Genomic DNA, 69,707 nt, shown 5'->3' on the forward strand with positions numbered 1-69,707 from the left:
GCTCACCTTCCTGCCCTCCCAGGTGGGCCGGCGTCAGGCACCGCTGTCCCCCCCCCCCCCCCACTACTGTGATGTGAAGGAGCATGGATACACAGTTTATGTGTGTGTGTGTATTCTCCCGGGATGCAACCTTGCCTGTTTGGTCTTTTTCTACAGCCGTGTACCATCCAGACCCCACAAGGCCAGGAGTACGAGGGCCGCAGTTACAAGGGCAAAGGGGTGAGAGTGGTCCGTCCCCACCGTGTTGTGACTGGGCTGGTCCTCAGGGGGGGCTGCTGTCACACTTTGTCTTCATCTCCCGATCTCGCTCTCCAGATCACAGGTGTGTCTATCCTGCGGGCCGGGGAGACCATGGAGCCGGCCCTGAGGGCCGTGTGTAAGGACGTCCGCATCGGCAAGATCCTGATCCAGACCAATCTGGATTCAGGAGAGCCAGAGGTGACCGGTCAGCGCCACGGCAAAACATTTTCCGCAACTGCCCTGATAATGATAATAGGTGTCCTGGGAAACGCCTTGGGATTTGCTTTGGGTCTTTTCTTCCCTCATTTGGACTGTTCTACATGGTCTCCTTGGTAACCGTGTTGGCCCCTCTCCGGCTTTTGTAACCATGGTAACCTGTCTCCTCGCTCTTCCCTAGCTGCATTACCTGCGACTGCCCAAAGACATCAGTGAGGACCATGTCATCCTGATGGACAGCACGGTGTCGACGGGCGCGGCCGCCATGATGGCGGTGCGCGTGCTGCTGGTGGGTGGAGACACGCCCTGTCCCCAGGGGCCCCCTTCGTTCCCTGGGCCCCCGCTAGTACCTTTTAGTGGATCCTCATCGGCTTAAAAGTTGCACTTTGAATGGACAATCCACAGTAATTAGCTTTAGATAAATCCATGATAGAACTGCTATTAAGGTAAACCCTGCGGTAAGATAACCCTCCTTATTTTAAGCATTTACTATAACATGGCATCCGATGAGGTTGGTGCTGTGTGCCATTTGGTGGACGCTGTCATCCAAAGCGCCCCAACACCGTGAGAAGCTACACACGGGTCAAAGGCTTTGTTTTGTCTGCTGTTGCAGGACCATGAGGTGTGTGAGGAGCAGATCATGCTGGTGTCTCTGCTCATGGCGGAGCTGGGCGTGCACTCGGTGGCCTACGCCTTCCCCCGGGTCAAGATCATCACCACGGCCGTGGACAAGGGCCTGAACCACCTGCTGCACGTCATCCCCGGGATAGGTCAGTCCAACCACCCGTTCTCCTCCTGGATGGCGGAGGGCTCGCCCTCACGCAGGCCCCACCGTTTTGATGAGTCATCTCTTGTAAAAAAAAAAAAGAAAAAAGAAAATCCCAGCCAGTCAAAACACTGTTTTAGTCTCATTATACCCTAATGCGTTGTTCCACTGGTACCATTCAGAGGCTGTTACTGACAGTGGAGGTTCTGTGAACATTGTAGATACAATATCATACTAAGTGTCTCCAAGTTATTAGGAAACAGTTGGAGATGTGTGGTGGTTGTGATGGTGAGAAAACACCATTTTGTCAGCAACCCCAACACACCGTCGTCACTCGAGGAGGAACTAAATGTTATTAGAACTATATATATTTTATCTAATTGGGTGAGATCTAGAGTTGTCGTCGGACACAAGAAATTCAGATGTAGAGAAGAATGGGTCGATGGCGATTTGGACATCCGATAACAAACGAGCAGACTTCTTCCGATGCAGAATACTTTGTAGGACAGGTGAATGTTCAGTTGACCGTTCCAACAAATACATTGGAAAAAGTCAGCGCTCACTTCCCAGTGTGTTTGAATGTGTTGAACTCTGAGTTGACGAGGTGCCACTGCAGGGGACCTATGACTCAGCGTGCTGCTCTTTGGCTCTCTGTGACGACAGGGGACTTTGGCGACCGCTACTTCGGCACGGACCAGTCGGACCAGTGCAGCGAGGAGGGGGAACCAGTACAGCCCATGTCCTGCTGACACAACCGCGAGCAAGGCTTCATTTATTAACATATTTATTTACACATTTCTACATTCCTCTGCTGTTTTCACCTCTATGTTGTATGTTGTAAATACTGTGTTTGTATTATAATTTGACAATCACCATGCCTCAGCTAGGCAAGGTAATAGTGATATGTATTCATTTGATTTATAGAACCTGTATTTAGGGAGAAAACTGCTAATGTGCCGAAAAGGTGAAGTTCAGTAGGACTTTTATCCTGGGCAATAATGGTAAATGAGGTATACGAAATAAAATAAAACTTGTACTGTTCTACATGTACTGTGCAAAATCGTCTCCCATGGATAAGCTGTGAGGCCATTTGTATTAAACATTATACAAACATACTTTATTGGTTACAGGATCTTCAAGTTAAACATTATATTTTGAGGTGCTTAATTATACGAGTTGTGTGTCCAATGAGAGAGAGTTAATTGCCTTCACTGCAATACTCAATATGACCCAAAGAGAGCAGCGTAGTTCGAAAATGACTTCTTTCTGCGTGACATACCTCTTTAAGTCAAGAAAATCGATATTTTCTTTGAACATCTTCAAAGAACATAAGACATAAAATGTAGAGTGAAAGAACTAGAGCGAGTATAATGATACTCTTTTTTTAAATGATTTAATATTAGGGCTGTGTATACAAACAGGCTACAATTTATCGTACTATTTTACAAATATAATTTATAAATCTATACATTTTTCTAAATTATCGTAGTTTTGATTTGCAATTTTCATTAACTTTTTTTTTTAAATTGCAATGATATTACATTTTAAAATAAATACGGATTTTATTTTATTCTATGCAGTAAAATAACAATACTTTATCTTACACACCTATATTTGCAAATATATCTTCGCCTATATATGCGAATACATTTACATTATTTCATTTTTTTATATGCGTATTTTATATTTATATATATATATATATATATATATATATATATATATATATATATATATATATACATACATACATTCATAAAATTAAATACTCCCTCATCCAGACGGGCTTCCTATATTTCCATTGCCCTAATAGTATTTGGGGTTTCTCTGAGTTCTTATAGGGCGGTGACAGTGTGGTCGTGGATGTCAGGCGACACGCGCTGTATTCTTGGAGACAGCGAAAGACTTGCTTGCCCATGTGACTACTGCCTCAAGGTTAACCTGTTACTATGGAGACAAGTCCACCAATGAGAATTCAGCAGACGGGTTACGATGTTGACTGCAAGCTTTTTGTTTTAAGGGGTGACCTATTTTTTTTCTTTTCTTTCAGATGCAGACCCCACTACTACTCACACTTAATCACACAGATGTTTACTTATCTAATACATTAAATAAGCACTCCATTCAAAACACAAACACACACGTTTACACACAGCATGGGGACACAAGGCAGAGCGATGGCACGGAATACAATAAAGAGCCCACACCTTTTTATTTCCTCAAGCCATAACGTCCTTCTTTAAGGTTGTCGGTGAAGCTTTCATGACCACATCCACCAGCAGCTTTGAAATCAGGAGGTGGTTTTAATTAGGAAGACACTAGGAAAACTGGACCCCTTAGTAGCTCTTTAGTGGTTCTCCAATCTGGCTGATGAAATACATGTCACTATTAAGCAGATGTATTACTGATGGGTAAGAGGTAGAAAGTGTTTGTGAATGTATCTTTTTATACATATATATATATATATATACACATAATGTTTGAGCTTTAAGAAGTGAGACTATGAGATAAAAATGCATTTTTTAAAGTGCCACTTTATTACAAAAGTATAAACTTGACTGACATTTTCATGAATAGTAATCTTAATATAAAACATTACAATCTTTTGCACTTAGCACTTAATTACACGCTTTTTGAGTACAAGACCCTGTCGTCTGGATAGCGAACACACAACATCAGCTGCCACATTAAACTTAGCAGAGCTTTCCAAAGAACACACCGTTTAACTCCCTCGCTGCCAAAGGAACGAACAGAACACGATTCAATTTACATTGTAGCAGTTTTTCAATTGTGTTACGAGATAAGTCATTCCAAAACACAATTAAACATAATATTAAAAGATAGATTTATTGACACCAATGATAGTATTTATTATTCTTTCTCTTTTGTAATGTACATACACATTGCATCAACATACAGTATAATCACATTGTTTCCTGGGGTTATTTTGGTCAAAATGTTTTTGTTCATTTTTTCTCCTCAATTTTATTGTTCAGGACTTTTTTAATTTCTTTTTTTACAAGGTCTCAGATGATACTCTCCTTAGCAATAAGTCAGCTTCACATTTATGTCATTTCAGCGATGTCTATATTATAACACTGACAACAGAGAGCGAGAGAGGGAGGGGGAGAGAGAAATACAGAGAGTGAGAGAGAGGGAGGGGGAGAGAGGGAGGGAGAAAGAAAGAAAGAGCGAGAGAGGGAGTGTGAGAGAAAGAGAGAGAGAGAGAGTGTTCATTGATGGCTCGACGGTGAAACATTGAACGGTTCGCTACACGACACGTCGATTCTACTAGCTTCGTTGAACGCAGCAGCACTCGGGATCAGGCCCTGGACAGAACCAGTATGAACACAAGGCAGAGAGACTATAGTCATGGCTTGTCCACCACACATCTGAGAAGTGATGACGATGCAAAGAGGGTGGGGGTCGGGGGATGGGGGCGCTTTGTGACCCGACTCCAACTCCTACTATGACCAGTGCTGCCAGGTTGGGCCAGGTTTGCCCAATCTGGCAACACTGACTATAACAGTCCCAAGCACTTCCTTTATAGTCTCGTCTTAATTGTAGGCCTACTGAGTTGTGTTGCTGTAGGTACCGGAGGGAGGCCGTTACACGCCCCCCCTCAGTGCTGCGCAGGGTCCCGGTGAGCCCATACATATTTAATCTAAATGATATTGTGCTCTAGAGGAAATAATAAAGCAACACACAATAAATTAACTTAACAACCAACAACAGCTGCAACGAAACAAAACAAAATAAACCATTCATATTAGGTATTACATGACACGGCGTGATTTTTTGTTTTGTTTTTCAAGGTTTTTTCTAAGCATGCAACTCGTAGCAGGCAAAGTGCAGAGACAGTATCGACAAAGTAAAACACTTAATTTACATACGGCAGTGGAGACTCCCTGTGAGTCTGTGAAGGATGAAACAAAACGTGACAGAGGGAAAGCTTCTGGATCGCTTCTAAACGTGAGTATGCTCAAAATTAGTCAAAGCTTTTCGAAGGAATGCAAAATGTGTGCAATTTTTGTGATAATAATACTCTCATAATTTCTACTCTTGGTCCCTGAGCATTCAAGTATTTTTGATTAGTAATTCATTCCTTTATATCATTTAAATCCCCTCTTAATTCACATGTTAACCAACGACAGGGAACGTCTGCCCGGAACAGACTAAGTGCTACCAAAGGATTCTGCACAGCATTGTGCTCGCTCCCCGTATGGGGGTCCTGCTAGGACCAGATTTTTACCCGCTCAAATTGAGGAAGAATTTTCTTTCTTTCTACTTGTGCTTTGCACATGAATCAATGATAAAGAAGTGCTACTATCACTGACAGACTCCTCTGTAATGACCTTGTGCTCATTCATTATTCACCACCTTTGGATTCCTTTTAAGGTACTGTGTACGGCTGGATAAGAGACGCGCTGGTCGTCAGTCAAAACACACCACCGCCTTCCACATGATTTGCCCTAAGGCCTCTGTAGCCTCTAAAGGCGTGACGCCATGATTCAATGTAAACAGCATGTATGAGAGGGTGAGCGTGGGTGGAGGGGGGGGGGCACAACCGTTCGGCTCCTTCTTGTATCAGCCCAGCTCCTCTGGTTCCACAGGAGGACGGGGGACGGGGGGGACGGTCACAGGGCTTAGCCTTAGAGCCCCGTGACGTACATCTCCATGCCGTCGTTGAAGGTGAAGATGGTGGTGGTGCTGGAGTTGGCGGAGCCCTGCTTCAGGTCCCCGATGCTCTCATACAGGTTCTCCCCGGGCAGCAGCAGGGCCTTGGCAGGCAGGTGCTGCAGCTTGGGAGTCTGCTGGGTGGGCGGCGGCGGCGGGGGCTGCTGCTGCTGCAGCGGCTGCTGGCCCTTCTTGCGGCGGGGACGCAGGGTGGCGCAGGTGTTGGGGGGCCGCTCCCTCTTCCAGCCGCCGCCCGCCTCCACGTTCTCGTAGGCCGGGTCGTGCTCCTCGGCGCCGATGGACTCGTAGCAGTGGTCGTCCGGGTGCCCCCCGCCCCCGCCCGCCCCCGCCGCCTTGCCCTCCTGGGGGGCCCACGTCTGGGGTTTCACCACCACGCTGAAGCCGCCGTCCCGGTCCCGGTCCCGGTCGCCGCGCCCGAGGGTCCGGAAGCCCGGGTTGGCCGGGGGGGACCCGGGGCCCGCCCTCTTCTTCTTGGCCGTTTTACAAACCTTAGAGTACATCTCCGCCACCTGGCGTCAGACAACACGCCGTTACTCAGACGTCAACAGTAACCAAAACATGATGCACGTGTATGCAAAGCAGACATTTGCACATTGATGAGCAGACATCGATGTGTGTGTGTGTGTGTGTGTGTGTGTGTGTGTGTTAGCTCACCGCGGCGGCAGACGGCTGCAGATTCTCTACAGTGTGAGGGCCGAGCTGGGCCAGGCTTTTATTCTGGAGCATAATGAGGTCTTCCTCCTCCGGTGGCTTCCAGATGTACTGTTCCCCGTTACCCATAAACACGGCCTCCTGTTGACAGGTGCAAGGATCACAACATGTCTTTAAGAAAACCATTAGTCTGCAGTTTTCTACAGGTGGATTAAAGGTAGCCAAGGCATTCGAATATCAGCTATACTATGCTACACTGTATGACGCTATACTATGATATGCTATGCTGTGCTTCTTTATGCTATGCTATACATTACCATGCCAGGCAATGCTATGGTATGCCATATGAAAGAATTATCACACACATACACCCACACCAACCTTGTAAAATATACAACTATATTAGAGCCCTGTCTTAAATCCTCTGAATCTGCACATTTGTTCCAGCCATCTTTCAAGAAATTCCAAATGCCTCCTCCTAACCGCCTGTATTGGAGGTGTGTGTATGAGCATTTTTATCAATGCTGCATAGCTTTGAGGGCGGGGCCATAAGGCACCATGTGCTATATGCTGCATGAGTCTGTTTCAATGAGTTGCGTCATCCACTTAACAACAACAAACTGAAACGAACAGCCCAGCCAGCAGACTACACAGACACACATACACCGACACCCACCCACACACGCACGCACACACAAACCCACCCACACGTACGCACACACACACCCACCCACCCGCACACGCACACACACACACACACACATACACACGCACGCACACACACACAGCAGCCAGTAGGTGCGCATGTTGTGCGCCCAGGTCAGAGCCACTGCTGTGACCCCCGTGACCTCACACGGGGAAACAAATTGAGTCCAACTGTTACCTCGGAGGCTGCGCCAGAGGATTATGGCCACACATATGTAAGCTATCAGCACACACTCTGTCGCTGCCACCGCCATATGGCAACCGTGTGTGAAGCTGCTTTCTCACCTTCACCTCACGACCAATAAATGTTGAACAGATCAACACATTGAGGTGCCAAAAAGGTGCCACCCCCCACCCCCCACTTTGGAGGACAGGAACCAACATATCATAGAGCAATATGTGGATCATGTTGTAGTTGTGCATTGAAGACAACCATTTAGCCATTTCTTTCAAACTAGATCTATAAAGAACATTTGCCCATGCTCAATACTGTGATAGACAAGCCTATGTCATCTAAAAGACGGTGGCATGATCAGATCTGACCCCATGTACTTTGACAACGAAGATCACTTTCAAATTGTGCCGTAGCATCAAGAGGGAGGGCGAACAGAACAGAAGCAGGCTAGTGACATTGTCCCTGTCAAAGACAGGACATGTAGCAATAAAGATTTTGCAGAGACGATATGAGAAAAAGTATTAAAGTTGGTGGGCATATTAAATCCTATTCTTCCCTATACATTTCCTTCCAAGAAAATTATATTCCGGTTCCAATGGGCAGAATAATGCTCAACTACCCCAGCTGGACGTCTGGTACCGCCATCGGTAAGAGCAAGCAAAGGTCGATCAGCAAAGTCACAACTTTTCTCTGTTTTGGGACCTCAGTGGTGGAACGAGCTCCCTACCGATGTCAGGACCGCAGAGTCGCTCACCAGCTTCCGCAAAAGACACAAAACTCACCTGTTCAGAGTTCATCTCGACTCTGCATAGAAACCAATGCACAGCCACCATTGAATGTTGTACGTCCTGGCACTTGTACATTGCACTTATTCAAGGTCCTTAATTGTGTAGCATCTACAGTAGCTGCTATCGCTGCTTTACACGGGGAATGGGTTAGCCTAGCGATTGTAATACTTGCACTTGGTTCTATGAACGTCTTTACTGTACCGACAGCGATATATTGTTTCACTTCTTATGACAAATGTACTTATTGCAACAAATGCACTTATTGTAAGTCGCTTTGGATAAAAGCGTCTGCTAAATGCCCTAAATGTAAATGTAAATTACAATAATAATCCTTTAAAATGGAAAGAAATTATACCTTTCGACTTCCTGCCCTTTCGATCAAATGCGGCCAGAATCTTTCAGTCGGCATTTGAGTTTATTTAATCATTTCTCTTTTTCGTCACTTTCCCAGAATTTTACTTTCATTTATACCTTCCGATAATTAGGGGTCCAAGTAGCAAAGCTGCTTGGCCCCCTATTGTTTTTGTAACGTTTTTCTTTTTTTTTCTCAAATTCTGTTAAAGTCATACTGCAGACAATACCGTAAGTCGAAAACTCTTTAAATTTTCAGGTATGGTTACAAATAACCCCCACAACCCATAAACCAAAATTTGTGGTACTGCACCCAAAGGTGGCGCTCTTGTAAAAAAATCATGAATTAGGCTTTTTTCTCCTCACCAGATTTACCTGGACTCAAAATTCTTTCAGAATATTAATCTCTAGAATCAGATGCATTTATAAAAAACCCTAAAAATGTTTACTTTTCCAACAATTTCATATTAAAGCTAAACATGATAAAAAGATTCATAGGCTACAAAAAGAATAAAAAATTCACCAAAAATCGCCACATAAAATCTTAAGACCAAGCCTCAAAAAAAATCATTGAACAGATTTTTTTTTATTTAGTTCCATTTGAGAAATATTGACCAATAAAGTTGGAGCAGTTAGCCCATTTTTCTTATGCGACCATTTTGTTATTGTATAAAAAAACATACGACTATTATTAGGTGGATACCAACACCCCCCACTACCCATAAACCCAAATTGTGGTACTGCACCCAAAGGTGGTGCTATTTAAAAAAAAAAATGACTAGCCTTATTTCTCCTTACCAGATTGACCTGGACTCAAAATTCTTTCATCATATAAATCTCTAAAATCAGATGCATCTTTTTCACCTGGTCTTCTGCTCTAAAAATGTTTACTTTTCCCACAATTTCATAGAAAAGCCAAATGTCCACAGTCTCAATCCATTTTGCCTATATGACCATTTTTTTATTGTATAACTACCATACGGCAATCATTAGGTGGATGCCATTAACAGTGCATTTTCAGATCTGTACCCTTAACCTTACCCTTAATTCTCTTGTGAAATGTGTGCTTGGAGTTTTCTTGATGTTGTGTGCTTATCAATCAACATTTTCTCCATGTGAATGAGGCTTCATGCACTTCCGGAATGTCAGTGGCTCAAAAGGATAATTCCTTGTACTGGTGATCCTTAGGTTGAGAGTTCGAATCCTGATTAGAGCATTATGAACAAGCTGAACATGACATTCTGTCATTACCACTCATTTAAGAAACACAACTTTGAACAGCACCTGAAATTCATCAGGCAATCAACATTCCGACTCATTCGTTTCCAAGAATCTGACTGCCAAGACACAGTATGGCATTAGGGAAACTTCTTCGTTAACCATTTTTCCCTCATAATTAACTCATGTTTATATTTCTTCCGTTAGTGTTCTTGACTACAAAGGTTTAATTTCCCCAGAATTTCAAAGATTTTTCAGCTTTTAAGAAAGCCCTTAATTCACTTGAGAAATGTGTGCTTGGAGGTTTCTGGATGGTGTATGCTTATCAATAGACATTTTGACCATGTGAATGAGGTTACAGTTCAGGTTTATCAGTGGCTCGATGGGATAATGCCGTGTACAGGTGATCCTTTGGTTGAGAGGTCGAATCCCGATTATAGCATGCCCAACAAGACATTCTGCCATTGCTTTGCAGCTCACCTGAAAGCCGAGGCGCAGTATTGCATCAAGTGGAACATCTTTCCCTCATAATTATTTCTCATATTTATATATCTTCCATTAGTGTGTTCTTGACTTTTAATTTTGCTCGGACCCCGTTAATCACAGCTTGCGGTTATATTTACCAATTGTTTTTAATACCGTAGTTAATTCTAAGTAACCGGTGGAAACCATGGCCTTCTTATGTTCACTAAAGATCTTTGACGAAGCCAAGAAGAAGCCAGGAGCGGCGGGCCCACAACCACAGGGCCATCGCCCCCTCCTCACCCACCTTGGGGAACGTGGGCAGGTGGAAGGCCTCCACGTTCCTGCGGGGCAGCTTGGTGCTGTGGGGGTGCGGCGGCGGCGGAGCGGGGTGCGAGGGCGGGGCGTGGCGGGCGGGCGCGGCCGGGGCCTCGCCCATATCCGTGCCGCTGTCTCTCTTCTGCGGGGCCTTGTCCGCCTTCCTCAGCTTGCGGACGCATGCGTACTCCGCCGCCTCCTGGGGGTGGGGCGGGGTCATGACCGCCCCCTCCGGCTCCGGCAGCACCTCCACCGCCTCGGCGTCCGGGTCGGGGGGCGCCGGCGTGTTGGCGGGCACGGCGGGCGGGGCCGGGGTGTCCGTCTGCCCCGCCCGGCCCACCATGGCGTACAGAGCGTCGTCGGTGCGCGCAGCGGACGAGCGCTGGCCCACCTCGGAATAGGTGTGCTCACCGTCTTCCCCGGTGCCCGAGGTCATCTGGGGGAGCTGCCTGCCTGGAGGACCGCGTTAGAGGGTTAGTACCACCGAAACAGCCACGGTTACAGTGTTAGAGCCATGGTTACAGCCAGGGTTAGAGGGTTAGTACCACCGAAACAGCCACGGTTACAGTGTTAGAGCCATGGTTACAGCCAGGGTTAGAGGGTTAGTACCACCGAAACAGCCACGGTTACAGTGTTAGAGCCATGGTTACAGCCAGGGTTAGAGGGTTAGTACCACCGAAACAGCCACGGTTACAGTGTTAGAGCCATGGTTACAGCCAGGGTTAGAGGGTTAGTACCACCGAAACAGCCACGGTTACAGTGTTAGAGCCATGGTTACAGCCAGGGTTAGAGGGTTAGTACCACCGAAACAGCCACGGTTACAGTGTTAGAGCCATGGTTACAGCCAGGGTTAGAGGGTTAGTACCACCGAAACAGTGTTAGTACCATGGTTACAGCCAGGGTTAGAGGGTTAGTAACACCGTAACAGCCACGGTTAGAGTGTTAGAGCCAATGTTACAGCCAGGGTTAGAGAGTTAGTACCACAGTTACAGTGTTAGTACCACTGTTACAGTGTTATTACCACGGTTAGAGCCACGGTTACAGTATTAGTACCACGGTAACAGCCATGGTTACAGTGTTAGTACCACGGTTACAGTGTTAGTACCAAGGTTACAGTGTAGTACCATGGTTACAGTGTTAGTACCACGGTTACAGTGTTACTACCATGGTTGCAGTGTTACTACCATGGTTACAGTGTTAGTACCACGGTTACAGTGTTAGTACCACGGTTACAGCCAGGGTTAGAGAATAATAGTCCTGGTTAGAGCAGTAGCCATCGTTAGATTATTAGAGACACATTTAAAGCATTAGAATCCCTGTTAGAGCTATGATTAGAGTAACAGATTGCACCTTAGTTAGATCCAGAGATAGAGCCACATTTAGAGGATTGAAGAGCCACACTAATGCTCTGGCCATGGCAAGAGCATTAGAGCCATGGTTAGAGCCACCATAAGAGCCATTATTAGAGCCGATGTTAGAGCCACCGTTAGAGCATTAGAGTCTCGGTTAGAGATATGAGCCACGGTTAGAGCTACGCTTAGCTCATTGATTAGAGCCACCGTTAGAGCCCTAGTTATAGCATTAGAGCTACGTATAAGCCACTGTTGGAGCCCCGGTTATAGCATAAGAGCTATAGAAAGAGATACCATTAGGGCCACGGTTATAGCATTAGAGCTATGCTAAGAGCTAACATTAGAGCCACGGTTATAGCATTAGAGCTACGTTTGGAGCTCCCATTAGGACCACGGTTATAGAATTAGAGCTATGCTAAGAGCTCACGTTAGAGCCACGGTTATAGCATTAGAGCTAAGGTAAGAGCTAACGTTAGAGCCATGGTTATAGCATTAGAGCTATGCTAAGAGCTAACATTAGAGCCACGGTTATAGCATTAGAGCTATGCTAAGAGCTACCGTTAGGGCCACGGTTATAGCATTAGAGCTATGCTAAGAGCTAACGTTAGAGCCACGGTTATAGCATTAGAGTTACGGTAAGAGCTAACGTTAGAGCCACGGTTATAGCATTAGAGCTATGCTAAGAGCTACCATTAGGGCGACGGTTATAGCATTAGAGCTATGCTAAGAGCTAACGTTAGAGCCACGGTTAGAGCAACAGTTGGAGGGTTGGAACTTTGGTCAGCAGCATGATGAGAACCAAGGTGAGATTGATGGTTAGGATATGGTTATGATTAACTTTTAAGCCTGTGTTCAAATATTGACGATTGAACCAACGTTCTCGAGGAAAAACCTTTTATAAAATATGTTAAATTCCATTCTAATAATAACTTAACATTATGAAAGTCTCCTAGTTGATGCAAGTTAAGGGTTTATGGAAAGGAAGTGAAATCTGATAACACTGAAGCCAAAGGAGTGACTATTAAACAAATTTAGATATAATGAATGCTTTATTATTTAAACTGTGAATTTTGCAAAATATTTTTTGATCTACTCCACGGACAAAAGATTTTACTTCATTAAAGGCTGAATTGGAAATCCAACCTATATTACCGCCATTTGACTGTGAAACTCCCTAGTTGAAGAAAACTAAGATATTTAACTTGGGTAAAATGAAATGCACTCACTTTTCCCATTGCAGTTCATCTTGCTCATCTCAGTGTCCGACTTACTGATGGACCGCAACTTGGACTGCTTGAGTATGCCCTGACAATACACACACACAAAGCCAAGTTAAATACACACATACACACACTCACAGGCACACTTGGGGGAGGGGGGTATGGTCTCCGTTTCAATTCCATTCAAAAAGCTTTTTGGCACGACCATTGTTGCGAACAGTATTACCGTTGCATTATTTATCTTTATTATTATGCATTATTATAAAAATAATAATTATACATTGGTAGTCAAGGCAGGGCCCTATTGTTGTTATGGCGGCCGCCTTAATCATACAGTGCTGGGGGAAACACTGCACACACACATGCTCACACACATGCACACACAGACGCTAACACACATGCAAACACACACACACACAGGCACACTCGCACACGCACAAACGCAGGCATACACACGGTCACAAACGCAAACGCACACAAACCCACGCTTGTACACACACACACACACACACACACACACACACACACACAAGCACACACACACACACACACACACACACACACACACATATGAGGTGCTCTCTCCATACACCCTCAGCCTCATGTTCACATCACTGTTGGCACACAAAGGTAAACATGGCAGTGACACGGTGAAGCCCTCTACATACCATGTCCATGAGGCGGTGCTTTCCACCCTCTCCAGAAACATTGTGTGTCTTCCCCTTCCTGAAGAGGAAACAGTGAGAGGGTCAGAAACTCAGTCAGAAAAGTATTGTAGGGATCAGACATGTGTAAGTGAGTGCCATAGGTTCAGCATTTAAAATACCACTTGGCTACTCTATTGATGCGTGTGCATCCAATCCATGTGTCTATGAACAGGGTCATGTGTGTTTGTTATTTGTGCATGCATGTGTCTACTGCATGGGTGCTTTATTAACTCAAACAATATCGGCGCTAGATGTGTGTGTCTGTGTGTGTGTGTGTGTGTGTGTGCGCATACAAGCACACTTTTGCGTTTGTAAATATTTCCCATTTCGTACTTCATAAACCTTTATCCAAAGCGACGTTTGTGAACATATCTATCGATGTCACGAATGAGCAGCTCCATAACTGACCATTCATGTATCTGTTCAGGTTTGTGTGTGCGTGTGCATGTGTGTACGTGCGTATGTGTGGGCGCCCCGCCTCACCTCTGGCAGCCCACGCAGAGCACCACGATGAGGATGGTGACCAGGAAGGCCGAGGCAGCAGCGATAGCACCCAGCAGCAGGACCTTGCCGTAGGGAGGAGCCGTGAAGTTCAGCCCGTCCTGCATGGAGGCCATGTGGGAGCGCTGGCGCTCGCTTGCTGTCACACACACGTGCTCACACACACGCGCTCATGCACCCTGGGAAGCGCCACTGTCTCACTGGGATCTGCAGGGAGACACGGAGGCAGACAGACACCGTTTAGGGGGCGAGAGGAGACCGTGTCTGGCGAGGGATCTCGTCGCATGATGTGTAGTCGTGCAACGTGGAATGATGTGTGGTAATGTGATGTCGTATGAGGTGCAGTTGTATGATATCGTAAGATGTCGCCGTATGATGTCATATGATATCGCATGATGTGGCGATATGATGTCGTCTGAGGCGTAGTCTTATGATATTGTATGATATGTAATATATATATCGTATAATGTCGTATGATGTAGTCATATGATGTCTTCATATGATAGTCACCTGTTGTCGTTGTTACACTGCGTGTTCTGAGTTATCTCAACACAATGACCTGCATTTTTCGATGAATGAAGCCCTATTTCATTGAGTCCAAATCATCGTTCTGCAGAGCTATTGATGTGTTTTCCATGTGAATGAACCACCTCAATATGCCAAATGAGAGGATTGTTCATTTATTTCTATTTCTAACGTCCTACATAATCTTGGAATGCTTGTAATCGTGTTTTTGCTCATTCTTATGAAGAACCATAAATATAAGTGGATCCACAGACAGTGAAGACAAAGCAACACACAAAGGCAGAAATAATGAACTCAAACCCGGAGGAAGCAAATACCGCGCAGGCTGTTGAGCCAGGGAGATCCCAGACACACACAAACAAACACACATGCCCACACGCACACATGCTGTTTTCCTTTGAGTTCTCGTCTACCTTCTGTAGCTTGCCAGGGGATTTCATGGTTGGCAGTGTGATATTCCAAATGAAGAGCAGAAGCCCAGAGTTCTTACCAAAACGCCAAGCAGCCACACTTTGTTGTGATCCTTGGTAAATCACACCATCTGTCCACCACAATAACGATATGTTTGGCTTCATTTGGTTGGTCCTAACATGTATAATGCAATGCCAGAACATAAATGAACAGCAGAACCACTTGTGGGACTAAATACTTTTGGGATCTGCATGTCTCTATGACTCTTGGATAAAGGAATCATGTAAATCCACAAGGGGGAATTCCAGGATAGTATTTATTTTATTAAAGTTGTATCTATACTGACTAACAACATACACGTAAAATATCTATCATTCATATGAGCAGCTTACTGGAACACACCTGAAAAATATCTCATTGCAAAAGGCTGCGTTGATGTCGATGAAACTAACCAGGTTGCAATAAGTTAAGCAAAAATAATAACAATTCACAATTCATTCTGAATTGTCTGCAGTTGCCTAAAATGATATCAACACCAGTGAGTGAGGACGTATGGAGACCACTAACAAGCCAGGAGGGAAGGGGAAAGGTGTACGTGTGAACCGGGAGGCTGAGGAGCGAGGAAGGGAGGAGGAAGACGAGGGGAGTGCGGGTGGGGAGTGAGGATGAGTGGGAGTTCAGTGGCAGATGTTAGAGGAAGCAGAAAACAAGCCAGGCTGAAGCCAGCCTGACACATCCCCCGCCAGCCCCCTTCTTTCTCAGGTCTCTCTCTCTCCCGCTCCTTCGTCATCTCCTATCTGCCATGTCTCGGCATCTCCTGTCCGACACCCCACCCCCTCGCCACCACCCCACCCCTGTACGGTCTCCTCTGTCTACCCCCCCCCCCCCCCCCCCCCCATCCCGTTTACCTCTCCCTGCGGTGCTCAGCCACCATGACGCTCCAGCACTGCAGTGTAATCTCTGGCCTGGGAGAGACGCCGCGATGGGGCCCAGCCAGCCAGCCGATTGGTCCTGATATACACTCCCCGGGCCCCGCCGTGGTGATAATGCAGCGCCAGGAAGAAACGGGCCCTCAGCACCACACTGGTCTTTATTTCCCCCTCTGCCTAACAAAGCTCTCCCTTCTCCAGGGGGCAGGGAGAGGACCCCCGGCCCGGCGGCCGCAGCCCCTCAGTACACTCAGTGTCTGGGAACACGAGCAGAAAGCTGTCTCCCTTCACCACGCACCTTCCCGCCTGCCCGCCGGCCCGCCCTGTCCGGCTGCTTCCCAGGCAGGCTGCGCACCGTCTATCACAGAGGGCTACCGCTAAGGCTAGCCCGCTAGCAGGACACAGGAGAGGAGCCGAGGAGGGTAAAATGGGGTTTAGTGTATCAGGACCGGGGATAGTGAGCCGTGCTCCCCATTGTAATGCTGGAGTAATTAAAGCTGGCCACCGGTCTCTCCCTTTAGTCCTCCTCTCCTCTATTCCTCCTGTCCTCTAGTCCTCATCTCCTATAGTCCTCCTCTTCTCTAGTCCTCCTCTCCTCTATTCCTCCTCTCCTCTAGTCCTCCTCTTCTCTAGTCCTCCTCTCCTCTATTCCTCCTCTTCTCTAGTCCTCCTCTCCTCTCCTCTTGTGTCCGTGGGAGAGGAGAGGACTGCAGTACGAGTGAAATATGAAATATTTTGTCTTGTTAAGAGGAATGTTGTACGGTGTGCAATAGGATCCACTCCTTATGACAGACATGTGAATGAAATGCATCTGACGTAAGGAATGAAGTGCATTCTCTTCAGGATATTCAAGGTTCACGGTCGTCAGCCCACAGTGTTAGGGGTGTGAAGAGAAGAGTCAGGATTGGATTGAACACCTTGATATATTTTCATGTACTTTTGGAACAAATATCAAAAACGACACTGTTGGTGTGCGTTTGTTCCCCCTTGGTAGGTTTGTGTTTGGACATGTGTGCGCATGTGCTGTGCTGTGCATCAATAATTTAAAAAAAACACAATGGCTCTACCAATAACACAACACCTAGCTATATCTTCAACAAAATATCACCCTCATTATAATGACCACAAATAATCAATAAAGGATGACATATTAAGCGCTGTACTGAGCAGGACGACCCTTCTATGGAGACAATCGATTGAGGAAACTCTAAATTGGTTGCTTGAGGGAAAGAAACAGCTTTTCAGAGTGCATCCCATCTAAGCATAGAACTGTTGGTATTTCTAACAATTTCCACATGTGTATTATTAATATATCATAATTTGCCCTGACATGTGGTAAAGACCCAGATCCCCATGTTCTTATAAACCACCTGGTCGTGCAAATCTACCCATCCTCAGTGTGACACCAATAACAGTGTGTGTGTGTGTGTGTGTTTGTGTGCGTGTGTGTGTGTGTGTGTGTGTGTTTGTGTGTATGCGTGAGGGAAGGGGGGCAGAGAGAGAGAGAGAGAGAGAGAGAGAGAGAGAGAGAGAGAGAGAGAGAGGGATAGAGTGGGGGGAGCTGTTATTGTGTGAGAATGTGAATTAGGTCAAATGTTTGCTTGCAACAAAGATTAACCATGCCCGTGAGATGAGGAATGGTGTAGCCTGTGTGCAATAGGGTTAAACACGTCTATGCAACAGTGAATCCTAATAAATAGAATGTCATGCCCTTGTTTAATTATTTAATTTGCTGCTTTCTTTCAACACAAGTGACAAAAACCGAGACACTATAACATGCTTATCAATTAACGGGATTCCACTGCTCTACACCCTTTGGTCAATTCTATCTCACATGGTAGCAACACAAAAAGAGGTGATTGGATAGGTGAGCGTGCACAAACTGGCGATGGGGTGGCGATGGATCTATCCGCCTCATATGGACCCAAGATAAACAGCTATTAATTATATCAGAGTTAATGATTCGGATACATTTGGCCTGGCTCGCCATACATGTATCTGTTCTTTAATATGTATTCAATAACCTAGTCGGTTCAAGCTGCAGTGGCACTATAAGACAACAGGTTCGCAACCAAAAAAAAAAAAAAGATTTGTAATCGGTTGACTGACAGACACGTCAATTGTAAACCGAAAAGAACGCCCGAGGAAACCGTCTTAGTCGGCCTAGTCATTAAAAGCCATAAGCACAGGGAAATCTCCCTTGATGCAGTGTCTTGTAAGGCGATTTTTAATCAAGGCTTGGGGCACGATTTTTATTTTATTTATAATCATCAAAGCATTTCCGATTAATTTCAAGATCAAAGTGAAATGTAAGCGCCGTCCCTGAGGTCAGATGGCAAGTTGACGACAAAGGCAGTTCCCTACACCCCCTAATAGAGAGGGGGGGGGGGGGGGCACGGACCTTAATGGAAGGGTAAGGTGGGTCTCACGTTAATAATCCGGTCGATTCAACGTCGACCAGGACATAGGTACCATCGATCAGCCTTGACGGGATCCGCAGGCTGCGTCTCACGTTCAGCTGGTCCCAAACTCACTGACCAAATGATGATTATCACCCCCAAATAATCCCCCCAAATCGATGCAGTAATGTTAAGGTGGGTGCGCACGTGTCGGTGTAAAATGTACGACCGCTGGAGACGGGAATGAGTGCCAACACAAAGAAAATGGGCAATGCAACGTATAGAAGGGCTCCATGAAGGATATCACCTGATCCATATCCACCCCGTTCCATTATCTTGATTCATACGCTAAATATATATATAATGGGAAATACAGATCCCCATTCTGTCAAACCGAGTCGGGCATGGAGCAATGCGCTAGGAGGATTTCTGTACTCACTCAGATCAGAGCTGCAGGAGGCGCGACGGAGCGCTGCGTTTACTTTGCTGGGTTCCTTTAATTTGGGTTGCTTCCACTCGTACCACGCACTCTCCGCAAGCATAATCAATCAAAAATGTGAACTCTGGTGTCGTGCGTTTCAGAAAAGAAGAATGCAGCATATTGAGTCTGTCATTCTTCAACAGCCCGGCGTGTCACCCCAATGCGTCGTATCCACGGGTCCACGTTTTGCGCGTCAAACGCAGAGAAGAAATATAAACATTTGAGTTCCTGTATTATGACAATTGTCTGAATTACCTCCACATTTCAGGGCCCCTCCATCTCTGCACGCAGCCCCTCGGCTCACGATAGTTCCATGTGACAGCGATGGCTGGAGACCCCCAATTATGAATTTCGTCTTTTGATTGTGGCCCCCCCCTTCGGCTGGTTTGGGAAGTGCTGGTTGTTGGACCATGAATGGGATGAGTGGTTCGCTGTCAGACACTAGTGGTCTACTACGTCTTGTGAATAGTCTCAGACATATTCATTTGATTATGATTGTGGTGTAAAGTAAACACCATTGAAATACATCATGTTATGCATGCATAATCGTAGCCTGCCTATTCTATAGATATCTATTAGATATGAACAAAATAGGCTTTTAATTCCTAGAAGCAAGTTGAATTAATACCAGAAGTTTGTAACAGCCTTAATCTTCTGATTAAACATCTATGGATAACTTTTTAAGATGATGTGCACAAATTGCAACGTGTTTTTCAACGCACAGAACTAAGAAAGTCTATAGGTCTAGGTTAAGAATATGTTTGAGGTGCACTTTATGAATAAATATATAATCAAGACTGTTTTGATTATTATTATTATTATTATTATTATTATTATTATTATTATTATTATTATAAATAACAGCTGTACATATATTACAGTAATGCCACACATAGTAAATCCACGAACTTAAATAGATAGATTTTTCTGTCGACACTCTGAATGTGTAAACATCACAGACTGTATACAATAGAGAAACACGATATAGGAGCGGCTTGTTTGTGCCCATCTTGGCTGACCCATCATGGATAGGCCTGTTATAAGAACATATCTCTGCATCGCTCAAGAACGCCCCCTGTAGGCCTATTGTTAGCGTTGCAGCATGTCCACTACCTAGGCTATCAGGTCGGGAGGCGCGCCGTGTGGGAACAGCATCTGTGCAGCTGTGCCGACCCTCCCCCCCTACGTGTGGTTGTAACACAAGCAGACGTGTTGTTCCTCCCAATAAACGGAACAAAGTGAACGCTGCTGTGTCCCCACATGCCTGGAGATGGACTTGAGCCTCACAGGTGTCTAAGTGCATTTTTCAATTCATTCCCTGCTCCTGATTATTCTTACTAGGAATTATTGAGCCAAAGTGACTGCGAAAGAAGGAGAAGATGGAGTGCTGTTCGGGACGATGCACACTGGTCTTTCTCTTCACTCTGCAATTGGTGAGAATATGCTCTTTCTCTCGCTCTCTCTTTCTTGCTCTTTATCTCTCTCACTCTAAATACACGTTTCTTCTTCTTAATTATGAAATGATTAAAGTATTATTCGTTTTGTTTTAGTCTGTTTTGACCACCAGATGCTGTGTGTCGTTGTGGTTGAATCACAACACTGCTTTAATCTCAACAGTTCATTGGCTTTTCGTTGGGACACTCATGCATTCTCTGCTTGTTTACATGTTTTTTTGAGTGAATGTGTGAAACTTCGACTGACTTTTATCCATTATATTAATAATTTTTACTTGAATTGTTGATCTGGTTCTCTTCCATTCAGTTAGTTGAACAACAATTGGGTAGTGACCGACGTAGGGTCAAACCGTCTTTATAAAAGGGGGCAAAATGAAAAAGGCTATGCTTCACATTTGTCATAAACATAACAATGAGGACTGCAGGCACTTTGTTCTCGTTTTCCCACCCTACCCCCCACTCTTACGAACTGCTTGTATTGAAAGGCTTTGACTTGACGGTCTTGGCAACTGGGAGGAGGATGCACTTTGAGATAAAATAAAGTATTTTCTCCCCGAAATTCACTCAAGTTTCTTAACTCTACTTTTTTTATCTACCAGGTCACCGTAGTGGAGAGGCAAGTGTTTGACTTCCTGGGCTTTCAGTGGGCACCGATTATGATCAACTTCTTACAGATAATCGTGGTTATCCTGGGCCTCTTTGGTACCATCCAGTATAGACCACGATACGTTGTTTTGGTGAGAGAACTTAATTAAATTCGGGCTCATTTGACATTATACCAGAACTATACCAACAAGACAACTACAAATTGCATATTTAATCACACAAAAAGGAAGGGTTCCACCACAAACCCTATATATGGATGCTTATTTCGTTCTTTATCTTTCCAGTACCTGGTCTGGACACTGTTGTGGGTTGGCTGGAATGTTCTAGTAAGCTGTCTTTACCTGGACTTGGGGGGGCTTTCAAAGGTAGGTCTAATGGCAATGCATATGGCTGATAATTAGAGAGTCACACAACCTAGGCTAAATAACCACCACCTGCTTCCTGTTGCCAGGGCTTCAAGTCCCTGCCTTATGGGTCACCTACAAAGTTAATTTGCCGGACATTTCCATGAATGTATTTTAGTATTGAAAATGTTTGGAATGTTTTCACATTTGGAGAAGGAACAGCTCATTGTACCAACCAAAATAATAGCTTGTTTATTATGTTTCTACATGCTATCCCCATTCAGTATTTGCTAACAACAGTTGTCTACATTTTATTGATGGTAATATCAATCAAAATATCTATGTTGTGACATTCAATTCAAAAACATTATTTCTGATATTTTAGAATATCTCCTTGTGTTTTCCCACTGCTGCTCTTCTTCATCTCCTCTTCCTGCTCCTTCGCTCTTATACCGAATCCTCTGGGCTCCATCTCTGGCTCCTTCTGGGCTCCCTCCTCCTCCCATTGAATCCTCTGCGAGCGCCGCTCATTTGAACTGCACCAAGTCAGCGATGGAGCAGCCAATGACGTGCAGTGTAATTGCAGGACAGCGACATACTGTCGCTGGGAATGTCCTCCCAGCAGTCCTGGTGGAGGGACAATGGGCCCGGGTGTGAGGGCAGGGACCTACCTTCCCCAGGATGGCAGAGCCAGGAGAACCCAGAGCTGGTTACGGTCCTGAGCTGCTGGCTGGAACACCAATACATAGAGGTTCTGCACTGCATCATACAGCTGGTTCTATCTGTGAGTATTTACCGCTTAACACATGTGGCACCGTGAAGGCTATTCCCATTCCCATCCCTGTATAAGGGATTAAGATGCTGTATGCGAATAAATATTATTGAATAATGAGTATACGTTTATCTAAAATGCATACGATTGAATTTGTTCTTTTTTTTACAGCTCCTGGGATTTACATATGCCTGTTATGTGGCCAATACTTTGTCACATGAGGATGACAGCTGTGAGTCTATGTCCTGATTTTTACACCACATGCTTTTATCTGGGAAACGTGCATGCTTCATTCCCTCTCTGCATGTAGTCATTATCATAATTTTCTTCTGATAGGATTAGTAACAAAAGAAACTTAAAACACAAAAAAGCGTTCTCTAATCACCACAAGGACATTCCTGAACAGTGACACCATGCTGGCTTTGTGTTGACAATTCTTTTTCTCCTCCATATTTTAGTTGATTTCATGGGTGAAATACATCACCAATCTAAATCCCCAGATTTGTTCTTCTAATAGAAAGAAGTGATCAGCAGGTACGACAGAATGCAGTCAAAAAACAGTTTGCTTCAAGTTTCCAGTTTCAAAACTCTGATGATATTATTAATGTAATTCATATATTTGATTGTAATTTATATTCTTTTACTTTCTTAATCTATAGATAACATGTACGATACAAAAAGAAGCAACTCGAAGAAGTTATGAAGCAATAGGATGAAACGAAGGAAACGCGCTGGAGAATATAATCACAACCAATAACTGGTTGTTTGTTGTTTAAGTCCTTAATTAGTATTGATATTTGATGAGTTTGTAATACACACATCTTATGATACCCGACCTGTTTCAACATTAGGTGTATGTCACAGTGACGCATGCTTTAACAAATAGAGCAGCAACTGTATCTTTATTGTGTTTCTGTACTGTACATTAAGTACACATTTATGTTGGTGTGTGTGTGTGTGTGTGTGTGTGTGTGTGTGTGTGTGTGTGTGTGTTTGTGTGTGTGTGTGTGTGTGTGTGTGTGTGTGTGTGTGTGTGTGTGTGTGTGTGTGTGTGTGTGTGTGTGCGTGCGTGTGTGTGTGGATGCATGTGTTCGTAAGAGTAAGGGGAGAAAAAGAAAAATAAATTTGAACACAAAATAACCTACCTCGTATTTAGTTCGTAAATGTTGGTGAATATTTATTTGTTGTTTGACTAATAAAGGTGACCATACTATTGACAGTTCAAGATAATTCGGTACTTGTGATGTGCTTTTACTATAAACACACAAACATGATCCACGTAGACTTCCGTAAATGCCATTTCACCCATTTATTAAACAAATTTAAAGAAAATAGGTTGTTGGACTTTCAGGGCCAGTGTGGCCTGTGAAGCGTCGAGGCCCCTGCGTCACTGACGTCACTTCCGTCCACCAGATCCCGGATGAGGCTGCCATTGGGGGAAGTGCAAAGTGCCACCGGAGCTGGATTTTGACGGTGTGGGGTTTACAGCGTATTGAAACCCCACTGAATTGATGCCGACAAGGGACCCCTCACTGTCATCGGACTGATCCTAAGTTCGATCTGATCCACGTCACAAAAACTGTCAACATCGTAACGCAGAACAGTACCCTAGCGCAGCTAACTAGCTAGCCAACTAGTGCAGCTAACTGTCTAACTGTTAGCAAACTAACGCGTACTCTGCTAGCGGAGGGACTGGACGATAAACGTAGTTTTGGAGGAAATACGTCTTGCAAAGCATCCCTTCTTGTTTACCTTTCGATTGACGAATGATGTCTGCCGCAAGCATTGACCCCCAGGTAAGAAATTAAAACAAGCATACAACCCGGGCCCTGGATTTTCCCCGGGAAGTGGGGTGTGCATCCTGGACTCAGATGATGCGATGATGCCATTTATGCCAGGCTAACCAGCCTGCCTGCTTCTGGACGATTTTGTAGATAGGTCGGCTTAATAGCAACGAAACATCGAAGCACAGTGCTCACCTGGGATGTTAACGTGGTTGTACTTGTGTGAATAAATCATGTATTGCATAGTGAATCAGGAGATCATTGCACTGAATGAGCTGATGGCATCTTGTGTCTTAATGTTTACTCGAACATAGATGTACAATGAATGAACTGGGCCTCCTCATTTGCCAGGAGGTCCAGCGATGCGCAGTACTTTAATAAAGCTTATAATCACAGGTGAATGAATAACAGCACATTAACGGTTACCGTCTTTCCTTTTCACGGTATGTCAATATCGCCATCAAGTCATCAAAAGGACAGGATGCTAGTAAAGGTGAGGAAACAATATGCTATGCCAAATATCTTCTTGTATGGATATTGGATTGATTAATTTCTGAATTTTCTATTTTCCTATAATTGACTGGTTGTTTTAATTCAATTCCATCTACCGCACATCGAGGCTTCAGTCGACGTACATTGAGGTTGACGTTTTACAGTGTGTAATAGGATGTTTACCACAATTTATTTAATATGCATTACTGTTTTCACTAAGAAAGGCTTATTTGTTGGGAGTGCAGATTGCCAACACATTTGTTGACTAGGAAACGTTAGGTTTATTATTTTACAGCATTATATATTTATTATGATTACAGTATTGCCATTTTTACCATTTGCATAATATTTGTGGGTGGAGTAGCAATGAATAATAGTGTCATAAACCTATTGGCTGGTTAAAAGCAGTGTTATGAATTGGACATGACTTCATATATTACTTAGTATCATTAGTAATTCATATGTTGAATAATGATTCAATTTCAGCCTTTCCTGTGTCGGTACAAAATGGCTCAATGCATCAAAAGGATACAGTCCATGACAATGACTTTGAGCCCTATCTCACCGGCCAGTCAAATCAGGTGAGGAACTTTGCTTTTGTCTGCTATTTTTAATACCATCTCTTATAGGGTTTCCTGTTGTAGATGCTTTATGACATTACTGTAAGTCCCTTTGAACAAAAGCAACTTACAGTAATGTCTAATAGATGTCACATTGAAGCACTGTGGTGGATCTGTGTATTAGAGAAACGTCAATGTTTGTAGTTCTAGATTGAGGGAGAGCACTTGGTTGTATGCATATAGGTATTTTGGATTGTCAAAAAATGCAATTTTGATAGATGACTCTTAACTAAATTGACTGGCGCCTTTTTATTCCAGTTGAAGTGAATTGTTGAGACACCTATTCTCCTTCTTTTCCAGAATAACAGCTATCAATCCATGACCGACCCGTACCTGTCCAGCTACTATGCCCCGTCTATTGGTTTTCCCTACCCTCTCAGTGAGGCGCCGTGGTCCACAGGAGGGGACCCCCCCATCCCCTACCTGACCCCCTATGCCCCCCTCAGCAACGGAGATCACCATTTCATGCATGACACTGTATTTGGGCAGCCGGGGGGGTTAGGTAGCAGCATCTATCCACATAGGTTTAACTTTTTTCCCGAGAACCCTGCCTTTTCAGCCTGGGGCACCAGTGGGTCTCAGGGCCAGCAGACTCAGAGCTCAGCCTATGGGGGGAGCTACAGCTACCCACCCAGTTCCCTAGGAGGCACGCTAGTCCCCGATGGACAGACAGGCTTCCACAGTGACACGCTCAGTAAGGCTCCGGGCATGAATAGCCTGGAGCAGGGCATGCTAGGGTTAAAAATAGGAGGCGATGTGACAGGAAGTGGCTCTGGTGTAAAGAGTGTCGGCTCTGTGATTGGTGGCAGCGGAAATGTAGCTGCTGCTGTTGCCACAGGCAACGGTGGAACATCAATTGGAATGCCCCCTCCCAAGCCCACATCGTGGGCTGCCATTGCCAGTAAGCCTGCCAAGATGCAGCAGCTCAAGACCAAGACCAAGCCTGGCATGCCCATGGCTGGTGGAATACTACCTCCGCCGCCTATCAAACACACTATGGAAATTGATACGTGGGATAATAAGGGGACTGTTTCAAAAGTGCCCCCTCCTTTGCCTCCCCACCACCAACATCAGCACCAGCCCCAGCAGCTTCACTCACACGCCCACCTTTCCCACAGCCTGCCCCCTCCCCCCCAGCAGTCCATACACTCGGCCCAGTCCCTCGTGCAGCAGATGACCATGCAGGGTCCTCACCCCCCTCCTCCGCAGTCGTACCAGAACCACAACTCTGTGCCGCCGCCCCAGACCCGCTGGGTGGCTCCGCGCAATCGGAACCCGGGCTACGGGTGCGGTAGCCTGGACAACAGCGGCTCCTCCGGTGGCGGGGGAATGGGTAACGGGGGTGGAGGGGTCGGGGGCATGCCCCCCCGGTCGGGCCCCGGGCTGGACTCCCACCCTGTGCTGGAGAAGCTGCGAGCGGCTCACAGCTATAACCCCAAGGACTTTGACTGGAACCTGAAGAACGGCCGCGTGTTCATCATCAAAAGCTACTCCGAGGACGACATCCACCGCTCCATCAAGTACTCCATCTGGTGCAGCACGGAGCACGGCAACAAGCGGCTGGACTCGGCCTTCAGAGCTATGAACGCTAAGGGCCCCGTCTACCTGCTGTTCAGCGTCAACGGCAGCGGGCACTTCTGCGGCGTGGCGGAGATGCGCTCGCCGGTGGACTACGGCACCAGCGCCGGCGTGTGGGCGCAGGACAAGTGGAAGGGCAAGTTCGACGTGAACTGGTTGTTTGTGAAGGACGTGCCCAACAGCCAGCTGCGCCACATCCGCCTGGAGAACAACGATAACAAGCCGGTGACCAACTCACGGGACACCCAGGAGGTGCCCCTGGAGAAGGCCAAGCAGGTGCTGAAGATCATGGCCACCTACAAACACACCACCTCCATCTTCGACGACTTCTCCCACTACGAGAAGAAGCAGGAGGAGGAAGAGGTGGGCAGGACGGTGATCAACGTCTTAACGTCATCACCATCATTCACTATAAGAATTTCTATGTGTATGAAAAGCTTTGCTGGATCCAGTTACAACCAATCTATGAATGTTTTTGTCCTAGAGATGTTGGAAACCATTTTGTTTTGTGTTCTTCCACAGAGCTATGAGCCCCCCCCGATGCAGAGCCGACCCCGGCTCGATCAGGTATGTTCAACTATTCTGATTGATTTATTTTGTTAGTCACGTTATGACTTATTTGGATGCCTGGGACCGTTGGTGTTTTTGAAGCATCAATCTCCTGATGTCTATTTTATTCCTATGCCTCATCCAGGATCGCCAGAATCGAAGTAAACAGTAGAAGACTGCTCCTTTAAAGGTGGATCCATACTTCTGCTTGGATGGACTTAATGATGTTTAGATTAAAGAAGAGAAGACCCTCCCTCCACCGACCACCACCACCACCACACACTTGGTTTAGTGTCTTTGGCCAACGACAAGCATTAAGCCACTTTGATCATGGTTCTTAGTTTTCAAGTGTGTGTGCAGCCGGGATGAAGCCAGTTCACGAGTCCCACCAATCAAATCAGTTCAACGTTTTTTGTTTTGTTTAACTCCTTGTGTTTTAGCCTTCTAGAACTTGATCTGCAATATGAAACCTTACATTCTCAATTAATATTAAGTAACAGTTATCTGCACGTCTCTTGAAAATCTCTTATCATCATGCTGCTGATTTTGTGTGCGTGCGTGTGCGTGCGTGTGTGTGCTTGCATGGAGAAAAGTGCTAATGTTGGGTGTTCCTAAGAGTGAACAACACTTATTCAGAAATGTCTTTATGATTCTGGCCAGTTTATATTCATGTACGACAAACAATTTCTGATATCTGTACACTCAGTTGCGGGATTTTCTTACAATTTGTGAAGTGTGTCTGGCTCAAAGGGTTGCACGTGCGTACAAATGATCTTGTGAAACGGTTGAGACATGAGAAGACATGAAGGTTAAAGAGTTACTCAGACTTTGTCACTTGGCCAATTACTGTTTGGACAAACTATCCACGGTGGAGAGAAAACATGCCATTAATTTAATTTTTTCCAGAGCCTTAACATTTCTTTTCAACACTAGTGTTATAAAAAAATGCAATGTTTGCTGTACTGTACCTCAAGTTTTACAGCGAGAGATTCAGGGAATAGATATTGTTTAGAGATAACACACCCTCTAAGGAGTTCCCTTATTTTAATTTTATTTATAAGGTAGAAATACAAACATTGTTTCGGTTCTTATTGAATATAAAGTATGCTTTTAATGTCCTCATTATCCATAATACAATAGCTGTTTCTTTTATGTTCTTCCCTGGCATTCCTGCAGGGCTGTCTGGTGTGCTAACGTATATTTCTGGGGACAATGTAGCATGTTCTGCTTTTATAGCTAGGCCTGTCACCTTGTTTTGTCTTTATGTTTGTTATTTCTTAACATTATTAACATTTCTATAACCCTTCCACATCTTCCTCAGAAGACTTTAAGCTTTAATGTACCGGCCATGCTAATTGAGTATGTCTCAAAAGTTAATGTTACTGATTTATTGTTAGTGTATGAGTAACCAGAGAGTAGTCTATATGGTATACGTGCGTGACTTATTTTTCTTTACTTTTCCGGGTCTCGCTTGCTTGTGTATGTTCGTATGCGAGCGTGAAAGACAGATGTATGTTATTGAGGAATCTTGAGGAGTTATATAATGGTAACAAAATATTAAAATAAAAATGTTTAAGTCCCCCTCTTCCCCCCCACCCCTCCCCCAAACAATTAAATATACATTGTATAAAAGCTCACTATCACATTCTTAGATTTGATCATGGTCATTATTAAAAGTATACTTATCTGTTATTTGTATTATTTGCTTGGTTCCTTTGCTAAATGTGTATATGTATAGAACAACAAGCAAAGATATATTCATCACTGTGTCATCGACATCCTTGGTATTTTATAGTCTCTGTAGGACGTGACAAGTGACATACATGAAGTTTCCCACGGGTTTTTGGTCAGATTTCTTCATGAAAAACTTTTAACCGTATGAATCGTCCGGTAGTTGAATCCTTGATTGATGGTTTGAATCATATTAGTGAAAATTCATCACATTAACAAGAATATTAAAGAGTCATTTATTGAGGTGTTGTTACTGTTGCCTGAAGCACCCCTGACCTCTGCAGAATTAGTAAAATAACATAAAGGGGTACAGTATGTGTCCGAATTGCCCACCTCTACCTCGTTCAAAAACACAATAGGCTTTAACTGAAAATGACACGTCAATTATCTATCCTATTGCACTGAATGAATCATATCAAAGCTAACTGGACATAGGGAATCTATACCTCTGACTTTTAACATCTTATTGGTCAATTACATGACGAAGTATCACATAAATAATGGTATGGTATTTAAAGCCCTATAGGCCATCTTTCAATGTAGACACATAATATATAATCTTGTCAATTTTAACCTTCAAGTCAACTGTCCAGCCTGTATATACAATTATTTACTTTAAATCTATGTCCATTAAAAGATTGACCTGTTTCAATCTGAGACATGCATGCAACCAAAAAAACACAAGGTAGGCCTATACTGCAGCCTACTGCTATTATTTAAACGAGTCCAGTATTATGCAGAGAGAGCTGTAGGGTAATGATAATGACATAATTTATCAAACATCCTCGAAATAACCCAATATCCAATTTATAATGAGGTAAAAGCCTTGTTTAAATTGAGTGCAGTCGATCATGGTCATTGAGAGCGGTCCATATGCTGGTGGTCGTTGACAATGCCGCAGAGGACCCCTCTCTTGGCATTCACCGCGTGCCTTAATTGTATTGGGTATTAAATCAAGGTCCGCTGTGAACACGAGGAGTGGCAATCCATTCCATTGTATTCAATGCCGTGGTAGAACACTTTCCAAGACGATGTAAAAGACGGGGAGCATCGCAGTGGACCACATCTTCCCAAGGATGTGAGTGGAAACAGGAATGCGCTAGAGTAGAACCCAAACACAGCTAACACCAAAGGTGCATGGAGGCTTTCACCACGCTTTCTTCGCCAATACCCCAACCACGTCCGGTGTTTTATCTGAGTTAGACTACAGGTTGAAAAAATAGGATACTCAGTCAACATATCGGACAATGGATTCGCACATATTCCTATCCCCCCAAAAAAAAACACCGAGTGTTTGTAGTCGTATCTCCGATGTCCCCAAATCTATCCGACGGCGCATGCGCCCTCGTGCCATAGTCCGAAATGACAACAGCATGTTTGAAGATGTGTGAAGAAGGTGTGACTACCAGAGCAATACACTGCTGAGTGATGTAACTGTGTTGTTATTTACTGGTAAATTCATCGTCAATAATAGCATTCAATTAAGACGACAGAGCTGTCTTGGGTTCATTATTCACCGGAACAGGGAGGATAACAGCCCTCCTTAGAGCGAAGAGAGACAAAGCCCGTTTCAGTGATTCCGCTTCTGATTGAAGCACATTGACGCTCTTATTGCTAAAGGCCTCTAAATAATAAGATGATTTGCAAATTTGGAAGTCGAGAGGACATTTCTGCATACAGAAGTTTGATTGTACGCCCCTTCTCATAGAATGAATCAATAAGTGGACGACACGCAATACATCATTATTCGCCATGTAGTCACCCCTTCCAGCCCCATGTCTTGGGCCTATAGAAGGTGGGTTTAACCGTTTGGATTTGATGGCAATGTCGGAATGTTCCCCTAGGACGCTGTCGGCTAGCGCTGACCATGGTGCTAACGAATACGTCCCTAACGGAGGCCTACCGCCAGCGGCCGTGGGCTGAAGGTGGCAAAAATGATAAGAATCAACAGAAACATCAAGTGATTTGAAGTCAGATTGGTTAGATACGCACGCTCGCAAACACAGAGACACAGACACACAATTGAATCCGGATTTTCACCTTTTCCTATCATAGTCTGGTTGCCAGATGACTACATTTAGGTGCACCTCGCAGTTGGGTATATACCAAGTTTTATTGCATTTTCTTGTTGTTATATAGTGACTCATTCAGAATCAAGACGATGCAACTTTGGCACCATATACCATTTTGATTTATGAACTTGAAAAGTATACACAAAGGTAAAATAAGCAAAATTTCAAATAACTGATAAAAAACTGACCATTTTTAATAAAGAAAGGCTTGCAAACATTATATATATATAAAGGATATTGATTAATTTAGCTTTAGATAGTTTGACCTGGACAAATTGAAGGTTATAGTACACATTGTAATGATTGAACTAAGAATTATTATACTAACATTTTACAGAAAAAACGTAGCAATTTTTTTCTACAATGAATTCACTTTACTTTAATTCATAAAATATTTATTTTAAATAATAAAAAAAATATTCAATCAACTATTATAGAGTCCACACAGTAGTTACTTGGTGCAAGGGAGAAAGGTCAAGCGGTACACTATCAATTTCCTGGAGTGCTGCTGACCAAAATGTGCTAAATGTGGTGTAATTCTGAGAAAGTGACCCCTTGATTAAGACCCCATCTCCATGCTGTTTGTGAGATAGTACTCAGTGTTCCTGTTCCTCCATAGAAGGTACAGAATGATACTCTCATTGATGAAATATATGCAATGCTTCCACAAATGAACATCTTACTTTGAAGAAAAGTAGTACCCTAATCATATTCTTAGTTTAAATGTTATAACTTAATAATGAAGCAGTGTGTAGTAAATATATGTGTGTATATGAGTGTCACTGAAAAAGTAATCTGGATAGTCACAAAATAATTTCATATTACAGATGCAAAGAATGGCTGAGGAACGTTTCCTTCATGAAACGTGCTTGGCATATATCCAGAGCAATAAGAAAACGTAGCTCAGTTGAGAACGATGAAACGTATCCTGCAAACACCAAACAATGTCACAGGACTGACACTGACGAGTTTGACTTTAGGAAACCTTTAATTTGTGGATTAATATGTGAACCAAAGAAACCAGAGAGATAGATCACTAGAAAAGGTATTCAGCTATGAGTTATCTCCTGTTCTTGCTTCTTTGTTTGCTGAGAATGGGTGCATGCAGAACGTTGAAAAGTCAGTCGGTACATAGATGGTAGGTACGTAGATGGGAACACGTTGCTACATCGCATTGTGGGGCCAAAACATGGGACTGTAAAATCTCTTGCAGAAAATATGAGAATTTTAGCGGCAAAGAAGCCGTTGCAGTAAAACCCCATGAAGACTTTATCATATTTGATAAATATAAGTGATTCCATCAAGTCCAACGAAAGAGAGAGGAAATGCAAACGCTTGTCATGTCCAAACTTTAATAGTGGTTCGATATGACGACACAGATGTCTTCCTTCTGTTCTTAGAATTTTACTGGAAGTGGAAGCCAGAAAGAGTGGCATTGAGATGAAGAGTGATGGGCAACATATTGACGTAAATGCTTCAGCAGAGAATCAGTGGTAAAGATTTACTCAGAATGCATGCCGTCACTGGTTGTGACACAATCTTACCCCTTCAGGTGCGGGAAATGTGCTGCACTGTCTTTGTTAAAAAAAAAAACATGATCTAGGCTCGCACTTACTTGGTGATGAATCAGTCAATATGACGGACCTAATCACAGAATGCAGATTTTTCTGTATTCTGTTCTTTTTTTTCTGTTTGCCCTATGGGGCAAATTCTTCCTCATTTAACACACTAGGGTGGCTCTAAAATATCTTCACTTCCCGCAAAATCACACCGAGAATACAAGCTCTGCCTCCAACGGATGAAGCCTGTGTTCCCCATGTTCTCAGCTCATATGCAAATGATTATATGGAAAGCTGGTGACATATCTGTTAGTCCAAGAGTAATTATTAATGACTATGGATCGACAAAAGCCGAATCGAGGGCACCTCACCCAACATTTACATTTACATTTAGGGCATTTAGCAGACGCTTTTATCCAAAGCGACTTACAATAAGTGCATTTGTTACAATAAGTACATTTGTCATAAGAAGTGAAACAATATATCGCTGTCGGTACAGTAAAGATGTTCATAGAACCAAGTGCAAGTATTACAATCGCTAGGCTAACCCATTCCCCGTGTAAAGCAACGATAGCAGCTACTGTAGATGCTACACAATTAAGTACCTTGAATAAGTGCAATGTACAAGTGCCAGGACGTACAACATTCAATGGTGGCTGTGCATTGGTTTCTATGCAGAGTCGAGATGAACTCTGAACAGGTGAGTTTTGAGTCTTTTGCGGAAGCTGGTGAGCGACTCTGCGGTCCTGACATCGGTAGGAAGCTCGTTCCACCACTGAGGTCCCAAAACAGAGAAAAGTTGTGACTTTGCTGATCGACCTTTGCTTGCTCTTAGCGATGGCGGTACCAGACGTCCAGCTGAGGTAGTTGAGCGGAGGGATCGAGCTGGGGTGTGTGGCTGTACTAATGCTTGGAGGTAGGCAGGGGCAGTTCCATCGACTGCCTTGTATGCCAGTACCATCATCTTGAATCTGATGGGAGCTATTACAGGGAGCCAGTGGAGGTCTCGGAAGAGGGGGCTTACATGTGACCAACATACCAACATACGGGCCAACTGAAGTTGTACCCAAGGAACTGTTGCAAGTCATTGAATGTACTGTCGAGGATTTAGTAGTCATCACAATGTATGAGAGGAACTTGTAGCTGCTATGGGGGTTGGCTTGTCTTGTACATCATATTGTAAATGTGAGGGAAATGATGTCTTTCAAAATCAGCCTTACACTAAATCAGCCAGTCAGCTTGATTCATGTTCAGATTCGGATGAGAGTGACGATGAAGTGTAGATGTAGGCCTACTCCAATTTTACTGTCATTTTTATTTTCTTTGTTTATTACCGAGAAAGTGATGAAACGATTTGTTTGTAATGGTTCAATGGTTAAAAATAGCAAGTTCTTATGACTTTGTTGTCTTAACTTTGAGTGTCCATTAGAAAATGTTGAATAATATATCATAGACATTTGTAATCCACTTTTACCTTCAAAACTTCAAGGTCAAATATCTTTCCAATAAATGTATTATAAATGACTAAGTTGTGTCATGGATATTAATTAACTATTATTTTTAGTTTTATAACGTTGTGTTCAATTTTTCAGCAATATTTGTGAAAGTTGCATCGTCTTGATTCTGAATAATAACTATAAAACGACAAGAAAATGCAATAAAACTTTGTATATACCCAACTGTGAGCTTCACCCCCTTGGCAACCAGACTATCAGTATAGTTATTATCAATATAAATGTATATTAATTTCATAGAATATATATTTCCATATTATATAATGTTCTATCTATAGTCTAATTTACTAGACCATTCTTTTGTTTTGACTTCAGCCAACATCGGTCAGTAGTGAAGTCTTTTTTTATTTTTACATACACAATCCAACATAATATACTATGAAGTCTGCAATCAACAACATGAATGCTACATCTGATTGGCTTGAAAACATTGTCTCAAAGGAGAATTCCTATGAAACCCATTTAGGCCAGCTGAAGCTGCACACTTAGTTGTTTCTCTTCAGATCATACATCTGCTATTGAATCTTTCAACTGTGAAAACCAGCAGGCGGATGGCAGTTAAACCGTAGAATATTCAGCATCAATCTTCCAAGTAATTACAGACGTACAATGTACGTAATTGGTGGAGGCTAGTGACCGAATCACCTTCTATTTCATAGGAAGAGTGAAGCACACAATAGGCCATCCTATTGGAAGAGATTGTTGGATGCAAGAGCATTGGTATGATCAACATGCATCACAAATAGTATCCCTGTAAGCAAGCCTTAGTCTGATAAAACTCAAACTGGTCAGTGCATTTTGTGCATGTCTTGTGTCCGAGAAAACATTTGACAGAGTATAATGAAATAGAAATAACATTTAGTTTCTATTGTATTCTGTTCCATTTTATGGTGATGGAATATACAAAATAATCAATTGTTATTATTCCCTTATGACAATCCCTATGAATCCCTATCCATTGCAATTACTTGTTGAGTTTGTTCTTGCATAGAAAAAACATGAATAGCACCGTTTACACATATATTATATAAGACATTTATAAATATTGAGATTTGTGCGGTTCAACTCACTATAGAAAAAAGTATTCACAAATATAAAAATAGGATGCCCAATCAGACAAGAGGATCAGATGATAGTGAGTTTGAGGTTGTCCTCCAGGTCCATCCGTTTGGTGTCTCCCAGCAGGAGGAACCATCCGAGGCCTGTGATATTTAAAAGGGTCAAGAGGCTGAAGACCAACGCGTAGGACCTCATCTCGATCAGGTAGCCAGAGAAGGAAACCAGAACTACACCTAAGTGGAAGACGGACACACACACACACACACACACACCCACACACACACACACACACACACACACACACACACACACAAACACACAAACACACACACACACACACACACAGTGTTTAATAATAATAATATAATTAATAATAATAATAATTAATAAAAATAGAGTCTCCAAACGATTTCACAGCGAATGTTTCATTAATTCTCGGACATACCCATGAAGGCACTGCACATATTCATGAAACCTGTTGCAAATAAGAAAGAAAGACATCAGAAAGACGAGATGTAAGCGGGGAAACACGTAATTATACAAAAAGAAGAAAGAACAAAGGTTCTTTATGACCTACCAAAGAGAGCCCCGGCATACGATGGGGCGAGGTCCTGCACGTTGACGGATACGCCGCTGTTCAACACATCAGGGGTTAGGAACCCTTTCATTATTCACATGTAAATGTGGAATCAATTCACAGAGCAGACACCGTCGTCCAAAATGAACAGGAGAAAAGTGAGAACAATCAAAGTATACAATAAATATTGGACTATATATATCCCCTAAGGATTAGGATGCTATGCTTCCTGATTCCTCACAAAAGCAGGACGGCTGTGGTTTTCAAAGTAAGGGTAACTTTTCTACTGTTTCTTGGCAATAACAGCAACACCAAGTAATGGTTAAGGGTGTAAGGGTGTGAGTTTGATCCCTTAAGCAAGATGCCTAACCCTACCTGCTGCTTAAGCAACTGCTGTTACAGCCAGTGGCTTTGGATAGAAGGTACATGAGTTTAAAATAATATGACATAGAACAGCTATGTAATAAAACCATATAGTCGTACTCAAAGAACATTTACATCGACAACATTTGCACTATATATATGCAAATATAAAAGTAACATTTGTCCTACACAGCTGAGAGACGGCAGTCTTTATGGAGCTGGGTAGCTCATTCTCCCCCTGGAGAGCTGCTTGGCAACAAAAAAAGCCTTTAACAATTTATGCCACCATTTTGAAGTGACATTTAATAACCAGCGTTAGTAAATGGCTGAGAGAAGGATGGCATTACAACAGTGGCAAAGTCTGGGCGTAGAGTTCTATCCTCAGCAAAAAGCTGATAGATAATTACATGGTGTAGCAAGGTATGCATAGGGCCAAAAAAATAACACCAAGCTATGTGACTCAAGCCTCTTGAAAACAAATGAGTAAACAAATTCAGTTTTAAGGAAAGCCTCTGCCTATGGTAAGGACACAGCACTCCCCATATGTCCCAAGAAACATGTTCAATTTAAAAACCACAGGCCGGTCAAAACGGGAAAGGGCATTGCCAACGGTCAATACATTTTGACCGGCCGTCTTTAAACTACACACCTGCTGCTGAAGGTACTGAGGCCCAGGACGGCAGAGATGGACAGCAAGGTGGAGAGGAAGGATATAGGTCTACAGAGGATGAGGATGAACACACTCGACATGCCCATGGCTATGGACTGAGCAGTCAAAAGAAGAAGCACAGGGTTATGGGAGAAATAACAACCTCAGGCATGGGAGGGACGGGTGTGATTAGTAACCTATAATAGAGTTATTGTTTCAACACATTCCAATTGAGGTGAAGTTAAGACACAATAGGAATGCAGATAGTGGCCAAACCGCTTAAAGTTAAAATAATGAACATTGCATGCTACATTGTGTCTCATTGTGTGCATTGTAAAGTTGAGTTACCTGGTTTATTTTCCTTACAGATGTCCGACAATATCCTAAAGCAAGACAACATTGATTCACGTTTGAGATTCTGTTCATTTTGTTCTTTAAACATTGTCAAACTAAATGGGAAAATACGCACCTCTGTTGCTGAGGAATTCTGAAAGGTATCCTCCACACAAGGAACACAGCAACGCAACAAGCCATGGGATTAGATTATACACCCATTCCTAAAGGGAGTACACAGTGAGAAAGTTCATGCCACAATCATTTTGCATTGCTTCCATGTGACATTAAGCAAAATTATATCCACCACATAACAGCCTGCCAGAAAATACTTTAAGTTGCTACAAAGAATAAGAAGGTAATACCATAGCATCTGGGAAGCTATCTTTGAAGAATGCGGGCAGCCAGGAGAGCAGTGTGTAAGAAGTACCGCCGTGACACATGTGAGCGAACACCATGGCACTGGAGGGGGGCAGGGAGACAGCAGGTAGTGTGAGTGAGACTCTTACAGGAGTGTAAAAAGGCCATGTTAAGATGAAGGAGGAGGAAAGCACTTTGAACGTACCACACAGGTCTCTTCTTCAGAAGGCCCAGCCAACGGAATCTGGAGAAGCTCCGGTATGAAACCCTACTTGAGAGTAGATTTTTTGGAAGAAGCTGTCCTAGGTGACACAAATGACACAGGACATGTTAGATTGACAGCATTGAAGCAGGGAATGAGCGATGCCATTTTGAACAAAACTTCACTGCACGGGAAGGGCCAAAACATGTATTCATCAATCCCGCAATTATAATGGATGCCTTGCCTTTCAAAAGATACTGCCACACGATGACTGCCCAGAGTCCAGCCAGTAAACCAGTGGCATAGAAGACCATCTCCCAGCCGTACCAGTCTAGCAAAAGGGAACCAGCCCCTCCTACCAACAATGTTCTGAAATAAATTGAATACTTGCAAAATTAACAATGCATTTGTGTATGTATTTAAAGATTGTGTGTTCTTCAAGTGCATAAGGGGAGAGAGTCATTTCTCGTACCCAAGATAGCAACCACTTCCAGCGAGGCTTATCAAGAAAGGTCTTTCTTCTTCCACAACACGCTGAGAGCAAAGGCTGGACACAGAGGGATAGAAGACACCTGCAAGAGAATGGCTCACTCACTCTAAGTAGGCACTAAAAAGGTTTGCATAATGTGTCCAAAGGGGCATTAACAAGGGATAGTTTGAGGGAACATAAGTCAATTGTGACCGACACAATTCATCCTATATGTATTATTTTTGAGGACTTCACATACATTAATTGTGACATCCCTTCCCCAAAATGATTGATATTTATTTTGTCTAAGACAGAACAATGTTTTACCAGTACTGACCCTGTAACAGTCCCATAAGGAATCTTCCTATTGTCATGGCGGTCACAGAGTGAAGTTGAAAATGTCCAAGTAGAGGCGTAGCGGCTGTGATCACAGCCCAGGAGGCTGTTGAGAAGAATAAGATCCTCTCCCCTCCAACTCTGATTTTTGATAGGAAACCCCAAACATATTGACGTCAACGCTGGTCAAAAAGACATGCTGTATCATTTGAGGTTCTCTGGGCAGTTACAGATAGAAGATAACTGAATCATTGTCTAACTTGTCACTGGCGTGTCCCCCCAGGATCTGTGTTAAACAGTAGCCCCAGTAGAATCCTCCGAGAACCAGGCCCATCTCTGTCTTGCTCCAGTGAAATGTTGCCGCCATTGAGACAGCACAGACGGGCATGGCCATCCTCGCACAGTAGAGTAGGGAAGTGCCCAACAGCAGCATCTGAGTCCATTTTCTAGCTAGTGGTCTAGGAGCATAAAGATGTAAATCAAGGCCTAGTATGTAACCAGGTAACAGAGTTAAACTTCAGCAAAGTAGTCAAACAAGGACGAAGAAAACTCACCTGGGCCACAAATGTTGTCCCGCTGGAGAAGGCTCAGTATAATTATTTTTCGTCTTCAAGTGTAGATCAAACGTGTTATTACAATTTTCTAGCTCGCGACAGTCCGCCATTCAGTACATACAGTTTGTCTCGGTCCGTGCCTAAGCACTCTCTCTCCAGCATTGAAGAGATTTGTTAAAGTATGCGGAGTAGTTGCCAGACTGCCGCAGGCGAACCAGTCTGACAGGTGCAACTTGTGTGGACAACCTCAGCCTGTTGTAATTTGCTGTAAAGGCTGCAGTGAAGAAGAAACACGTCAGGGACTACGTGGCAGAATGCAAATATTAACAAGCGGCTCAAACAAAAAAAACACAAATAAATAAAAGTATGATTTGCAAGTTTTGTTGGTTTATTTTAATATTTGGAAATCTCTTAAAAATGTTGAATAATAAAAAGGGATGTGAACTTTATGGGTAACACCATTTGTAAACAATATCTACAATGAGGCTCAAACAAACCAGCAGCAAGAATAAACGTTCAAAATAAAACAAAAGAGCACAAAAGCACTAGTTTCCACTGTGTGTGTGTGTGTGTGTGTGTGTGTGTGTGTGTGTGTGTGAGATCACACACACAAGCATTTTGTTAAAGTTACAGTGAATAACAAATGGTAAATACAATTATTGGAAATAAACATTGCAGCTGAAATAATTCACAACGCCAGTCTGATGTACTAGTTTTCCAAACTCAATACCCAACGTTACAACCGACTATAATCATAGGGTGGGGCTGAACATTGTGTGTATAAAGCACACTAATGCATGTCAAAAAGCAAGTCTTACAAATCTTCCATTCAGCATCATTATAATTAAGAATTGATCAAACCACACAGTATAATTATTTCCATTTGAAATTCAACTTCCATACTGTAACAAATCTGAAGCCTTGTTTGGCGAAAGCATTTAGAAAAGGAATCGGATGCCATTTCAGACACATTTATATCATAAATGGTGCTTTATAATATATGAATACTATGTATGCCTGTGTGTATAAGTTGAAGTGGTGATAAAGAATGATTCAAAATGATCTCTTTAGGAATCAAGAAAGGACATAGAATTAAATATTGTTGACAGTTTGCCCAAGGAACTTCCCTGTTATAAATACAACGATCATAAAGAATTCCTTCTCTTTATACATTACATTATGCGTTACCTGGTCAACACACAGTCACTGACTGTTTATAAATTAGGGGTATAGAAAGAGTGGCTGTTGTTGTATTTTTCACTTAGGATCCTCAATGGTGCCCTTGCTAAGGTCAGTCATCTTGGGGTACTTGACTTTCTTCTGATCCAACTCGTTTTGAGCCCAGAGCAGCAATTTAAGCAGTTTAGCCAGCTTGGGGGTCGACTCCCTGTTTTCATAGTCCAGCACAGCTTGATTCACTTCACTCCACACCTGCACATTAAGAGAAATCTTGCCATTAAAATCATCTAAACAACCAAGTGGAGGTCTATGATGTGCAGCCACAGTATTGATACCCATCTCACCTTTTGGCGCTGCATCATGTTCAGCAGGTCTCCAAATGGAGAATCTTCTGGGTTGTCAAAGGCCAGGAGGGCCAGCGTTCTCTCCATCTCTGTCAGACACTCTCGACTCTCCTCCCCCTGCTCGGCCAACTGTGTCTGGGCAAACTCCAGCGCTGACTCAGTCTCCCTCAGACGGATTAACTCAATCAGGTGCTGCTGCTTTAGGATGCAAAGAATATGCAAAGTAATACTTGAGTATATCAAGCCTTTGGCTTATTTTTTCCTTAACAGCCAATGAGAACCCTTTGATGATACCCACAGGGGGAAGGGGAAATTAGCAGCACATATTAGCACCCAAGTTTCACAGGGTTGGAGAGCTGGGGCTCACTTCCTTTTGATCACGTGATAACTCCCATCTCATGGTACTACATACAATAATTATCCTATGTAAATTGACACCTTGTGACTGGTAGATATACCTGCAGATGGAAATACAAGTAACGGTTGGTGTCTAGCAACTCTGGATGTAAGCTATTGATGAGAGCGATGGCTTCCTGTATCTGCCCCTTCAGGATCATCTCCCTTATCTTTATCCTCTCGTCCAGGGAGTCCAGGTCTACACTGGGTTCAATTCCAGACTCCAAGCGAAACTTCTCTGCAGCCTCCTTAAATCCCTCTTGAAAAGAAAAAATACAAAAGAGAACAAAATAATTGAAGTTCTCTGACTCTCTTCCCCAAAATAAGAATATGGGTAAACAATGGTGAAGTGAGAACCATTGATGGGAAGCCCTGACCCCATACCTGTTACAAGGTAATTCATTATAAGTCGATTCATATCTGCTCTCTGAATGTGCACATTATTCAGCTTGTCCATCCACTCCTCCTTCGTGATGTCCTCTGGCTTTTCGGCATAACTCATCCTTGATAACCTGGACAGTGGAAATGTCATTGTGAATATGAGCAAGACTGAAACAGCTTGGTCGCACTTAGTCTCTAAACATACGGGCCTAAAGAAAATATATCTGAACGTAAAGCAATGAGCAAGTAAAGAAGAAATTTTTCAATGCGACTAACCATACTTGGTTGGCATTACGTATCTAAAGTCGCCCTCATCTTCAATCCATTGGGACACCAAAACAAACTCATTTCTCCACTCTTCTAACGCCACAGCTAGTTAGCTGTGTGTGTTTCTGTCCAACCTACCGTGTAAAACAGTCCAACGAATACCCTTACAGGCGCACGCAACAAAACATAAAGTTATTCATAAAATTAGTTTTATAATGATTTAAATATGAATATATATTACGGTTAACCAATATATACCTTTTAGCCAAGCTAGCCTTCCTAGCTAATAATAGTCCAATCTCGCGATACCAGAACCCCGGCCGGTATCTCCCCTATTGGCTGAGAAAATGATGTCATGGTTGCCAAGGCGCAGTGACCGATCAAATACTTATTCGGGTTATTTCTATAAAATAGGATATCTATCATACATATCTTCTTATATCATACATACAAATCTGTTGAATGGCCTCATTACATTATATCTATGACTTGGATTATCTTCTTTTGTATTCTTATTGTATTATGCAATAAACAATTCATTGTTTCAATATTATAAAATGTTCAATAGACATTGGCCTATTCATTGATTCAAATGCATTTGGTGTGGGCTCAAGACCTTGGTCAATGCTCAAATATTACTGATGTTTGAGTTTACTAATAATATCAATCAATTTTAGGGTCAATAGGTTAATTTTTTATTTGCTTACATATACAATAATAATAATAATAATAATAATAATAATAATAATAATAATAATGATAACAATAATAATAATAATAATAATAATAATAATAATAATAATAATAATAATGATAATCATTGAATTGATATAGCGCTTTTCAAGTCCCCAAAGTGACTAACAGTGAAGGGGGGCCCTCACTAACCACCACCAGTGTGTAGCACCCACTTGGGTGATGCCTGGCAGCCAACCAGCGCCAGAACGCACACCACACACCAGCTTGGGGTGGAGAGTAAGGGAATTAATGAATCAACCAATTATACTGGGTGATGATTAGGGGGCCAGATTGAATGAGCCTGGTTGGGCAGCTTTAGCAAGGAAGAGTGTATTGTGCATTGCACAATATACTCTTCCTGGCTTTAAGACTGCAAAATCACTATGAATTTCAATGTATTACCGAAAGGATAGAATAGCTATGTATTAGATACATCTGGATACACCTACATATGAGAACCCTGATGCCCTGATAGTTTATTTTGCTTTATTTCTGATTGTAGTTAGGCTATGGTTATAGGTGGTTCTTTAAGGGTGCCATTGCATTTGTTATGTTAATTTTTATATTATAGGGGAGACAATTCTGTCACTTTTCTTTGCTAAATAAAGGCCTATTTCCACTCATTTTGTTGTAAGACTCTTCTTTAGTCAGATTAGCTGGTTTGAGGGACACTGTGTCTATATATTATGAAATGGTGTGGTTCTATAATAAAAGGTGAGATAACTTAGTGGCAAGTCACTCACATAGTAAGTTAGAACTTACTAAAGGCTTACTTACGTAAACAGAAATCAATAGAATAGCAGCCATAGCACAGTAACCTAGGTAACAAAATCAAAAGTCATACTTACTCACACTACATCACTAAGCTAAGTGAATATTATTATTTTTTTATTTTGATTAAGATTGAGTATTGATTCTGGATCGGATCAGTACTTTGTTAAATTTAGTGAATATGCTTATTCATATTTTCTTATGTATGAAATATTTATTTTGGATCTAATCACATTGCTAAGCTTTATGAATATGCAAAGGTATATATGTGGTGAAGATAAAGTATGGAATCTGGATCTGACCACTCCATTGTTAAGCTTAGTGACTAACACCGAACCGAACCGCACCGCTCGGTGGAAAAGAGGCATAAGCATTTCTCCATTTTGGTCTGGATGAGGTTTTGGTTCTGGAGCTGGGGATGGCTCATACAAGTAAAGCACGCTTTGGCTTCGGGCCGTAACACCCACGTCTTGTAAGGTACTAATTCTGCCCACGTTATCCTCAAATATCCCCGAACTAAGGTGGACTATACCTATAGACATGTTACCTCTTATCTGGCACCCTGTATATGTAGCAGATCAGCTTATCATAGACTCACAATAGGGACCATCTTTGTATGTAGTCATGTTCTCTATGTTCATGATTAATGCACCTCAATTAGTGGCTAAACTATAGAAATGAGAGGTGATTAGGATGTTGTTGTTAACAGCAAGTGGTTGGCTTTTACACTGGAGTTTATGCATTGAATAGAATGCCCACATGTAGCTTTCAATGGCAACACCTAGAACATAATTTTTGCTGCACATAACAGTTGGATTCAGATTGTTTGGAGACGCCATGGCTCAGTCTGGATGGAATTATATTAAATTATTACATTCTGATATTTAATGAAAAATGTAATTGATACGAAGATTCTGACTACTAGAAGCTGAGGCAGCACAACGTTGGCTAGAAATTAAACCCATGACCCTAATCTTCAATCTGAGTTATATTATTACCCCAATATTAAATACTACTGACCAGCAGGTCAGTTTGCAAAACGTGTGATATATTTACTTTGGGTAAACTAGTTACCAAACGTCGTAGTTTCGTGGTAAATCAGCAAATGGATGCACAGCTTCCACTGGTTCAAATGACCCGCTGGAACCATCTGAAGCTGCGTGAACCACGTGACCGCCAGCTTTTGGACCCTCCATTGACGCAACTCTATCTTTCTACGGCTCTGCGCATAGGCTATGCCTGGTGGGGTCATGGGGGGAGGGGCTTATGTATTGCTGCAGCTGGCCATGGTTGTGTGTGTGCTGGGATTCTATTAGAAAGTGGGCTGGGCAACCTTAGAGAAGCACTAGCCTATAGCTGAAATAATAGGCTGCAGGAATATCTATTCTTCTACGTGTCAGAGGCGACTGAAAGGTAAGATCGCCTCCTCATAGCTTGTATTTTTGCTCGTTGACACCCTTCCCACAATGTCCTTGAACAATAATGCTGACAATCCCTGTCCTGTCTTAAATGAAGAGCAGGCCATAAAGCAAATCAACATGGATGCTGTGCGCAAAAGCAGTGCTGCTGCTGCTGCTGCTGCTGCTGCTGATGCTGCTGCAGAGATTATGCTTCAAGCATCGCATTTTCAAACCTTAATCCTTCATATAGATTATGTAGATCGGGCTACACTTGATTAAGGCACATTTTGCTGCATATTTAGCACGGAGTATGTCCTATTTCTAATACGGTTAAAAGCTGGAAAGATTGACGGTATTTGGACATCCTAATCGGCTCTATCAAAAATGTATCGTTTAGGGATCATGTGTATTTCTGGATATATGATATAGCACGTAGCACTATATTGGCATGCCTGTTGGCCTTATGTCAACGATGCGCTTGCAGTAGCCTATCTGGTTGTACAGTTTTCCTGATATGTTGTCTGTTTATTTACAATCTCCATGATGTAATTTGATCCTTTACGCTATCATGTATGTAATAAAACGAGATTGAGGATCTGAATTGATACTGTTTAATCAGAATAATATAGAAAATAGATTTCGCAATATCACTCTACCTCCATTCATTCTAAAGAGACGTAAGGCCAATTCAGCCTTCATTAGCCAGGTAGCTTTTAGCAAATTACGACGACCATTGATATACAATCCATGACATTGGACTTCTTCATTTAGGCATAATTAAATTGCTAACCAGAAATTATTTATTGTGTTGTTAACTGTTTACTGCTCTCTCTGCTTTATGCAAAAATAAAGATAAAAAGATAATAATTATAACTGACTGTAGGCCTACAAATTAAAATATATTTTGAGACACTACATCATAGGCCCAACGCTTCATGGTCGGTTGGGCATTAGGTGTGACGCAATGATATAGTCACGTTCTAAAAGCTGTTCTTATTTCCTGTTGTGTCCAGATTGTGGATTTAAGACACGATGACAGCAGAACAGCAGAGGCAACGTTCTCTGTCCACCGCTGGGGAATCTCTTTACCTCACGTTAGGAGTTGAAAAAGTAGCCACACCTGATGACATCAAGAGGTCTTACAGGTAAGCCATTCCGTCAAACTTACATAGTTCACCATTATCCAGGTTATCACACCTAATACTAAAAGCATAAAATTTGAATGAGAATACTTTACATTTTTTTCCCTCCAGAAAACTTGCATTGAAGTTTCACCCCGATAAGAATCCCGACAATCCGGAGGCTGTTGACAAATTCAAGGAGATAAACAACGCTCATGCAATTCTCAACGACCCGACAAAGCGTAATATATATGACAAATACGGCTCTCTGGGACTGTATGTGGCTGAACAGTTTGGGGAGGAGAATGTGAACACATACTTTGTCCTGTCAAGCTGGTGGGCAAAGGTAAGAGAAATTTCTCCTGGGTAGTCCAATTCAATACACCTTCTAGTACTACTACTACTGCTACTAGGACTACTGCGATGACTACTCCTCCTACTAATACTACTATTTCTGCTTCTGCTACTGCTATGACTACTGCTACCACTATAATACTCCTACTATTATACTTATACAGTATTAGTACAGAAGGAGGAGTTGTCATAGTACTACTATAATTCCTTATAATTCTATTACTAATAATGACACTACTACTACAACAACCACCTTTGACTACTACTACTACTACTAATAATAATAATGACAACACAGTCCTACAGAGGGGAAATGCATACTCTCCCTTTTAATCCAAACCTCGTCCCCTCCTCCCATCAGGCGTTGTTTGTTTGCTGTGGCGTGGCCACCGGCTGCTACTTCTGCTGCTGTCTGTGCTGCTGCTGTAACTGCTGCTGTGGGAAGTGCAAGCCCCGGCCCCCAGAGGGCCAGGAGCAGGAGTTCTACGTTTCCCCAGAGGACCTGGAGGCCCAGTTGCAATCCGACGAGAGAGGTTAAATCCTTTCCATTCCCACTCTTATCAATGTATGTTCACTGGCTGCCAATGTGCAGACACTGGTTAATACTGACGGCGGGGGTGGGGGTTTACCTTCTTCCTGTCTCTCACACAGAGGCTGGTGGTGACCCTATCGTGCTGCAGCCGTCAGCGACAGAGACGACTCAGCTGACGTCGGACGGTCACTATTCAACCTACCACACTGACACCGGCTTTAACTAACCTGTCTTCCTCTTGGCCCACGGTCCTGCCTGCTTCCCTGTTCCACATTAACAAGATAAAAGAGAGAGGGCCAATCTGTTTCAACTTTGGAGAGTGGTGCTCTGCACCAGGAAAGGGACAAGCCAGCATGGTCCACCAAAGGAACTAATGAAGTCGTATCATTCACACCATCCCTGATTGCTCTACTAGCAATCCCCAACCCCCCCCCCCCCCCCCCCACCCCAAACCCCATAGAAAGAAATGATTGCTTCCTTTTATGTTTGTTCTTTTGTATTTCTGCGCCTTTTAACTAGCCTCCCCCCGTCTCTTTCCTACATTTTTCAATATGGTGTGAATGCATGCACTGTTTAACAACCACTGTTCCCATTTCCTGTTTTTCATTTGTGATTTTTTTTTTAAAAAGAAAAGAAACACAAGGCAATTTTAGTGCAATATGTTCTCATGAGTGTCATTCACGTAAGGTGAGGTTGATGTTTTAATGCAAGACGAATAGAGAGAGGATTGCCTCAGGGAGGTGTAAAGCTTGTTGTTGTTGGTGGTTTGTGCCATCGGTCACCATCCAAGAATAGAATCATCTTTTATTCACGGATTGTTCAATTTAAACTCATAATGTTATTTATTCATTGTCGTCCTTAACTCATGCCATTGTCGGACCTGTTACCTGAGGCACTGTGTTTGTTGTCTTCACTGTGCTCCCTTAACTTTGTTTTGATTGTGAGACATAAATATATTAAGCTAGATGATTAGACTTAAGTCTATCAGTATCAGTCCCCCCTTACAAATTCCTGTATAAACCATTAGGAAGTACTGTTTTCACAGCAGGATTTGACATATAATTCTGTAACATTTTAAATTTGGGAGTGTGTTTTTAAGGTTATAATAACAGTTGGCACCATTTCAGTTATACTGCCATATCAGTGATTTGCTCGTCATTCTTAAGACACATACGATCTCGTTAGCCCAGTTGTAAAGAGATGCTTCCTCTCCCATGTTTCTGTCAAATGATATCAATCATCAGATCAATGCAGCACAACAGGGCGTGTTTCTTTTGATGAGTTGGCATCTATTTGGTGTTGCTATACTTTGCCCAACTGAATGTTGATGTGTGAAATATGATGCCGTAACAGCACTATATGGAGCGGTTATAATAAGATCTGAAGATTAAGAAGAATATTAATATTATTGTCTGCACAGGTTTACTGCACAGGTCATTTTGATTTGATTCAAGCTGTATTTACTGCATTTTGTCAGTTCCAAATTTCACCTTTTGTCTGGGAGTAAGGTAAAGACTGTCAATGGGAAAAAATAATATAACCTTTTTTTTTGTAAGGATTTGTTGTCCGTGGTTGAGAATTACCGTCATCCTAGTCTTATTTTTGTATTTTAAAAATGAATTAACAGTCTTTGACTTGATTACAATGCTGTGATGGTTTATCATTCCTGATTTATAACAGTACTTGTAAACACATATGCTCACAGTACATGTTATGTGTGAGCTAGCATTACAGGCAGCTCTGAATAGAATGACAAGATATCATTGAATATGCATATATATAATCATCATCACAAATTTCCATAGATGCCAAACTGTTGTCTCTTTCATACCTGTTAATAATGTGTTCTACTAGTTTACTATGGGTAAACTCCTATTGCCTACCCTCTGCTATTAAAAGTATGGGTGTTGACCTCTGTGGCCCGTTTATGAGGTTTCCTGTTAACTCTGATATAACATTGATGTACCTGTCATGGCTTTTCATTGAGATAGTGGAAATGCTACTGTAACTGTTCTAAATTGAATGCAATGTGTGTTCAGATAACAACAAAAAAACTGATCAGTAAAAATGGTTCCATAAAACATAATATATGGTGTAAAGATAGTGAAATGGTTATATGATGCATTTTTTGAGGATTGTTTACTTCATTATTTGTCACATTATGGATGAAAATCGGCCATGATTTCAAGTGATATGGTGTTGTAATGTGGCCATTAAATTTTGCAAGGCATTGTTTAATGGTTCAGGTTGCTTGTACATACACTTTGCTCATATGAAGTGTATATTTCTTGACGTTTATGTTGTAGCATGGTAACTGTGTGTCTGAAAGAAAACATATGGATCATTGATCTGATTTGCTGTTGTTGAGTAAATGTTCCTGAACATTTTTGCTTGTGTCCTTTTGTTATAATATAGGTTTAAAAAAACAAACATACTAATTCACATAGATCAACATAATCAATAAGTTAAAAGGAAAATTATATTTCTGATAGGGATTCAGTTGTTATACACTTTATTTATATATAAAATAATAATAATATGAATCCAATGATGATCCAAATTGTTCAAAATGAGTCATATCAGAAAACCCAAATTGAAAATGTAAACAAAGAGTAGATGGTTGTTTTTATAGACAACAGTGGATATCTTTTGGGAGTCATTTTCTTTTGGCAAAAGATAAGGTTTAAAGCCCTCGTGTGAAGGCTAGGTTCAATCAGCAGATGGAGACAACCCCTCATCTTACAAACATAGATACGGTCAATTGAAAGAGGTTGGGCTTTTTAGCCTAAAAAACAACAATGTTAGTTTATAGTGGCCAGGCAATGGTTATGCTGTTCAGTCTGTGGTTGTGCATTGGAGCTTTATCCGGAAAATAAACTATCCTGATCACCACCAACGCCATAATTATTAACATCATCATTACTTTCATCACAAACACCCAATATCACAATTCATACTTGGTTAAAAAATAATAATAGGCCTAGGCTTAAATGTATATATTTTGCTTAGTGTAAACCAGGATATGAGCTTCTAAATAACAAACTATAAGGGAAATGTTAAAAAAGAAAAGAAAAAAGAATAGCCTAACAATCTAATCATTATATAAATCAATATAAATTGGATTTCCTAACTAAACTTTACAATGACTCGGTTGTCTGATATAGGGTTTTAATTGGACTTGGCTTTAATGAGTTGTATTATCACGTTCTTTTTACTAAATATAATCTATCTACATATAATTATAATATTTTTTTTGTGTAGTATTGATTCTGTTGTTATAACCATGTTGATTCGTCTGATCACCCTGGGTCTGTACTCCAGTACCCAGAGGGATGAGCATTGTTGCCAGATTGGGACAGATTTTCCGCCAAATCTGGCAACCCTCGCTGCGGGGCGCTGCGATTGGACAGTAGCAGCACGCAGCATTTGTAAGCCTCTGCCTTGTTCGAAGACGTCAAGTGAAAGTATCAAGAATGAACCGGCAAGGTAAGATGTGTTGTCGGTAGTTAAGCGTTGGTTACAATGCGCATAGATCAGTATATCGTTAGTTAAACGAATACCGTGTAGATGTGTGACCGAGACGTCTTTTAAAACTAAGCTAGCTCCATTAGTGTCAACAGGTAACGTAGCACTCCGGCTATCCAGCCCTCATTAAGGATTCAGCACCAGGGACAGAGACACGTTGCACGCGAATATTACTACACAATCTACGAATTATTCTAATTATTCTGTAAAAGAAAGTGATAAAAATGATAGAACATCATTGCTACTATTGGTGTTTTGCTGGCTAAACTGAACCTGTATAACTTGCGTGTATTTCTACCACGATAGCCTACGTCGATCGCCGATAGCAATTCCATCTTTCATAGTCAATGTAATCAATATGCTTGCAGGTTTTGGTGGCAACCCATCGATGCACATTTCTCCGGGGACAACGATTAGATCTTCTGATCTAACAGAAGAAGACGTCGACGAGCTGAATGCTGAGTTAACAAGGGTAATAATTATTGAATTGTCTTCATTATAGTTTATAGCTATTATACTAGTTTCGCAGGGTTGTTGTTGAAAAATGCATCAGACAATATAAATAAGTCAATGTTTTGAGAGAGCATGGCCATGGAAAGAGTTACAATACGACACAATAAGAAATATACAATAAGATTCAGCCCGTACGTCATCCAAAAATGTTTTTTATAGAGATAAAGAAGTGCAGAGGAAGGTATAGTTTGTATAGTTGGCAAGGCATAGTGTGGGGTGTGCATTGACCTGGGGTCCAAACTAGTGGATGTGAGGTCAATGTTGCGTGTCCATAAAGGTTTGCATATAAGTTACACTGGGACAATACGATGGACAATGTCTGGAGCCCAAACTCATGCATAGCAATGCATTTTTACTACAGGCCACATATAATTTCTTTCCATTCCTTTTGAAAATGCTGAAGAACATGAATTAATATCTGCTGAGTTAGGCATAGCATGGTTTTATATTTGCTGAGTAATAATTAGCATGGCTTTATATCTGCTGAGTGATGTTTAGGTGGAAGATGAGATCCAGACTTTGCGACAGGTTCTTCTGGCAAAAGAGAAATATGCAATGGACATCAGGAGACAGCTAGGCACGACGCCGCTCAACAACATCAAGAACAACCTGGCCAAGGGATGGCAAGACGTTCAGACCTCCGCCCCGTAAGCACACGACCCGGTCACAGATCATGACATTTATAACGCAGCATGGTTGAATACCTGATTCTGATTGGTCAATAACGTTCCATGCGTTATTATTATTTTCCAATAAACAAACAGCCTGTCGTGGTTTATATCTCACATATTGGCGTGGTTTGGATGCATTAACTTTAAATGATAGATTACTAATAGGTTACATTATTAGCAAACCTTGCATTTGTTTTCCAGATATATGACAGCCGCTACAACTTTAGATGACATCAGTAACTCCAACGCGTGAGTTTTGACATCATATCTTGTTGTTCTCCTGGGGCTGGTAACCTGTGAACCCGTGGGAACAGATGATAGGATTTAGGTACAATTGGATCAGTGTCCTGTTAATAGCACAATAGCCTCACTGAGCAGAAGTAGCTGGGGTATTACCTATCATTGTGTAGCGTCTTATCCTAGCTATCTTTGTTGAATACTGGGAATGGTTAACCTAGAAATTGTAAATGCTTACACATTTCTATAAATATCTTTACTGTACCAACAGCGATATATTGTTTCTATTTGTTCTGAAAAATGCACTTATTGTAAGTTGCTTAGGATAAAAGCGTCTGCTAAATGCCCTAAATGTAAATGTATAACTAGCAGGTTGTATATGTGCATGGTTTAAGTGTGTGTGTCCAAATGTGTGTGTGTGCATGTGTGTGTGTGTGTGTGTGTTGTCGGTTTGTGTTCACCATGTCCTCCTCACAACAGTATCAGAGCTTTCCTTGGTTCATGCCCCACTGAGCCCTATCTTCTGTATGGTGTGTATAGATATAAGAGGACCCAGGAGTCGCTCTCCTATGCCGGCCAGGTGACCACTGCTGCTCTGTCTACTGTGGGAGTTTCCATCACCAGGAGGCTTGCAGATATGAGGTGCTGGCAGTGCTCTCATCACCAGTGCCTGTATTTCCAGTTTCACTTAATTTTGAATGCAGTCACATTATTCAGTATCATCAAACTAATAACGTTTAAAACCCCACAAGCCTTCAAATATAATTTCCACATTTCACTTTGTTCTTAGTCACACACACACGCACAGACACACACACACACACACACACACACCTACACACATACACACACACACACACACACACACACACACACACACACACACACACACACACGCACACATGTCTCCACTCCAACATGACACATTGTGTCTCTATAAGTCATTCATGATTCATCTTACTAATCCTGTCATGTCATGTTGGCTGAGCCAGTAAGTTTATGCCAATCTCATTACACGGTTGCATATGAAGTTGCGCCACATAGCATTATGACTGTGGCGTTCTCCACTCAGATGGGGACGAAGCTGCTGATGAAGGAGTCTGTGAACTCATGTGTCATGTCCTTCTCTCCTCCTTAATGCTGCTGACCAATCAGAACTCTAGCCCTTCCCAGCTCAGCTCGGTAGGATTTACCTCATTGTGTACTAATATGAAGATAGTGGTTAATCTATTATATTTGACATATATATATATATATATATATATATGCTATCTACAAAGTATATTATGTAACCTGCATATCATGGATTTAATATGCAATAGACTATAGTATTATCTATGTTTTGTAGTGCCTCTCTGACCAGGATACAAATGGTATCTTGTGTCTGCGATCCCAACAGAGCTGGGATTCAGAATGATGTTGTCTTCTGCTGACGTAGTCCAGTGCCCTTGTTCTCGGCCTGTTGTTGTTGTTGATCCGGCGGCGGCTGCTGTACTGCTTATCCCTGTTTTGTGTCTTGGTCTCCCCTTGTGCTCCCTCACGTCCACACAGACCCCTGGGCCAAAGCATCAGTGTTCCTGCCATGAGGTAATGCTGAATGCTCAGGGTAACTGTTTAACCGTCTAAAATCAATGTTCTTTTAGAGCACAATTATTTTATCAGGAGTCCCTGGGACAATTATGTTCATATGCTTATTTGGTATTTTAACTTTTCTTGTGGATAAAATAACTCGCCATGAACATGATACATATCTGTATTTATCCTATGTAGACCCTCCTCGACTTTCAGGTCTTTTGAAGAAATGGTTGGCAGTGTTAAGGTCAGTTTTAAGCCCTTTTAAGCAGACAGTGTTTTGTGTGTATGCATAAACACCAGCTCTCGTCACGGTTCACTCCCTCAGGATAAGGTGGCAGGTGGTCGAGGAGACGGAGGAAACACGTCAGGGTTTGAGAAGCCCTCTTCACGTCGCACCTCAAGGGACGGACCCTTCTGAGAGCGGAGGAGAGGATGGATTGTTTGTTTTGAGATAATCTCCTTGATGCGTTGTCTGCATCCCAGCTAACAATCGGAGGTTCTAAAAGTGTTTATTCAGATTATAATTGAACAGTATATTAATTAGTCAGTAATATATATCAAGGAGTTAGGGTGTGTGTGTGTGTTGGGGGGGGGGGCTCTTATGTGTTAAATAAACCAGTGTAAACCCATTAATCTTTGGAGTAAGTTAATACAGTATTTGACCGAAAAGTATTTTTTGTACTTTCACATTTTTCAATTAAAATTGGTTGAAAAGTGAACGGCATTTTGTGACTTCTTGAAGTGGAAACTAAGTGTATGCAGTTTGTAATTGTATGGCTATTTAAAGCTATAATTATTAATAATATAGGGCATATTATATTAAGTCTTTTAAATTAAACATTTTATGTATTTTTATGAAAAGAAAATCGTAGCTTTTGGTTGCAGCATTGGTTATTATGATGCATTGTAATCAGTTTATTAAAAGGGCTGACTCCAATGTTGGAGCTCACCTACAGCAAGAGCTTCCAATTTTTATGTAACCAATAAAACAAATGGAATTTTCACACAGTGTTAATCAATACAACTTAGAATAGGCCTATGCTATACTAAAGGGCTCATTATAAAGACCCTCTTAGTCCTACAACTTACAGCAGAGCAGCAGACCAGCTCTCGTACGAGGGTGGCAACTGGATTTAAAAGATTTTCTAAATCCAAAGCGTCCGACCTGTGACATTGAGCTGCTGCACGTTTCACCAGCCATGGGACCAGTAACACGTTTTCCTGGGACACTGTTTCCCCGCCCACGTTCCCTCCCACCGCCCATGCGCCCTCCACGTGCCCCATGTCCGAGTTTATGCAACTGGTATAAAAGCCGAGTGACGCTCGAGGCTCAGGCATCACACAGGGACCGAGTCGAACGACAGTAGAAGGTGCAAACAGTGCCCACCAATGGGACATAAAAACGATCAGTAGATCTCAACATCAGCTTTGCCTGCCGAACCTTAACCGCCGTTTCTGCTCAAAACATCCAAGTAAAAACCAAAAGGTAAGGATCACTTTTTTTCTTGCTAATTGGCTTTCTTTAGTGTGGCCAGTTACTATTCTCACTATTCTCTATTCACTCTAGCTTTCTTATGTTAAGAGTCAGTAACAATTGTGCAGGCATATATGACCCCTGTATAGCCTACATATTATTCAGAATGCTCGTAGGCTTCTACTATGTTAGTATTTATTTATATGATCACATACCAAGTTAAACTATTCGAGTGCAGAGCTCCAACACAGACTTCCGCTACCATAAGGGAACCAGACAGACCAGTCAGCCAACCAGTTAGATAGCCCTATGTTTTTGTCATTTTGTTAATCTCGTCTGGGATGCCTGTGAAGTAGGCATGCCCAGAGCCATATGGAGCTCACCTGCTGTTGTTTCCTTAAACTATCTGGAACAACAGCCTCTGACTAATTTACAGTTCACATTAGGTTGTATGGTACATTCACATATCTTTAAATATACATCCTTAAATTCTAAATATAGTATATAGTATTATTAAAGTATTGCATAGCAATAGCATAAAAGTAAAGTATTACAAAATATCTTATTTTCTTTTAAGAGTTGTCCACACCTAAATCATCAATCAATTATATTTTGCAATAGCATAGTTATTTTTAATGACAAGGCTGAATAGCCATGGACCATTAAACCAATGCCATGGCAACGTGGCCTGCTCATGCAGCACGAGTCCATGAGAGGTGGCATGGCGTTCACTGAATCCAAACACAGTCCAGTTATTTGAGTCAGGAGAAACCAGATCCCCTAGTGGCAGCTCGGGAAGCACTCCGTATGTCTGCTGAGTAAGATGGAAAAGGATGAGCAGATCAAGTATTTGGTCGCACCTTGTACTGTGAAGGTTTTCCTCACAGGACAAGTGTGGCAACTTTATTCCCCCCACAGTGTTATTAATAAAATATTATTCTGTTCTTTCCCCCTCAGTCTTCCATCTTTACGCGGTTTCACACCAACAAGGTCGGACAAAATGGCAGCAATTCCATCAACTGGCTCCCTCATCGCCACTCATGATTACTACAGAAGTCAGTGACAAGGCGTCCATTTTATCATGCTCTACACGGCTCTGAGAGTCTGGTTTAACAAGACTGGTTTTATGCAAAATATAATTGTTTGCTTTTTATAATTCCCGGCCAATCTGTATGTGCTGTCCTTTCTCTGGATGATTGTTGACCATATTATACGATGCACCAGAACATTCAACTGATGTGAAATGTCTCCCCACCTTGTTTTTAGGGCGCATAGGGTCCACTTCCAGCAACAGCTCCTGTGGCAGCGCAGAGTACAGTGGCGAGGTCATTCCACACCACCCAGGTAGGCAGCAAGTCCCGTCAGCCAGCACTTGGTCAGCAGAACACAGTCATATCTGGGTCATATCTGTGTTCAACTCTGCCCGGTGTTTTGAGTTGAGCCTCATCTCTGGTCCGCTCTGTTCCTTCAGGTCTGCCAAGACAAGACTCTGGTCACTGGTGGGCTTCTCTGTTCTTCGGGAAACAGAACCAGACCGCCATGCAGAACGGCACCGACTCTCAAAAGTAAGTTGGTTTGAGTTTGCAGTGTTTCGTAATAGAGGAAAAAAATGACCTTGTCTGATTCCAGAGATCACCTGTTGACACTGACAGCGTTTCCTCCCTCGTTGTTTCAGGAACGGCGTCTACACGGTTACAAACGGGGAGATCACCTGCATCGCTCAGGAGATGGTCCGCAAGAGACAGCTCAGTGAAAGCAGTGATTTGGGGAAGTTTGAGGCAACGATGACAGCAGCTTCCCCTCCGACGTCCCCTCCGACTACTTCCTCCTAGATTCCAGTGGCTCCCCCCCGCCCCAGCCCAGCCCAGCGTCCAGCGGCCGGCCGACGCACTCACATAGTCCTTCACCAGGAGATGGAGTCACCGGCTGGCATGCTCCCAGCCCTTCTCTCTTTGTTTGTCTTTATATATATATAGAAAGATATTTACTATATTTTTATCTTGACCAAAAACAGTCAAATATTTTCACTTTTTACACTGTTCATTTTGCTGGCAAATAAAAATACTTGCAGCAAACCTTGCAATGTTGTATTTTGATTTTATTCATAACAAAATCTTTACCCAGACTTGAAACCATGGCATGTTTCATATTTATCCTATTACACATCATATATTTGTTTTGGTTGTTCATTCCATTTTCCCTGCTGTAGTATGATTATTTTATGATTGAAGATTCTGGAAAAACAACTCAGATTTAAGACCTGGTCAGATTTATCCATTCATTCAATTGAAAATGTTGAAGAAAAATGTTCTGAAAGGAATTACTGAAGTTGGCCTACTTGCTAAACGGACACAAGCTGTTTATCTTTGCGATGATTAGGAGCAGTTAATTCACTGGATTATACCGTTTAGATAACGGCACACTCTTGTAGCAGCTGAATCCAGGTCACCTGTTGGAACAGGAGACCGGCTAGAACCCCCCCCCCCCCTTGCTTTTCTCCATCGCTTACAATTAAAGACGCAGGAGACACATTTCAGAACCATGAAACCCACTTAAAGCCTATTGACTCTCTGTTACACACACTTAATATCAAGACTGGTGAAATAGTTCATTAGTATTTCATCCACTATACAGCCTATTGAGTTCGAGAGAGAAGAAGAATCAGTATTTCACGAAAGGGAAAATTTGCATAAAAAAACGTTATTTCAATACATATTTTTAAAATGATTTCATTAATGCCCCTGTCTGCATTGACACCAACTTTCTGCCTACATTGAATTCAAGATTCTTTATTTGTCCCTAGGTTTTTTTTTTCCCAATGTAGGCTAAAGGTTAGAAGTGTGTTTGAAAGCAGGTCTGTTGATTTGGTCATGTCTTGAGTTTGCAAGTCACTGCCTGTTCTTCGCAGGTAGAGCCTTGTGATGTCTTTACTTGTCTCTCAGCAGTCATGTTGTTAATAGCTTTAGCACGTTGCCACATGCAACTGTGATACTGTTCCGCGAGTGGCACACTAGGTTTTCTAATACATACTGAAGGTTAGATGTTTGCTTTACAGGCTATATACGTTACATCCATAATTAAAAGCGCACATTTTGTAAATTAATATAGAACACCATTGCTCGTATTACTGACCTAAACTCCTGCTGTGACAACCAACATGTCCTGTCTGGTCAAAAGTCTACACATTGGCATTGGATTTTGTGTATTTTTAAACATCCCTTATTTCTTAACAGGATCCTGTGCCAAATGCCCTCAAAAAACCGGGCAGGCATTTTGAAATGCATGCTCGCTATGAATAGATGAAAAAATATTCTTGGGGGAAGGCAGCATATAGAATAACTACATTTGATCTTAATGAATCATTTTCACAATTTCAACATATATTGAAATGTAGGCCACAATTTTGTATTTTTGCTGTAAAAGGGACAACCTAGAAACCTCGTCAAAAAATGACTAATAATTCTGCCCCACTCTGGGAATGTTGGTGCAAGCCGTGCTGAGCCACTATGTCCAGCTGACGAAATCATGAGTCATCGCCTCCAGGCTTGTAACAGTAGACCTATTCCTGGCATGAGTACAACTTGCTGCTAAAATTGTACCCAGCCCTGATCCAAAAGCAGCCCAAGGAGTGGATGACACGTGGGCTGCGGGTGAGGGGCTTCCTGGCTGTTGACCTGGGGCTGAGGCCGGACGTGCTGCTTCCATCCCCTCAGAGGTAGGTTACCCTGTCCAAAGGTGAAACCCCACCATGTTTAGAGATAGATCGGTTAGAAACTAGAAGTTCTCGAATAGAATAGAACAATTTCTTTTAGCAACATGTTGTACTTTTCGTCTTAAATAATGAATATACCTGTAGAGTATAAATGTTTATTAATATGAAACTTTCCTTGTGATAATACAATTTACGGCTCGGGGCATTTTGAATTATATTTGTTGATAAAATCAAGGTGGTCATTTTATTGCGATAACAACTCTTCTCTAGTCTATTACAGCATGATGGCCTCAGAAGTAAGATCCCATTCGTCACTCAGTTTAAATATAAAATGGGAATCTGGGACGCAGGCAGCTGTGGGTGCCATTCCTGTCTCCTGGCATAGCCTTTCACCTAGACTCCCTCAGCCTCAGTCCTGTCAGGCGCAGAACAACCTCTCTGACTAATGAATCAGGACCGACACGTTGGTCTTTCTTTATTCATTTCTGGGATAAACTGGACTGCAAACAGACTACTTTCGTGGTAGTCTGTTTTCGCCACCTGTTTTCTGCGTAATCGGACAGTGACCTCTGTCCTGTGTACAACGACACAGGGCCTTCCAGTTACATGGCAATGTTTGAACAGCAGCCTGGAGGGAGGGAGCGCGGATGTGTTTGCGAAGGTGGAACTCAATTTCTTTATTGATCATGTTCTTTTTATAATTCAAGGTTTCAGGCCCTTAGAGTAAATATGTTTGTTGTGGTTGAACCTTTTAGTCATGGGGGTCTCAGTTTTACTCCAGGTCGTTCTCAGATAATGGTTACTTTATTATGGCAGGTTAATAAACCACGTCTTCATCATTGTGTTTTACCTTTATAAAGTATCAAGTTATTTACTGGACGCTACACATTTTAGGCTAAAGGCTAAGTGTAATAAGACACCAGTGGCAGTGTCTCATTACTGCCCACAAAAGCTGGATGCTCTCCAATGGAATATTCCATCAATTTCCACATTGAAATCTCTTAATCCTGCCAGGTCTGTTGGACTCGAAGTATTAATCACGTTCAGACATACCATGCCCTTTAAACACCCTTTGAATATGGCCTTACAATCGCATTTAGGGCTTTTCAGTTCATGGTCTATTATAGGGTTAGGGTTAGATCTACACCTTGTAGATATAATAAAAAGGTGTTTTGAGTCGTGTGTGTGTTTGTGTGTGTGTGTGTGTGCTTGTGTGTGTGTGTGCACGTGTGTGACCTTGTGTGTGGGTGTCTGTGCTTGTGTGTGTGTGTGTGCGTGTGTGTGCGTGCTTGTGTGTGTGTGTGTGTGTGTGTGTGTGTGTGTGTGTGTGTGTGTGTGTGTGTGTGTGTGTGAATCTTATCTAATTTGGAGAAGAGAGGTGTGTTTGACATCACTTTATTCCAGTGGTTTTCTCTTCCCACTGGAATAATAAAACAAAACCTACCCTGCTATTCCAACCTCTTTCTTGGAGTCTACTGCTCTCTTGTGGACTAAGCCACTCACAAATGAAAAAGTACAGAAATTAGGCAATGACAGCGAGAGAGATTGAAAGAGGAACAGACAGATAGATCCAATGAACAAGCCGTGTTTGGAGTTTGATAACTCGTCGCACTATTTTATTGAATTACTGACATCTCAGAAGAAGAAGAGAGCCTTGCCACTTGCTGTTTTTTTCACCATAGCGTTGATGCAACACTGAAAAAAGCTATCTCCAAACAAACACAAGTCTCTCGTTAGTGGCTGATATGTAAGAGGCAGAGAGAATCCCGCCGGACAACTTTGCATGAAACATACAAATGAAACGGGTTCAGCCTTTTTCGATTTTCTACTTTTTTAGTTTTTTTGTCCTTTCACATATAATAATAAATATCCAGACGTATAAACACTCCAAAAATCAAAATATTAAGTCACAGATACTGTAAAAAGCTCACTTTGAAATCACAATGATAAATGTACAAAACAATAGACATCTCGTATAAATGTTATGGTTTTCGGTAGAGGCTTAGACGTTTTTTTTGTGAGTTTTTAGATTCATGGATAAAAACGTAACTTGAAGATTCAGTATTTCCTGAGGTTTATGGGTTCCCCCTTTGAAGGCCAGGAGAGGGGAATGGCTTTTATGTTACCAAGGAGAGATTACAACACGTCAAAGTGAACACCACCCAGGTGAGTGGTCTCACCTTGCGACACGGGCCCAACAATACATTATTCAGAGAAATTCATGATGGATTCTATCCCAAAGGGTTAGTTTAACAATTAACTATTTTCCTGACCACAATGTCTTCAGATATTAGTTTTACTAATGTAGCTGACTTGATAAATACTAAACGGTCCACTTTGAGATGTCGTGAAGCTCCCCTTTACTTAAGACTTGACAGTTTGAGGTGCTTAGCCACCACCGATCCCAGTCGTAACGGCCCACTCCGACCGCAAAGGGTCAAAGGTCAAAGTGGTCACATCTGCATTGGATTCAACTATAAAAGTAAATATGAAAAAAAAATGTACGCAGATTGTGGCAACGGTGAGAAATAAAAAACAGAGAAAAAAGCAAGTTGTAAAACTGTACATGTAAACATCACACTTTCACTGAGTCCAAAACCAGAGGGGGAATTACGAAGCTTCACACTGGAATATACCCCTTGCACAAAGCTACAATCTCTTTTCAGTGCAGGGGAGGTGACAAATAAAATCATATAAATAACAATAACAAAAATCTTACAGAGCACCACCAAATAAAGTCATAACAGGCAAGGGTTTAAAAAACCACTTAGATTTTTTCAAAACAGTGCTGTACTCACAGGAAAATGAAATGTTTCAAACATGTCTTTTTTTATCACTCTTTGTACAGCTATACAGTACATTTATCTGACCACTTGAGCAATCCACAAACTACCAGGGCAATTTTCATTAACATCAATACGTTACATTTTCCAGTCAATACAAAGATAAATTCGATTGGCCATTACAAAAAAAGAAGTCTACCAGGGGTTTGGTCCTCCTCGTTCACAGTAACTCCAGCACAGACCCACATGTTCGTTCTCCGTGTAGACCCAAAGACATCGATACAAATCTGCAAGCAAAAATATTGAGGGGACGAGAGCTTTGGAGAGACGGCAGTAAGAGTTGACGGATGATGCGGAACCACCGCGCACGAGCTTCACTTTTAGCATTGCGTGTAGAAAAATGCGTGGGAGAGCCATCGTGCGGTTGCCATGGCTACTGTAATAGCTGGTTAACACGAAGCAGTTGGAGGACAAAAAAGGAAGACGTCTGTGGGGACCAGGGTGGCAAGTTCAGAAACTCCATGTTTTTTTCTACTGTGTGTTAATTACTTTCCATTTTGAATCTACAAATGCAAAAAAAAGAGAACATAAACTGAAACAGATAATAAAGTGGTTATTTTTTTCTGTGCCCAAATGTACTTCTATATCAATAGACACAGTTGCACACAGATTCAAATGGTCCAGTGTGCTACCTGTCCAGGAGATTCTGGACTGGAACAGATATTCCAAATGAGGTAAAGACACACCTCACTGTATTGTGTTACCTTAATCCTGAGCTATAAAGTGCTTACAAACTTGCAATAGATAATATAGTTGACAATTAAAATGTAATGTGGTCCAATTGATAATGGGGTCGTGATATCTGCTTTGCATTAGGCTTTGTGTAACAAATGACAGGCCTAATATCATTGCGTGACATCAACATATGCATGGGCAGCGATAAACTGGTCATGTATTACAAATGCTAGCTGATATGGTTGGGATTTGTAATAAATACAGAAATATAATCGCCAAAGCAACAAGGCGTGGGCCAGGTTCGCTGTTTGATGAAGAGACTTTGTTTCGTTTGGAATGTTTCCGACCACTGAATCACTTCACAGGTTCACTCACACACATTCACTACAAAATAGCTATGAAAGGGTCACTCCATTTCACACAATCCAACAAAGGTGTTAATGCTAACACTTACATCAAAGGGTAAAAACAAAGAAATGTTAAATAAAATACACAACAGAACCACATTTACGTACACCAACACGGCTGCGTTTGTGCTGAGTCCTCCACTGATTCGACCAGTAAAGTCAAGTGTCTTTTCTGAGACTGTGCTCTCGGTCTGGCTATGGGTATACTCTGTGTGCTCTCTGATCTCCAACACACACACACACACACACACACACAAACCCACACAAGGGCGCACACACACACACACACACACACACGCAAACACCCTTGCGGCAATGTTGTCAGCGTAAACTGTGATGTGATTACATCTTTTTCAAAGATTGTCTTTTGCTTTTTTTTTAACAGTATTTTGTTTTCATCATGACAGGAGTGTGGAAATGTAGGGATGTGGTAACAAAGAAAAGATCATCAATGTTGTGGAAAAAAAAGATGGGTTAAATATATATATATATATATATATATATATATATATATATATATATATATATATATATATATATATATATATAAGGATGAGAGAGGCGAGCTAGCAGCGTAATGCATTTCGTTCTGCACAACCTCATGCTAGCGGCTGCCTCCCTAGATGGCTACATGTAAGCTCAACGCGCCATTAGAAAAAAACAAGAAAACTATTTTCACTGAACAATCTCTGCACAAAATGACCCGAAAAATCTCTAGAGTAAAAAAAAGACGTTCAACAATAAATCACAATTTTTTTTTTTAACCAGGTCCCTTTTCTTAGTCACGCCTGAACGATTGGTTTCAGTCGATAAAAGTGTCTCAGACATGAGGTTGGAGATAAAGATCAGTGCTCACAACAAAAAGAAACAACAACATTGAAATCGGCTACAATGCTGCATGGGATAAATCGTTGTACTTCTTTAACAGTGGAAACAGGAGAAGAAAGTGGCATTGTACCCCCTGCTTTCCTCCCCATTAACTCTCCCCGAAAGCTCTCAGACTAAAGAACAGCAGATTGATAAAGTCACTCTATTTTTCCTTCTTCTTGTGATTCTTTTACTGATTATCTCAAATATTGCACCTTTTCTCTGAACGTTGACTAATCAATATTTCAATCTCCTTTTCCCTGACAGGTGTCTGCATGACTTAGTTTGCATACCCAGGCTTTGTCAAAGCTTCAATACTTCCTGTATGTCGAGTGGTGGTAAAACGACCATGGTAATACTACCCCCCAGAACACCAACCAAAAGGATAGTCATGATAACAAATACACAACCACTCATCATAAGACACCGGAATAGAAGAGGAGAAAGAGATTCCATGAAAGTTAATTGATTTGTTTGAGATTTGTCATTTGAAAGACAGAAACGGATTATGTCCCAAGTGAAAGATGTCTGATATATTTTCTAAATTCCACCTCTCCTTGTGTTTCTGCGTTTTCTTTTGTGTGTTTACACGTCAACACATCCAGGCCATTGAGGTTTGCAGTTCAGCGGCAGTTTGCCATATCTGTAGCAGCAATAAATGTAAGTAGTTTTACGATGCCATTTTACCCCCAAATTGTACACACTTTAGGGAATCTGGTACTTTGTAATCAGCAGATAATTGTCCAGATCCAGTGATCCAGGTAGATCACTGCATCTCTACTGGGTTAACGGGCACTAATTGATTTAAGATTAAGACCTGAGAAGGAGGGGAATAGAGATGGGATGTGAATTAGCTGGAAAAGATGATAGGTTTGAGATAATGTGGCACTAAGGTCAAACTTAACTGAATGCATAACGTAAACAGATATATTTCAATCCTTGGATAAATTTCTTTCAAATACAAAACATCAATTAGGTAAAGGAACCGCTCCTACAGGACCGATTGTGCGCTGTAGTTTGTACCCTTGTACGTTTTGTGCCTTCGTAAAGGAATTCATAGTCTTCCCCCCGCCCTCCAACCATGTGACTTGAGAGTGATGCAGACAGACAGCCTCGGAGAGAAGGTGTTGGCACGGTGTAGCCTAGCTTAGCTTGGCTAAGCTTAGCCTAGCCTAGCCTAGCTCAGGCTCAGTTCTGCTGCAGGATGAGGTTCTCCAGCTCGTCCGCGGAGCGCAGCAGGAAGGCAGCGGACTCCCTGTAGCCGGCGATGAGCTGCCTCACCGCCGTGACCTCTGGGGGGCTGAGCTGGGCCGAGGCCCCGCCCCCGCCCCCACCCTGGCCGTGGCTGTTGGAGCTCGAGGAGGAGCAGTTTGGGGTCACAGACTTCATACTCAGATCTGTGGGGCCTTTGGTTGGGGGAGGGACAGTTCAGAGAACAGAGAAAGGGAGAAGGAGAGAGAAGGAGAGAGTTGAGGGAGAGAGGGTTAGAGAAGATAGCAACCAATATAGTTTCATAGCAGTCGACAAGGAAAGCGAACATCTTCTGTAATCATTTGTCTTTGCTCTTCTTTCTCCTTTATGTATCGTGGTGAATGAACCCATAATAATCCATTCTATATAATTTGCACTACATTGGGTACTAGCAGAATGGATTCTACATTTAAACAACAAGAGCTTGGTTTACCGTTTGTGATTGCAGCAGGGCTGGTCTGCTGGTTGGCGCTGGCCGCTGCGAAGCCCCGGACGTTGTAGTTGAGGCCTCCGTTGGTGTAGAGCAGGTCCTGGGCATAGGCCGAGGCGGCGGTGGAGAAGCTGGTCGGGGGGGCCGGCTCTCTGGAGGCAGGCTTCTCCAGGCTGGCCGGCTCCTCCTTCAACACAAACCATACACAACTTTGCTTTAATTCATGTGGAACGCTGCAAGCACGTAAAACTAATTTGAAAAACCCCCGAAGATTGGTGTGAATCGTGAACCGAGGCTATTCATAGGTCTCCTCGATCCGCTCATCAATGCCAGTCGATTCAAAGCAGTTCCTGCCAAGATGTTTACCGTGGGTTGATAGACATCCAGGCGCATCCTCTTGGCAGCGTTGCGGGTTTCGCTCTCGCAGGCGGCAGCGAGGATGTTTTCCGCCATGGCAGAAGTGAGGTGAGGAGGTGTCGGTCGTATCTGGTAACGCACGGCACATCGTTTAGGATTTATGAAAAGTATGAAACATGTCATGATTAGTATGAGAATATGGTGCACTACAATGTTTGCAAAGAAAGTGTGGAACTTGGAGTTTGCCTTCACCTCAAAACCGCCTTTCTTCATGCGCCGGCAAGACTTGAGGTAGGTGCGGATGCGCTTGCGCGAGCGCTCTTGGAACTCTGGGAACTGGCGGCTGCAGGACTCGATGATGGCCTGGATCTTCTCCTTGGGCTGCTTGGAGATAGGTACCATGCGGTCCAGGTTCTCGTCCACAAACAGCCGCACAAACATCTGAGAGCAGGGGCGGAAGAGAGCATTAGAGACGGTGGAGGATGTGTGTGTGTGTGTGTGTGTGTGTGTGTGTGTGTGTGTGTGTGTGTGTGTGTGTGTGTGTGCGTGTGTGTGTGTGTGTGTGTGTGTGGGGGGGGGGGATGTGGGGGAGGGAGGGGGGGTAGGGGTGTCAAAGCTGTAAGTATTATAGCATATAGAATATAGCAAATATATGGCAATAATGGCACTAAATAGGATGCAAAATACACTGAAACACTGATATCTGATCACATGAATAAATTCAGAACACAATCACAAAATAGTATGCTATAGAATTTCAACTACTGATATATTTTATGAACACTGAAAAAAGCAGTGCTTTATTGTTATAAACGACATTTGAATACATATAATATAATAACATGAAACAAAGTTCCACTCATGATAATCAGCCTATGAACACAGTGCTGAAGACTTAGAGATGAAGGAGGAGGAGGGGTCTCACATTGAAGGCTTTCAGGCGCTCAGGGTCCATCCCCTCGGCGTCGTTGATCCGGTCGCTGTCGTCGTGGTCGTCGTGGTCATCGTCATCGTCGTCCATGGCCTGGGCGCGGCCCGAAGACAGGTCCTCTGCACTCATGCTGAGCTCCGTCTTCACAGAGTCATAGCTCCCTGAGCTGTAGGGGGGGGACTGCACACACACACACACACACACACACACACACACACACAAACACAAACACACAGTAGATACATGACTGTGGAGTAGCGCTGTACAAAACGAATCGGCATCGATTCAGTGTTATATAATATATGTATAAAAATATATATAATAGATGCTCTTTTTTTTATAAAGGCATGTTCTTTCAAACTTACATTTCTAAATCACATATACACACATGCATACATACATGCATGCATACAATGCAATCCAACATTGAGGCCAGAACCAGGCAGCACACAGCTGAGGCACATGTATATCAAATAAACAAAGACTTGCTTCTAGATATTAGTAAAATGCACTATCAAAAATAGATATGGATGTCTAGTAAATCATCCATTTTCCAACATATCAACAAGCCATTGTAATGCTCCATCATAAAAATGGCTCGCTGTAAACAACCCTCCACTGAATATGAGGTCATTCATAACACAATGCTTTGTGTCCCTACCTTGTTGTTGTTGTTGTTGTTGTGCTCCGCCTTGACGGGGTACTTCCTGTTGGGGTCGGTGGGGTAGGAGGAGGGCGGGGGGCTCCCTGGGGGCAGAAGCCTCTCGCTCAGGTTGACGGGCTGCTGGTCCTCTGAGGAGGACGAGGAGGAGGTGGTGCTGAAGTCCAGGGGGACGCTCACCCCGTTCTCCGTCACCTCCCCGTAAGGGGCCCCGCCATCTGGGGGGTTCCCAGCCGCGGCCGGGACCTCGGGGGACGCCAGGGCCGGCAGCCCGTTGGCGCTACCGCTCTCTGACGAGTCATCCTCTGAACCGAGAGAGGAGGAGGAGGAGGAGGAGGAGGAGGAAGGAGAATGAGTATGCCTGCTTGTGGTGTGTGTGTATGTGTGCGGAGGATTCAGGGGCCGGTAACAGTCAAGTGATTTGTTGTGTTTACTCAAGCATGTCTCTGCCGTGGTAACCAACAACAATGATGGTGTTTTAGTGGAGAGGATGTTTTTCGTGGCGTAACGTACTCCTGCTCACTGTGTTTGTGCAGGAAATCTGTATCGGGGTCAACTGTCAAGACTGATAGAAATAAGAGGAACAAGGGGGGGTGGGGGGTTAAACAGTGAGGAAGTAACGAGGGGGGACGGACACCCATTGGGGGAGGGATCAGGGAACTGTTCCTGGTGAGTAATACCTGAGTCAATATTTGTCTGACCTTTGTTTGATTTGTGATAAATCCATAGTCACCACCACCCTTTTTCACTAGAATGTAGAAAGTGCTGTTTTTGCCTCCCCCATTTTAAGTTTTTTCTATTGTAATGTGTAATCTGCTGAGGCTATTATGGGGGTTGTGTTGTCCTACTTGACTAAGCCCTCTATCCTGAGAGGCAGGCTGTTCGTGGGCAGTAGCAGAGGCAGTAGTGGGCCCACCCGGCTGCCCGGAGTGGATTTGTTTGGGATTAGGACTCTAAGAGGGACCACCAATCTGTGCTCTTTTCATAACCACCGTGAATACATCTGATTCAACCCACCCGAGACACACCTACTACACTTGAAAATGAACGAATACATAAACAAAGGAACTCTCTATAAAATAACACTCAATAAATGAAGGTCCGAAAACAAGAACATAACAACAACAAGAACTATAATGACGGTCCCAGCGCCCATCTTACCCTCCTCCTCCTTTATGTTGGCCGACGGGCTGGGGACCCTCTCTCCACTGGGGGAGGTGAGATCAGGCACTGGGGGCTGCTCAGCTGGGACCCACACCGGCTCTGCTGTGTCCATGTCCTCGCTGCTCACAGAGGTGTCATCCTAAGGCCAAACGCAGGCAGTGAGCAGAACAGCAGAACCTCAGCTTGCGTCACTATCAACGACACTAATACATTGTAGTTGTCTTTGTGTGTATTTCTATTATTATTATCCGTTTTTTCTGTTGGATGGTATTCCCTTGGTACTTTCTTAATGAAGCTCTGTGTAACCTGTGCTAAGAGCTGTTAGGATTGTTATTGTTATTTTTGTTAATGTCATTTTTTGAGCCCACACATTATAATGTGGGATCAGAGTGTAGAGTTCATGTATCTCCCACTCCTACTTGTTTCCATCCCAGATGAGGAAGGAAAGGAAGAAGACAAAATATAAGACTGTTGCTATTTTCTTTGTTGCAGCACACAGGCCTACAAACTGTGTAAGGACAATGTCCTTTCATTTTTGAGTTTTCATTCTGAACTGAACTCATGTAAAAGCATATGTCTGGAAGGCACTGCTATTTCTAACTCCACACAGCCGAGAGGGGACCAATAGATGATCATCGTAGCATAACATAAACACAAAGACATGGCCAAATGAGACACATATAGGCTGCTACCATCAGGCTGCCTTGGCCTACAATTAGCTAACAAGCAACCACATAACTTTCTCATCCCAATGTTGGCTTAAGGATCATTTGGGGAATAACTGCTCTTGTCTGATGTGATGCCTAATTAATGTCTAGGAATGAAGACTCATCCAAGCAGAGCTGTCCTCGTGTATAACTTGAACCTATGTGTAATGAGAGCACATCAGAACTATATGCGCTCATCTCATTCCCTCACACGAGTGCACAAATAGGACTGTCCTTCTGGGATTACGCAGCCCTCTGCAAGGATTTTTGAGGGGACCAAAACACTTGGTGACAGCTCTATTAGGTACCAAGCCAGCCATGTTGTTAAGAGAGAGGGAGGGCAAGAGAGAGAGAGAGAGAGAGAGAGAGAGAGAGAGAGAGAGAGAGAGAGAGAGAGAGAGACAGAGACAGAGACAGAGAGAGACAGAGACAGAGAGAGAGAGTGGGAAGAGAGAGAGAGAGAGAGAGAGAGAGAGAGAGGTGATGTGGTATTGGGGATGGGGGCGGGGGTAATTATACATAATATGTATATAGCATTAAATAACATGTTTGTGGAGTTGCTTCCAATAGCGATAACGAGATTGGATGTTTTCTTCTTCTGTTTTTTGTTTACCAAAACACAACTCGAATCCCATCAGTAGTATATCGAAATCTACAGAGAATCACCGTGATAATGACAAGTATTATAATTTAACATACTTTGGGGATTTTCTTTTTAATATATATATTTATATAGGCCTTTGTATAATTGATGAGAATTTCCTAACAACCCTATATGAAGGGAGATGAGCAAAAGCCTACGAAATAGGTTTATTGATACAGAGAACTGAACAAAACCGAACCATCAGCTCTTTTAAATAGAATTTAGGAGTAAATCATGATAACATTATTATTTAAGGCTTTACAGCGTTCAAGAATTTAAGTATTCCCGTCACACCACACACAAAATCTTAGCTCTAGACACTTCTTACATTCTGTTCGCAAGGTTGGATTACTCACCCTCAAATAGTAGGCCTAACCGGCATTGTTTTGGTCAATTAATTTTCAAAAGAGTTGACATAAATATCGCGATGCTTTGTTTATTTTGCTCAAGTTATTTCTACCGCTTTTATTCATCAGATGCTCGTATAATCTGTC

The 69,707-nt window shown here is 42.6% G+C and overlaps 10 protein-coding genes across 11 annotated transcripts in view; 6 read left to right on the forward strand and 4 right to left on the reverse strand.

The window, feature by feature from the left end:
• Positions 1–2,337, forward strand: part of LOC307079158 (uridine-cytidine kinase-like 1) — an 11,550-nt gene extending 9,213 nt beyond the window's left edge. Inside the window, exons 10-15 of the mRNA XM_079741275.1 lie at positions 1–22; positions 157–219; positions 316–438; positions 638–745; positions 1,070–1,226; positions 1,886–2,337. The exon at positions 1–22 is cut by the window's left edge and continues 72 nt beyond it. Coding sequence (XP_079597401.1) covers positions 1–22; positions 157–219; positions 316–438; positions 638–745; positions 1,070–1,226; positions 1,886–1,971 — 559 coding nt within the window. The 3' untranslated portion in view covers positions 1,972–2,337. The remainder of the gene's footprint in view (positions 23–156; positions 220–315; positions 439–637; positions 746–1,069; positions 1,227–1,885) is intronic.
• Positions 2,338–5,874: 3,537 nt separating this feature from the next.
• LOC307079877 (uncharacterized protein) lies at positions 5,875–14,484 on the reverse strand (the record flags this gene model as incomplete). The annotated part of the gene is made up of 6 exons (XM_079742379.1): positions 5,875–6,429; positions 6,575–6,712; positions 10,578–11,041; positions 13,167–13,245; positions 13,829–13,886; positions 14,351–14,484. 6 exons carry the CDS (start codon positions 14,482–14,484, stop codon positions 5,875–5,877), a joined length of 1,428 nt encoding a protein of 475 aa, XP_079598505.1.
• Positions 14,485–20,492: 6,008 nt separating this feature from the next.
• Positions 20,493–22,803, forward strand: nkain5 (sodium/potassium transporting ATPase interacting 5; the record flags this gene model as incomplete). Its single annotated transcript, XM_079741270.1, has 6 exons — positions 20,493–20,546; positions 21,167–21,304; positions 21,458–21,538; positions 22,104–22,301; positions 22,461–22,521; positions 22,748–22,803. The coding sequence occupies 6 exons, from the start codon at positions 20,493–20,495 to the stop codon at positions 22,801–22,803; spliced, it is 588 nt and encodes a 195-aa protein (XP_079597396.1).
• A 928-nt stretch (positions 22,804–23,731) lies between these two features.
• Positions 23,732–28,944, forward strand: ythdf1 (YTH N6-methyladenosine RNA binding protein F1). Its single transcript, XM_079741228.1, has 6 exons — positions 23,732–24,085; positions 24,539–24,566; positions 25,052–25,146; positions 25,486–27,126; positions 27,286–27,330; positions 27,458–28,944. Exons 1-6 carry the CDS (start codon positions 24,056–24,058, stop codon positions 27,482–27,484), a joined length of 1,866 nt encoding a protein of 621 aa, XP_079597354.1. The 5' UTR covers positions 23,732–24,055; the 3' UTR covers positions 27,485–28,944.
• Positions 28,945–34,518: 5,574 nt separating this feature from the next.
• Positions 34,519–39,240, reverse strand: LOC307079138 (voltage-gated purine nucleotide uniporter SLC17A9-like). 2 transcript variants are annotated; one of them, XM_079741250.1, is made up of 13 exons: positions 39,091–39,240; positions 38,797–38,994; positions 38,538–38,677; positions 38,204–38,303; positions 37,976–38,100; positions 37,735–37,831; positions 37,535–37,631; positions 37,306–37,393; positions 37,185–37,219; positions 36,837–36,952; positions 35,825–35,880; positions 35,693–35,722; positions 34,519–35,480 (listed from the first exon to the last, which is right to left on the reverse strand). In XM_079741250.1, the coding sequence occupies exons 1-13, from the start codon at positions 39,198–39,200 to the stop codon at positions 35,314–35,316; spliced, it is 1,359 nt and encodes a 452-aa protein (XP_079597376.1). In that variant the 5' UTR covers positions 39,201–39,240; the 3' UTR covers positions 34,519–35,313. The 2 variants fall into 2 exon arrangements, with proteins under 2 accessions (XP_079597376.1, XP_079597377.1); XM_079741251.1 differs by lacking the exon at positions 36,837–36,952.
• Positions 39,241–39,455: 215 nt separating this feature from the next.
• Positions 39,456–41,950, reverse strand: LOC307079146 (glucose-induced degradation protein 8-B homolog). Its single transcript, XM_079741261.1, has 6 exons — positions 41,916–41,950; positions 41,796–41,820; positions 41,394–41,521; positions 41,072–41,268; positions 40,614–40,811; positions 39,456–40,521 (listed from the first exon to the last, which is right to left on the reverse strand). Exons 3-6 carry the CDS (start codon positions 41,509–41,511, stop codon positions 40,348–40,350), a joined length of 687 nt encoding a protein of 228 aa, XP_079597387.1. The 5' UTR covers positions 41,512–41,521; positions 41,796–41,820; positions 41,916–41,950; the 3' UTR covers positions 39,456–40,347.
• A 2,569-nt stretch (positions 41,951–44,519) lies between these two features.
• Positions 44,520–46,796, forward strand: dnajc5aa (DnaJ (Hsp40) homolog, subfamily C, member 5aa; the record flags this gene model as incomplete). The annotated part of the gene is made up of 5 exons (XM_079741266.1): positions 44,520–44,576; positions 45,577–45,708; positions 45,817–46,030; positions 46,400–46,571; positions 46,690–46,796. The coding sequence occupies exons 2-5, from the start codon at positions 45,596–45,598 to the stop codon at positions 46,794–46,796; spliced, it is 606 nt and encodes a 201-aa protein (XP_079597392.1). The 5' UTR covers positions 44,520–44,576; positions 45,577–45,595.
• Positions 46,797–50,043: 3,247 nt separating this feature from the next.
• On the forward strand, positions 50,044–53,509 carry LOC307079878 (tumor protein D54-like; the record flags this gene model as incomplete). The annotated part of the gene is made up of 9 exons (XM_079742380.1): positions 50,044–50,056; positions 50,464–50,567; positions 51,107–51,255; positions 51,481–51,528; positions 52,057–52,158; positions 52,672–52,698; positions 53,068–53,103; positions 53,287–53,335; positions 53,417–53,509. 9 exons carry the CDS (start codon positions 50,044–50,046, stop codon positions 53,507–53,509), a joined length of 621 nt encoding a protein of 206 aa, XP_079598506.1.
• A 922-nt stretch (positions 53,510–54,431) lies between these two features.
• LOC307079156 (pancreatic progenitor cell differentiation and proliferation factor A-like) lies at positions 54,432–56,648 on the forward strand. Its single transcript, XM_079741273.1, has 5 exons — positions 54,432–54,577; positions 55,523–55,620; positions 55,832–55,909; positions 56,037–56,130; positions 56,241–56,648. Exons 2-5 carry the CDS (start codon positions 55,566–55,568, stop codon positions 56,395–56,397), a joined length of 384 nt encoding a protein of 127 aa, XP_079597399.1. The 5' UTR covers positions 54,432–54,577; positions 55,523–55,565; the 3' UTR covers positions 56,398–56,648.
• Positions 56,649–64,257: 7,609 nt separating this feature from the next.
• Positions 64,258–69,707, reverse strand: part of nol4la (nucleolar protein 4-like a) — a gene marked incomplete at both ends in the record, with an annotated part of 20,206 nt that continues 14,756 nt past the window's right edge. Inside the window, 7 exons of the mRNA XM_079741227.1 lie at positions 64,258–64,475; positions 64,754–64,937; positions 65,117–65,236; positions 65,360–65,548; positions 66,033–66,218; positions 66,700–67,004; positions 67,861–68,002. Of these exons, the coding sequence (XP_079597353.1) occupies positions 64,258–64,475; positions 64,754–64,937; positions 65,117–65,236; positions 65,360–65,548; positions 66,033–66,218; positions 66,700–67,004; positions 67,861–68,002 (1,344 nt within the window). The remainder of the gene's footprint in view (positions 64,476–64,753; positions 64,938–65,116; positions 65,237–65,359; positions 65,549–66,032; positions 66,219–66,699; positions 67,005–67,860; positions 68,003–69,707) is intronic.

Source organism: Pollachius pollachius, assembly GCF_949987615.1.
Source record: "Pollachius pollachius genome assembly, chromosome: 8".
NCBI classification, from domain to species: domain Eukaryota; kingdom Metazoa; phylum Chordata; class Actinopteri; order Gadiformes; family Gadidae; genus Pollachius; species Pollachius pollachius.

Excerpts from the sequence above, each read along its gene's own strand:
- ythdf1 (XM_079741228.1), top strand. The coding sequence starts at position 24,056 with ATGATGTCTGCCGCAAGCATTGACCCCCAG. Across the intron at positions 24,567-25,051 it reads AGGACAGGATGCTAGTAAAG|CCTTTCCTGTGTCGGTACAA; the intron begins GTGAGGAAACAA and ends ATTCAATTTCAG. Across the intron at positions 27,127-27,285 it reads AGAAGCAGGAGGAGGAAGAG|AGCTATGAGCCCCCCCCGAT; the intron begins GTGGGCAGGACG and ends GTTCTTCCACAG.
- LOC307079138 (XM_079741250.1), bottom strand. The coding sequence starts at position 39,200 with ATGGCGGACTGTCGCGAGCTAGAAAATTGTAATAACACGTTTGATCTA. Across the intron at positions 38,678-38,796 it reads GGGGGACACGCCAGTGACAA|AGTTGGAGGGGAGAGGATCT; the intron begins GTTAGACAATGA and ends ATCAAAAATCAG. Across the intron at positions 37,394-37,534 it reads ATAGCTTCCCAGATGCTATG|GAATGGGTGTATAATCTAAT; the intron begins GTATTACCTTCT and ends TACTCCCTTTAG.
- LOC307079146 (XM_079741261.1), bottom strand. The coding sequence starts at position 41,511 with ATGAGTTATGCCGAAAAGCCAGAGGACATCACGAAGGAGGAGTGGATG. Across the intron at positions 40,812-41,071 it reads ACTTGTATTTCCATCTGCAG|CAGCAGCACCTGATTGAGTT; the intron begins GTATATCTACCA and ends TGCATCCTAAAG. Across the intron at positions 40,522-40,613 it reads ACATGATGCAGCGCCAAAAG|GTGTGGAGTGAAGTGAATCA; the intron begins GTGAGATGGGTA and ends CTTAATGTGCAG.
- LOC307079156 (XM_079741273.1), top strand. The coding sequence starts at position 55,566 with ATGGCAGCAATTCCATCAACTGGCTCCCTCATCGCCACTCATGATTAC. Across the intron at positions 55,621-55,831 it reads CACTCATGATTACTACAGAA|GGCGCATAGGGTCCACTTCC; the intron begins GTCAGTGACAAG and ends CCTTGTTTTTAG. Across the intron at positions 56,131-56,240 it reads AACGGCACCGACTCTCAAAA|GAACGGCGTCTACACGGTTA; the intron begins GTAAGTTGGTTT and ends TCGTTGTTTCAG.